This window comes from Callospermophilus lateralis, chromosome 2, assembly GCF_048772815.1.
Source record: "Callospermophilus lateralis isolate mCalLat2 chromosome 2, mCalLat2.hap1, whole genome shotgun sequence".
In the NCBI taxonomy this organism is placed as follows: domain Eukaryota; kingdom Metazoa; phylum Chordata; class Mammalia; order Rodentia; family Sciuridae; genus Callospermophilus; species Callospermophilus lateralis.
This window is the reverse complement of record NC_135306.1, coordinates 154868448-154938392: the sequence shown is the minus strand read 5'-3', so window position 1 is coordinate 154938392 and position 69945 is coordinate 154868448. Positions and strand designations below refer to the sequence as shown.

General features: G+C 42.7%; 4 protein-coding genes across 10 annotated transcripts; 1 reads left to right on the top strand and 3 right to left on the bottom strand.

Annotated features, from left to right (window-relative positions):
* Positions 1-5471: 5471 nt before the first annotated feature.
* Cckbr (cholecystokinin B receptor) lies at positions 5472-15459 on the bottom strand. 3 transcript variants are annotated; one of them, XM_076844145.1, is made up of 5 exons: positions 15309-15459; positions 7030-7281; positions 6635-6884; positions 6173-6345; positions 5472-6010 (listed from the first exon to the last, which is right to left on the bottom strand). In XM_076844145.1, exons 1-5 carry the CDS (start codon positions 15457-15459, stop codon positions 5472-5474), a joined length of 1365 nt encoding a protein of 454 aa, XP_076700260.1. The 3 variants fall into 3 exon arrangements, with proteins under 3 accessions (XP_076700260.1, XP_076700261.1, XP_076700262.1); XM_076844146.1 differs by having other exon boundaries at positions 6188-6345; XM_076844147.1 differs by lacking the exon at positions 7030-7281 and having other exon boundaries at positions 6188-6345.
* A 15144-nt stretch (positions 15460-30603) lies between these two features.
* Positions 30604-34476, bottom strand: Cnga4 (cyclic nucleotide gated channel subunit alpha 4). Its single transcript, XM_076844144.1, has 6 exons — positions 34415-34476; positions 34188-34289; positions 33885-33991; positions 32982-33627; positions 31914-32263; positions 30604-31064 (listed from the first exon to the last, which is right to left on the bottom strand). The coding sequence occupies exons 1-6, from the start codon at positions 34474-34476 to the stop codon at positions 30604-30606; spliced, it is 1728 nt and encodes a 575-aa protein (XP_076700259.1).
* Positions 34477-39022: 4546 nt separating this feature from the next.
* On the top strand, positions 39023-64374 carry Fhip1b (FHF complex subunit HOOK interacting protein 1B). Of its 5 annotated transcripts, none has more exons than XM_076846772.2 (13): positions 39023-39109; positions 41083-41180; positions 48523-48851; positions 48978-49616; positions 50006-50164; positions 50323-50409; positions 50625-50792; positions 56755-56834; positions 57030-57193; positions 57662-58453; positions 60815-60993; positions 61152-61314; positions 63861-64374. In XM_076846772.2, the coding sequence occupies exons 3-13, from the start codon at positions 48714-48716 to the stop codon at positions 64217-64219; spliced, it is 2928 nt and encodes a 975-aa protein (XP_076702887.1). In that variant the 5' UTR covers positions 39023-39109; positions 41083-41180; positions 48523-48713; the 3' UTR covers positions 64220-64374. The 5 variants fall into 5 exon arrangements, with proteins under 5 accessions (XP_076702887.1, XP_076702889.1, XP_076702885.1 ...); XM_076846774.1 differs by having other exon boundaries at positions 57030-57235; positions 57662-57859; XM_076846770.2 differs by having other exon boundaries at positions 57030-57235.
* Positions 64375-64700: 326 nt separating this feature from the next.
* C2H11orf42 (chromosome 2 C11orf42 homolog) lies at positions 64701-68743 on the bottom strand. The gene is made up of 3 exons (XM_076846775.1): positions 68672-68743; positions 65099-65893; positions 64701-64829 (listed from the first exon to the last, which is right to left on the bottom strand). Exons 1-3 carry the CDS (start codon positions 68741-68743, stop codon positions 64701-64703), a joined length of 996 nt encoding a protein of 331 aa, XP_076702890.1.
* Positions 68744-69945: the final 1202 nt, after the last annotated feature.

Genomic DNA, 69945 nt, shown 5'->3' with positions numbered 1-69945 from the left:
GATCTAAGCCTACAGAGCTATAGACTTAATATTTGATCTCTACTTTGAGCCCTGGGAATAGTTCTGAGTGATTTGAATTTCTCCCAAACACATTCTTCTTTATCCCTGAATGATGCCTCTGGGAAATCAGAGCCAGGATATGGAGTGGGAAGATCATGAGCTTTGGATTCAGGCAGACCTGGATTCAAATCCTGACTTGACTTTATAAAATTATCTTATAGCAGGCCCCAAACCTCATTTCAGACACAGGGTTCTGTCCCTTTCAGTTATTCATTACTGTTTATGATATCCAGCTTTCTATTTTTGTAATAAAATGCTTGAGATAATCAACTTATAAAGAGCACGTTTTATTTTTGGCTCATAGTTTTAAAGATTTCATGAATTTGTTGGCTTAGGATTTGTTCTGATTTCCTGAACAAGACTCCTAAAGTACCAAAGTAAAATCAAGAATTAATGAATGGGATGGATTCAAACCAAAAAACTTCTTCTCAGCAAAGGAATCAATCACTAATGTGAGGAGAAAGCCTGCAGAATGAGAAAAAGTCTTTACCACACACACTAGATAGAGGATTAATCTCCAGGATATATATAAGGAACTCAAAAAACTTAACACCAAAAACCAAACAAACAAACAAACAAACCACATAACCCAATCAATAAATTAGCTAAGGAACTGAACAGACACTTCACAGAAGAAGAAATACAACCGGTCAAAAAACATAAAGAAATGTCCATCATCTCTAGCAATTAGAGAAATGCAAATCAAAACTACACTAGGATTTCAGTTCACTGCAGTCAGAATGGCAATTATCCAGAACATAAGCAATAATAAGTGTTGGCAAGGATGTGAGGGAAAAGGTACACTCATACTTTGCTGGTGGAACTACAAATTGGTGCATCCACTATGGAAAGCAGTATTGAGATTCCTCAGAAAACTTGGTATGGAACCACCAGTTGACCTAGCTATCCCACCCCTTAGTTTATACCCAAAGGACTTAAAATCAGCATACTACAGTGATACAGACACATCGATATTTATAGCAGCTCAATTTACAATAGCTAAACAATGGAACCAACATAGATGCCCTTTAACAGATGAATGGATAAAGAAAATGTGTTACACATACACAATGGATGGAATATTACTCAGCCTTAAAGAAGAATTAAATTATGGCATTTGCAGGTAAATGGATAGAACTGGAGAATATTATGCTAATTGAAATAAGCCAATCCTCAAAAACCAAAAGCTGTTATTTGTGTACAATGAGTCGAAAAGCTTTATGCTGTCTTGCATAACTGATTAGAACTAATAAAAAGTAAACTAAAAAGAAAAAAAAAACCCAAAAGCTGAATGTTTTCTCTGATAAGCAGATGCTGATGCATAGTTGGTTGGGGGGATAGGGAAGAACGAAGGAACTTTGGTTTGTGTAGAGGGGAGTGAGGGGAGGGATGGGATTGTGGGGATGGGAAGGATGGTAGAATGAGACAGACATTATTACCCTGTATACATGTAGGATTACACTATTAGAGTGACTCTGCAACATATACAGCCAGAGGAATGAGAAGTTGTGCTCCATTTGTATACAATATGTCAAAATGCATTCTACTGTAAAATAAATAAATTGATTAATTAAAAAATTTTTCATGAATTTTAGAGTTTCATGATCAAATGACTCCATTGCTTTTGGCTTGTGGAAAGGCAGCACATCATGGTGAAGAGGTGTGGCATGGCATAGCTCCTCAGTTCATGATGATTGGGAAGTGAAAAGAGAGAAAAGCAGGGGCCAGTTATCCCAATGTCCCCTTCAATGACATGCCCTGAAGATCCACGGACCCAAAGTCCTCCTAATCCCCACCATTTACAGTTTCCACCTCCTCTTTGTTTCACTGAGCTGGGAACTTAAACTTCAACAAATGGGCCTTTTGGGGGAATTCAAGACTCAAGCTATAGTTCTAACTATTTGCTGAGGGCTTTATTTTTTTGTATTGTTTCTTCTGGGTCTTGAAGCAACTTCAAGTCAACTTTTCTTTTGCTATGTGCCTAGTGCAGTGATAAACACCTTGTGAACACTGTTAGAATTTTCAAAATGGCAGTGTGAAGTTAATGTCACTATTCCTATCTTATAGCTCCAATTAAAAGTCACTGAGATAACTAATGCGCTAATTCATACAACTTGTTTTTTAAAGAGAGAATGAGAGAGGGGGGAGAGAGAGAGAGAGAGAGAGAGAGAGAGAGAGAGAGAGAGAGAGAGAGAGAGAGAGAATTTTTAGTATTTTATTTTTTAGTTTTCGGCGGACACAACATCTTTGTCTGTATGTGGTGCTGAGGATCGAACCCGGGCCGCACGCATGCCAGGTGAGCGCGCTACCACTTGAGCCACATCCCCAGCCCTCATACAACTTTTAAAAGGTAGGTAGGGACTGGAATCTAGGTCTTCCAGGATTGAAAGAAAGCAACATAATATAATGGAAAAAGTTTTTAGATTCAGATACCCAAGCTCAGTTCTTGGCTCTATTCTGGCTACAGGACCTCATATAACTCCCTTAAGCCTTTTCAGCTTCACTTTTTTCACCTCTCAAAAGAGGAGTAACGTTCTGTAGGTGTGTTCTAAGAGTGAAATGAATCAGTGTCTATAAAGTGCCTGTCACATAGTACCATGGCATTAGATTTCACCACCTCCCCTCCATCACCTGGGTCAGTCATCTTCCACTCCCTTATCCTGTTTCCAGCCCAACAGGGGAAGTCAGAGACATGAATAACTACAATAGAAGAGGAAAAACAGCAAGTCTGTACAAACATATCTGCTTTTCTAGAGTGACTGGGCAGGAGTTCATGGGGACAGTGGTATGAAATCTAGACCTGATATACTTTCTCAGGCTTCAAGAAATGGAAAATCAGATGGGGGAGAAGCCCAAGATTCCACATTTGGTAACTGAACATGGCATGGAGCAGGCTGATGGAGATGTTATCCACAGACCAAAGGGCTGACTTTGTTAGACTATGCCTGTGTGCTGGGTTCTAGGCCAGGCCTGAACCACATTCCACCTTAAACAGGCTGGACCCAGCCCTTCCCCACACAGCTCCCACTGCCTCTGGTAGTCACCAAGTTAACAAAGTCCAGAGTAAGGGGCTAACATCAGGGTAGCTGTCAATATCCCTTTATAAGGAAGAGTCAGGTATGCTGGGGAAACTAGAGGCAAGCCTATTCCTGCTGCAGAGAAAAGTTGGCAAGAGAGACTACGGCTCAGTATCTCCCTTCAGCTCCTCAGACCAGCTGGGATTCTATTTTTAACCAGCACTGTCTTAGGTTGACAGCTTGCAACGCCTTCTCCCTCCCTTTTTCCCTTCCTCCTGCCTCTTGCAGCCCAGAACCCTGTGGAAGGATGGATGGGAGCAAACCCAGCCCCGGTAAACAGAAGACCCACTCTCCTTTTTCACTGTCCTTTCCATCCAGCTCCTCTCCGGAGTAGTTACTGGGTGGACTTGGGAGGTATATTGGCTACAAAGGTTTAGGTTTCAGGCTCCTCACTTACACAGGCCCCTTCCAAGGCCCTGGGCAGGGTCTTAGCAATTTGGTATCTGTTATTTTTCTTTTTCCTTTTTTTAAAAAAAAGAACCCAAATTGTGTATACTTTACCTCCTACAAAGCATGGATGTGTCCCTCATGGGTGTGGCTCTCTCCCCATCTCCAGCTCAGTGTGACTATCGTCATTGCTATCTTGTTCTAATTTATTGTCTTGAGCCGCTTTCTCTCCTCTAGGTCTGTTTCCTCTGTTTTAGTCAGGTTTTTTTTTTTTTTAAATTGCTATGATTAAAAGATATGACAAGAACAATGTATTGGAAGAAAAGTTTATTTTCAGCTTGTTGTCTCAGTCCACAGACGGATGACTCAACCGCTCTGGGACTGAGATGAGGCAGAATATCATGGCAGAAGAGCGTGGTGGAGGAAAGCAGCTCAGCACATGTCAACAAAGAAGCAGTGAAAGTGATCTCAGCACACCAGGGACAAAATATAAGTCCCAAAGGCACACTCCCTGTGACCTACCTCCTCCAGTCAGATTCTACCTTCCTATAGTTACCACCCAGTTAATCCATCAGTGGATTAATTCACTGATTAGGTTGCAACTCTCATAATCCAATCATTCACCTCTGAATGTTTTTGCATTGTCTCACACATGAGCTTTTAGGGGATACCACATATCCAAAACCACAACACCCTTTTACTACTGGAACTCCTCTCATAACACTATCCCTTGATTATCCAGGTATGTCCCTTGGTGAAGTCTTCTGTTCCTGTGTGTGTATAGAGGTGATGTCGCTAGTCTCAGCCTCTCTCTGGGGCTCCATCAGTTTTACAGTCAAACCAGAGTCTGGGTTCTCAGACTCCTATTCGGGTACAGTCCCTTCAGCCCCCAACCCAGCCAAGCCTCTGCCCTTAGGCCTCTTTGTTATAGCCAGTCAGGGTGCTTTCATTAGGTGGATTTTGGCCAGGCTCTGATGCTGGAGGATAGAAAATGTACCATAAAAGAAGGCCCTACTCTTAACTTCTATACACCTGTCATGGTCTGATCCCTGGTGTTTCAGACACTCCTTGAATATGCTGAGTCTTATTATGCAATGCTTCCTCTTTTATCTTTTCATCAGAATTTTAATAAGCATCCATGCTTATAGTACCTTAACAATGGAATCATGACACGTCATGGATATCCTGCCTCCTACATCTACTCCCAGCTACTGTGACACTCAAAGAGAGTAAACCCTGTCCCATCTAGCCTCAAATCAAGGACTTTTGGGCACGGGGGGGGGGGGTGCAAAGGATTGGGAAGCTATGGAAGGGATTTGACAGGGAGGACTTCACACAAAATCCCACACCTCCTCACCTGCCTCTGAAAAAGTCCAGAAGTCTAGGAGGAAGCCAAGTTTATTATTATTTTTTAAAAAGAAGTCTAGTGAAGGAGGAGAAGGCAGGTCCACAGTCCTTAACTGGAAAGAGATGAAGTAGTTTTCAGTGCTAAACAGCCTATTGATCAGGGAGATGTGAGAATAGGCCTGTTGGTATTTTCAGTGCTAGTTGAGGAAAGGTTTGTGCGGTCAAACTGGGGACAGCCTAGAACATACAGAGTCACTCCTATGCTAGGCTCCATAGCCCCTAAAGAATCAGCGCTGTTAATGTATGTGTGTGCAAAGGGCAGGTCAGATCTTGTCAAAGTTCCCACTGACTAGGGATATTTCCCTGCTAGGGATGCTGTCCATGGTCAGTGCCAGATCTCTGGGGACAGGCTCCATCTATAACAGAAGTATGCCTCATTTTCTGTTTAAGCTTGTTTCCTGCTTCCTTTACCTTTTCCTGTGTATAGGGGCTAGTCCATGCTGTTGGGTGTCAGTTTTGGTTTGTATTTATTGTGCATGTGGATGGGATCTTGTGTTAAGGGCTTGTTTGTTCTGCCTCAGCCCATACTACTGCCACCCCTCAGCCAGGCCCCAGGGTGCTGATGGTGGTGTAGCTCAGCCTGGACAGGGAAGCTATGGAAGGGGTAGGAGGGTCTTCATCTGGAAGAGGCTTGGGGCGAGCTCGAGGAGGCCTTGGGCAACAGCGGGCACATGTGTCCAAGCAGGCCTGGCGAAAGCGACGGTGCATGAAGCAGTAGACTAGGGGGTTGACACAGGCCGAAGCATAGCTTAGTAAGTGGATGAAAGAGATGGGGGCCCCGGAGAGTGCCCGGTGTGCACCCGGGCCATCAAAGGCACGCCATGTGTTGGCGCTGTACACTGGCAGCCAACACAGAAAAAAAAGCACAACGATCACCAGCAACATTCGCACCACGCGCTTCTTGGCCAGCAGCTTGGCCTGGGTGGGCCGGGGGCCAGGTCCTGACCCAGCAGTAGGCGCGGTCAGTGTGGTCAGCTCTAGGGCGGGACGGGAACGTGGAAGTTGCACGTAGCAGCCATCACTGTCCTCACCAGTCAAGCCAGGCTCATTTCGGCAACGCCCATTCTGGTGGACAGGACCTGGGCACAGAGGGTAAACTGTCAGAGTGTAAGGCAGAGTCATACTAACCTCCAACCCAATCCCCACTTGCCCAGGCCCTCCATTTAACCTGGCACTTTATAGCCCCACCTACTATAGGCTCCACCCTTTCCAAAGTCCGGCCCCTCTAGGATCTCGCTCACCAGGTCCAGCCCCACCGGGCAGCCCTCCTTGGCTTCGGACACGGTTTTGGCTCTCATTGTCACTGTCTCCATCAAAGCGAAGTCCTAAGTAAAGCTCGCGGGAGATAAGCCCATAGGCCACTGCCATAACCACACCTGGGACGAAGAACAAGAGCAGGAGCAGCAGCACCGACCTAGAAACAGAACACAGTCCAAATACATGGGTTTCTATCAGTTGTTATCACGGAAGAGCCACGGTTGGTTTCTCTAGGGCTGTGGCCAGGTAGCTGATGAAGGAGTAGGGTTTGGGGATGCTGCTGAGAAGGGCAAGATAACTGGGGAGGGGCCCAAAATTAGAATCCCAGGGTGGGTAGGTGCAGAATGGGAACTGGCACAATTCTTGAAGCAACTGGAGGACTGTTATGGAGAATGGTCATAAGCATCTGATGAAGGTATTCTATGAAAGCGTTTGGGCACCCTCACCAGGTCTGGCGCACCCGTGCACTGGGCCAGCGATGCACACACTGTAGCACGCGAGGTCCAACTGGCTGCACAGCCGTGTACACAGGGTAGGGTACCATGAGCAGGCCGGACAGCAGCCACGTGGCTAAGATCACACGAACTGCATGGGAGCGTGTTTGCCACACACGTGCCTGGAGTGGTCGGCAGATGGCGCTGTACCGCTCCAGGGCGATGGCCACAAGGCTTAGCGTGGACACACTCACAGACACTCCTAAACAAGGGAAAAAGAAGGAATGGCCTCGGAAATTTGCACCACACACTCACCAGTGTTATTTCCTCACCCTCTCCCCCAATTAGAGAAGACCCCTACCTTTGTCAAGGAGAGGATCAAGGGTTAGGGTAGTTGTCTCACTCACCCATGAGGTATGAAACCGCCTTGCAGATGACTGTGCCAAAAATGAATGTGCCCATAAGATTGGGCAGGAGTGTGAAGGGCATGCAAGCTACAGCTAGCAGGAGGTCGCTGACTGCTAGTGAGAGCAAGAAGGCATTGGTGACAGTTCTCAGGCGGCGGCTCAATCCCAGGACCACAATGATGAGCACATTTCCTCCAACACTCATCAGAAAGATCACTGCATAAAGGGTGACTCTAATGGCCAGCTCCAGTTCTGGGCAGAAAAGGGAGAGATAGCATCAGGGGTTCTGGCTCCACTCAGCTAGAGCCCCCAACCCAACTTATCCCCAACCTCACCACCCAGCCAGATCCCTACATCCCAAGAACATGCTCTCCCCACCTCCTTAGTAAGAGGTGAACTTAAATCCTTTACCTTTCTAACCCCTTAAGGCTTAGTTAAGTTGGCCTAACTCTACTCTTCCTTAAGAGAGTCTGTATCTTCTCAAGGGTTGTTTCCAAATGCTTCCCTTCTTTTGCAGGCAAACTTCTTGAAAGGATTTTATTGTGTCTTCCCAGTCACCCAATCCATTGCTATACAAGGCTCTGTCCCCCATCACTTCTTCTCAAGATCTCTAATATTTTAACTACCAAATCTAAAGGTCCCTTCTTAATCTATACTATTTGACCTATCTGTATTATTTGACATTGTTGACCACCCATTATCTTTTGAGCCAGATCAGATCAAGTCCTTATTCTCTAAAACAAACAGCCCTTCCAAAAGAAAAGATCCTTCACTACTCTGTACTGTCTGCCACCCTTTAGCATGTCATCAGGATGCTCCAAACTGAACCTCCCACTTCCCACCTCCTCCTTACACTGTACCCACTGAAGCTAAACTGGATGACTCCGTTTCTTGAATGCATCTTATGCACTCGTGACTCCTTCCCTGCTCAAGTTGGCTTCTCAGTCTTTCACCAACCCCCTACTGCTACCCCTATCACAAACTTATTTTCTGTATCTGGTTAGTGCCTACTCACTCCATGTCAAGTCTCAGATTGACTGCCACTTCCTCTATAAGGCCCTTCTGGACAGGTACTAATCTCCCCTTCTTCTGACCCAGGCATGCTCTTTATGCATCTATTGGAGCCCTTTCTACTTTCTGCCTTATATTTCAGTCATCTCCATACATTCATTCTCACTCAATAAGCATTAGAGGATTTCCTTTGTGCCAGGTACTGGGGACAAAGGGAAGAATATGGCAAACTCCCTGCCCTCTGAAAGTTCATAGTGGAGACAGAAACTCAAATACTTAAACAAATAATTATTGCCATGTAGTATGATGAAAAGTGAGGCTGAAGGACGAACAAAGTGCTATGGGAGCTCACAGGAGAGATCCCTCACATTGCTGGGTGACTCAGAGGAGACAGGAGAATGGCACTATGCATTTGTGTCATTGCCTTTTGGGAGGTGGATCAATCTTTGGATCTCCATATCACAGCCATGCAGCCCTACACAAAACTGAATTTGAACTGGAGTAGATAGAATCACCTATCCCTATGGCCTCAGCAGGAGGGAGACTGGAGCTTGAAGGGAGAGATGTCAGGGGACAGACCTTCCCAGCTACAGAGGGGGTTGCCCTCTCTTCTCCAGCCACATACATTGGTTGTCTAAATATCATCAACCAATTCAGAAGTTGTTATAGGCATCATGTAAGTGTTATTTTTTAAGAAATCTCCAAACTGAACTCAGCAGTCACATTACTTGCTCAAGACCTAAAATGCTTGTCTTCCTCTGGCTCCTTCACTGCTCTGTCATTCATAATACTGCCTCCTTCTTCTCCCAAATATCAATTCAAATGCTTCTTTCTCCCTTTCTCTATATTCTATCATGACATTTCTTACTCTATTACTATATTTACTTTTCTGTCTTCCTCACTTGACCATGAACTTCTTGAGGGCAGGGACAATGTTCATCTCTTTTTCTAGGATATTGCTTGCAGTCAGCAAAATGCTTGGCATGTAGAAGGCAGTCAATACGTGCTTGTTAATGAACCTGTCTCTCAGGACAAAAAAGCACCTGTCTTCCTCCTCTTTATCCATCCTTCACTTCTATTAGGTGCTCCAGTATGCCCTCCCTTCTCTACTTTTGTCATGAAGACACATGATAGAGGGTGTTTGCGGTCAATGACAGGCTGTGATTTTGGATGCATTACTTTTCCTCTAAGGAAGGATTATGGAAAAATTGTGTGTGTGTGTGTGTGTGTGTGTGTGTGTACATGCATGCTTATATAGGAGGAAACAATGAACCGTTGGAAAGGGGATTTTGTCAAAGAAGTTCTTGGACCCAGAAAACATAAAAGAGCTAGTGGTCTCTCTTGTACTCTCTGTGTCTCTTCCAAGTCCACTGACTCTCCATCTCCACCCTGCCTACCTCCTTAATCTGTCTAGTATCACCTCTTCACATCCTCCTCTAGATCTCTCTTCAACTAATTCAACTAATTCTTGATGCAATTATTACATCTCAAGTTGGTAGAGCACTCTGAAATGTGAAAGGCATATTTCTCATTCTTTAATCCAGCTGATGTGCCCCATGTCTATGTCCTTGATCTTGGCTAATTATAGTAGACCAGAAAGCTTCACCTTATGAACCTAATCTGTCTGAGGATTCCTGAAAGCTAGAAGCCAAAGTCCCAGTAAAAATGGCCAGAAATTGTACAACACTTTGCTATTTTACTGGGCATTTCTAGCTGTTATTTATTCCAAGCCATTGCTGTATTTCTAGATCTTTGCTGTTGAACAGTTAGTGGACATGAAAAATTCTAATTAAAAGTAATTTTAGAGACAGGGTTTGGAAAGTGAGGGATGACTAGGTGAAACACAAGAGATTTTGTAGGCAGTGAAAGTATTCTGTATGATATTATAACAGTAGATATGCATCATTATACATTTCTTAAAACACATAGAACTGTATAACACACAAATGAAGTCTAATTGAAATACAGTGCTTAGTTATATGTATCAGTATTGGCTGATCAATTGTGATGAATGTGCCACTCTAATGTAAAATGTTAATAATATAAACTCGATGACTGTTGTATGTGGGAGTAGCAGGAAGAGTATATAGGAAGTTTCTATTTTCTGCTCAATTTTTCTGTGAACCCCAAACTAAAAATAGTCTATTAATTTTAAGAGTCATACACAAAACAAAAAATTAAGGTGTGTGTGTGTGTGTGTGCGCGCGCGTGTGCGCGTGCGCGCACGTCATAGTAGATGAATGGCCACAGTGAACCCAGACCTAACTTGGGGTGAAAGGAAGGGTGGTAGCAGCTCCTGGGGAACAGATATGAATGCCTTCATAGTTTATCCTTAGGCATAAGCTTCTTGGTAATGAGAGGAAAGTAGAAACCAGACCAGTGCACTCAGAAGACTGGGGCAGTTCAGTTCTTCTGAGGTCTGGAAGATTTGCATTTGTTCTGTCCAGACGTTGGCAGAGAAGTCTGAGCACAAAATTCCAGACAATGTAACATAAAATAAAAACCAGGATTTTCTAAGAAAGTACTCCACAGAACACTGAAGCTACTGATGCCTCTATCCTGGAAGGACTGGTCATCCATGCACATGGACATCAATGTAATATCAGTGTCTCTGTGGTAAGCATGAAAAGCATCTGAATGATGATGGATATTAGTTGGGTTAATGGGAGACATCTAAGTGTCAGTGGATACGAACCATGGAGCAGAATATACTTGCAAAGATATGTAGTTAATAGAGTAAGCACTGAGTAAGACTTTAGTCTTTGAGATAACATGTGGGAGGGTGAAAGTAACCTTATTTCCCTGGGTGATATTTGAGGAAAGGTAACATTTGCATATCTGTAAGGCAATATCATATTGAGCATGGGTTAATTTAAATTCAGGGAATAACTAATTAAGTGTTGTGATATTTGAACAAACAAGGGTAATAACCAAGTCTCTGTAAACAACATTGTATTTTGTAGATAACACCTTCAAGAAGCATAGGTTACATTCATAGATAAGTATGTTAATGGAGGAATAGCCAAATGATGATGATGAGAGATTAAAAAGTAATATCCAAACATGTGGGACATGTTAACATGTTAACATGAGAAATTAAACTCAATTAAATATTTGTGTGTGTGTGTGTGTGTGTGTGTGTGTGAGAGAGAGAGAGAGAGAGAGAGAGAGATACTGTGGAAAGGTCCTAGATCTTGCATATGCTAAGCAAGCTCTACCGCCGAGTTACATACCAAACCTCTTTTTAAAATTGTATTTTGAGACAGGGTCCCCTAAGTTGTCCAAACTGAGGACTTAGTCTCCTGACTTGCTGGAATTACAGGCAAGTTCCACAATGCCCAGCTATTAATCCTATTTGAGTGAAATTATTGAGCTCATGAGTAAATACAGGTAATATTTAGTTTATTTTTCTGATAATATCTGAGCATATAAGAGTAATAACTGTAACTTTATGGGTAATATCTGAAGAAGGGTTACTTAAACAAGCATGGGCAATATGTAATTGTGTGTGGATAATAATAAAATGAAAGTGAGTAGAGTTTGGTGGATGGGTAACATCTAAGTGACTGTGGGAAATAGTGAATGTGGGTAACATCCGTCTGTGGGTAGCACCTGATTGGACATAAGTGATACTCAAGTCTGCAGGTTTATATAAGAATAAAGTGGGTGCCAGGCATGGTTGTGCATCTCTATAATCCCAGTGGCTCAGGAGGCTGAAGCAGGAGGATCACAAGTTCAAATCCAGCCTCAGCAACTCAGTTAGTGAGGCCATGGGCAACTTAGGGAGACCATGTCTCTAAATAAAACATGAAAAAGGGCCAGAGATGTGACTCAGTGGTTAAGCGCCCTGAGTTCAATCCCTGATACCAAAAAAAAAAAAAAAAAAAAAAAAAAAAAAAGAAAGAAAGAAAAAACAAGAACAAAATTTGCAAATTTCTATTGGTAACATAGGATTGAGTCTGGATAACATCTGAATCTGTATGGGTAATGTCTGAATGAGTCTATGTGTGTAATATCTGACTACCTGGGTAACATTCCAATGTGTGTGAGAACAATATCTGTTTAAGTGAGGTCTATTGATTGCCTCTGTGCTCTGAATCACTTTATATCTTGATTTTTCAGGGATCCTTGCTCTATAGACTATCTTCTTTCTTATCAGAACCTTTAATCTTCTTTCTTGGCCCTCTTCCATCAAAAAATCTTAAATATCCTATAAGTGGAATACACCTGTAGTCCTAGCAATGTGAGAGGCTAATTAGGTGGGCAGATCATTTGAGACCAGCCTAGGCAACATAGAAAAATCCTGCCTCAAATATAAATTGTTTTAAATGCCCTTATTTCTACCACTACTAATACTACTACTATACATACACACAGGCATATACCAAAACAAACCAACCAACCAACAAATAATTCTTCCTTAACCCAGGAAGTACTACCTATTATTTCTCTTTCTCCAGCTCCCGTGAAGTTCTTGGAAGTTTTTGTCAAATACCGTTGTTCATTTTTCCCAACCCCTTTCCCACTGGCCCAATCTTAATGTAGTCAGACCTTAATACCTATAAATCTTCCTAAGGATTTCTTGTTACTGAATCCAAAGGATGCTCTTCTGTTTTGTTCTCCTCTGACTTTTATTAGCTGCACTGGGCCTCACTTATCACACCCTGCTTAAAACTGTCTCTTTTTTTGCTTGCTTTCTAGAAGGACATAGCTCCTCTCTCTGACAGTTCTGTCTGAATCTCCTTCATGGACTTTCATTTTTCTGACATTTATTTATTTATTACTAAGGATTGAACCCAGGGGTGCCTGACTACTGAGCTATATCTCCAGCCCATTTTTACTTTGAGGCAGGGTTTTGCTAGTTGCTGGGGTTGGCTTCAAACACATCATCCTCCTGCTTCAGCCTCCTGAGTAGCTGGGATTATAGGATTATACTTGTGCAAGACCAGTCCAGCTGTCTGGCTTTAAAATATCGATCTTCTGCTGGTAAGTTCCAGAGCCCTGGATTCAACAGTTGATTTGGTAACCCCACTTGGATGTACCACCAGCATTTCAACTTAGTGGGTTTCCAAAAAATGAGTTTATAATTACCTATTCCAAACCTGCTCCTTTGATATATATCTTTCTCATTACATAGTACCAACATTGACTCAACAATCCAAGCCAGAAAACTGGATGTCATCCCTTGACTCCTTCTACCTTCTCCACTTCTACTCAGTTGATTCCATTCCAGAAGGAGGTCTCAAATCCATCTACTACTCTCTATGCCCACCGTCAAGACCTCAGTCTAATCTAGCATCATCTTTCACACAGACATGTGTAACATAATATCTTTCGAGAGTATTCCTTTGCATTTTATCTCATCCTCCAGTCCATTCTTTACACTACGCAACTAATCCTGGCACTACTGATGAATCTTTAAGTAGCTCCCAATGTCCTCAGGATAAATATCCGCACTTTTTAGCCAGGCCCCTAAGGCTGTCTGTAATTTCTCTAGGCTGGTCCCCAGCCTGAGTGTTTATTATTTATCTTTAATGATACATGATCCAGCCACTCAGAAACTATATGACATTGAACAGAAGTACCACGGTTTTAAACTTTGGGCTTTTTACACATCCTACCCCGCTACTTGAGATGCTTTTTGCATCTTCTGCCTCTTAGCTGGATTGCTCTCATCTTTTTCATTTTCATTTTTACATAGCACCTCCTCAGGAAGCCAACTTCAATCCCATGGTTAGGCTAGGCCAGAGTGGCTCCTCCTGTGTGTCCCCATTGTATTTCTTGTCTCTTCCACTTGGGGTTGCCATTCTCTATTTACTTATCTCTCTTCACCACAAAATTCTGAGCTCCATGAAGTAGGAATTATGCCAGTTTTGTTCAACTCATATCCCTGCTGCCTAGCACAATCTCTGGTTCAATAAATATTTGCTGAATGAAAGAATCTAAGTGACAGTGTGTAACCAGTGGGAAAAAAAGGCATGAATTATTTTGTGTGATAAATAATACTTGGGTTACAATTTGTTTCCCTTCTTGATTTTAGAAAAACTTTATTCTGCTTTATCATTGCTCCCTTTTTAAAAGAATCCCATTCATTTTCTTTTTACTGAACTCTAATTTCAAGACCCTAGCTCCCAGGAATCATTCTCTGTGAAGTTCTCAAACCTGTCTCCTTTGGGTCCCCCAGTCCAGCCCTTTTGTTCCTTACTGACTGTGATTTTTCCATTGGTCTTTCTCTGCACTTGACTATGGACTGACGAATATGTACACTGGGTCTAGTTCATCCCTGTGTCCACAGCACCTAACCTAGGGACTAGGATAGAAGGTGTTCAGAGAACAGTCAGGACAGGAAGGGTTCAGAAAGGGAAGAAAATGTATTTTAAGATGTTCATCAAGACAATGAGATGCTAGCAGACAGGAGGAGTAACAGTCACTCTGAGGACTGGGTGTTTGGAAGCAGTTTAAAGATGGGTGGATGGGAAGAGGTGATAGTAACACAAAGGGAGGGGGTGATGAAAGGGGCAGCCTGTCTAGCAGGGTGAGACTTAAAGAAGGGCAGAGTGGAGAGAGGATTTGGAAGTGGCTGGGAGACATTATGAGAGGAGGGAGGAAGGGAGAGGGCAAGGGCAAGCAAGCACAGAGCTGGGAAACACAGAGCCTTGAGAACTCCAACTTGGGAGGCAGAGGGGTTTGAGGATGAGCAAAATAATGCAGTCAGGCAGCTCTAAGGAGCATCCCCCAGTGTCCAGTCTAATTCAGATTTGAAAATCTTATTTGGGAAGGCTGGTGTTGGGGTGGGATACACAGCAGATTACAACTAACTTCCCATTCAGACCTCCCACCGTGCTTCCTCCCTCAACCAGCTCCTTCTTTTTGCCTTCCTTTCTTCCTTCCCTTTCCTATTGTGGTTCTGTGAGCTGGATGTAAAAGGGGGACAGAAAAAGATCTAGAAGGGCTGGCAAGGGGAGGTTCTTGTCCCTTAACTATGTGTGCTGTGTGGTGCTGTTGTTTGGGGGTTACCAAGAGCTCTGGTGTGATCAGGGGCCGGAATGTGAAGGGTTCTGACCAGGTGATGTGAAGCTGTGATGTGGTTTTAAGAGCTGTAGGGACCAAATGTGTGAGGGGGAGCTCTTTGGGGGCTGAGCAAGTTCTATGAGGGGGCCGCTGCGGGGGGGTTGTCGCTGCAGTGTAGAAGTCGCGGGGGAGGCTCTATTAGTATTACGGGGTGCAGTGAAAAGGAGCATGTGGTGGGGGCTTAGGGGGGCACCCACCTCTTGTCCCGGCTCCGCGGATGCGAGGGGGCTCGCAGCTGAGGTTGCCCGCACTGCTGCTGTTGAGGAGGGGGCCACCTGGGCGGCACAGTGAAGCCCCCGGCCCGGGTCCGGGTCCCTGCACGCTCCGGTTTAGCTTAAGCAGCTCCATGGCCCCAGCTGAGCCCGCTACCTCACTCTGCTCCGCCAGGCGGGTTCCCGCCAAGGCTCCACCTGCTCATGCCGAGATTCTGGTTCAGACTCCCGCCTACCCCACCCCCTGCCCCGCCTGGTCTCCGCCCTCAGCCCTGGCCCCTGGCCCTCAGTTCCTGGGCTCGCCCCGCCTAGGCTCCGGTGCCTCCCGGGCTCCGGTCTGCCTCTCCCACCAGGTGACTCTCCGCCTTCCTCCCTCGCTCGCTCGGGAGTTACGCGTCCTCCAGCGTGACTGTCCTCCAGGCTCGCCCCCTCCCTAGATCTCTGGTCTTCTCTGAAGAGATGTCTTTCCAGCCCACCTCCCTTTACCAACGCCCCCATGAATTCTGGGGAATTCGTGTGTGATGCGTGTGTGTGTGTGTGTGTGTGTGTGTGTGTGTACGCTGGCGCGCGCTAGTGTTGGCGGGGCGGAGGGAGATTGTGGGAGAGGGAGGGCGAGAGGAGTGGGGGCAGTGTGCAGCTTTTGCCGGGCCAGCATCTTTCTCTGCTGGGTCAGGGGACATGGAGGTGGCGATGGCAAGGTGGGTTTGCATTCAGGGGTCACCCGCTGCGGCGCAGGTGCCTTAGCTTGCTTGGCACGGCGGTTGTGGTACTGTGCCGCAGTGGCTGCAGTGACCGTCACACTACACTAAGGTTGTTTTTCAGTTCCTTGCAGCTCCCAACTGTGAGTTGGGGCTGGGGTAGCTTCTGCAAGTGCTTTATGGAACCACCCCATCTCTATCTGATATCCAACACCAGGCTTTTTCACTCAAGGGTTCCAAGGAACCCTCAGAAACTGGGAGGGATGGGGGAGGGCGTTTTTTCTCCACCGGGAAGTCCTAGCAGGGGAAAGGGCTGCCCAAAGAAAGAGTCTTACTAGGGTGCGGAGGGCGGCGGTAGATGGAGGTGAAAAAATGCCTAGGATATATAGGATTGGGTAGTGTTTTAACCACCCACCCTGGACCCAGGCAAAAGAGAGGAGGCCTGGCTGTCTCTTTGGTCTCCAGGCAGCGTCCACCCCCAACCGACACGCTGACGCTCCCTGTTTGCTCTCAGTGCAGGTGGAGCCGCCTGTTTAGAGTGTCAGGTTCCCACGAGCGGGGGCCAAAGGTGGCCGGGCCACTGGATGTAGAGCAGGAAGCTGAAGGGTGCCCCTGCAAGACTGAAGTGGGTTCAGCTTCTTTGGGCAGGATTTGCCTCCTCTACTGTGTGAGCCCCGTTCCCTATCCATTGTTTTTCATTCCAAAAAATTCCGGTATGACTGGAAATTCTATTTTCTGGCCCCCAGAATTGGTTGCAAGAGATGGGGGCTTCATTAGACGAGCAGGTTAGAGTGGGGATGGGGTCTGGGTTTATGGGGAATTTACAGTATTTATTTAATTAATCTTTTGGAGAGGACCTAGTCCTGTCCGTGTTTATAGTGGCTGAGGAATTGGAGGAGGGCTTAAATCTGGGGTGTGTGGGGGGGTCATCACCTACCCCCCACTTCCTTTTCTCCTGGCACTGCCTGCCTTGCTCTTCTGAGAGCTCTGGACCAGAAGAGCTTGATTTGCTATTTGTTTAACTCCAGCACAGGTGGAGCCACAGATAACCTGCTGAACTTTTCCCACATTGGATGTGGACAAAGGAAATGTAGGGAGAGAGGAATGGAAACAGAATTAGATTGCATTCACTTATTCAACAAACCATGTGCCAGATATAGGACCACTGTGCATTGTCTTGCATATATTCTGTCTCTGAGTAGCTCCAGCTCTAATGGAGATTTTTCCAAGTAAACCAGTGATTGCAATACATGTCATAAATGCATCCATCAAGACACATGAATCAGAAATTTAGGAATTATTCTAAATGCCTTCCTCCTTTATGCTCCTTCACCCCTATAATGAAGGCTGTGATTCAAAACCTAGACTCCTCTCCAAAAATGATGGATTTATTCTCCAGCTGCTGAGAGTGCTTCTGGAAGATGGCCTCAACTGTCAACCTCCTATCAGGAGTTGTCTGAACAGAAGAAAGCCAGCTCATCCAAGGTCATGTACCCTTTCTGAGGCTTCCTGTTTCCATTGACTGCTCAGTGCAGGGATTGAAGGGTTCAGTCCTCCTACTCCAATAAAGGACAACTCTGAAATGTGTTCACAGCCCCAGAGCTCCTCATGGGGTTGACTGAGGCCTCTGTTGGGACTGAATTATTGCTCAGCTTCTCCCTTCGCCCAATCCTATTTTAATTCTCTCTCTTGCACTCCAAGAGCACTCCTTAGTAAACATCCTTTACAGGAATCTCTGTTTTAGAGTTTGCTTCCTGGGGAACATAACTACATCACTCCTGTATTAAATCAATCATGAAGTGCTGCTGATTTTAGCTACTGAGTGTTCTTTGATTCTGCCTGCTTATGCATCCATAGACATTACCTTGCATCACTCTCCTAGTTTCCTAAGTGGGCCACTGCATTTTTCTGGTGCCTCCTTGTATCCACCTTCTACCTTATAGCTATAGTGCTGTGTTCAGAATGCCAATTAATTATGCCGCTCTCTGACCTTTCCTTTTGGGATAGATAAAACCCTTTAACAGGATCTGTGAAACCCTCATGGCCTGACTCCTGCTTACTTCTCTATCTTACTTCTTTCAAGGCACTGTATTTTTTTTTCTTTCCTCTGTAGACACACTGGTGTTCATTTAGTCCCCCCCCCAACTTTTATTGTTATCCATCCCCCAGTTATATGCCTTTTGCAATGCTCTCTGGAAGCTTCTTTCTTCCTTCTTTCCTCATCCATGGGATCTCAGTTTTCAAGCAGCAATTCCTTAGGAAAATGTTATCCATGGCTTCCTCTCCCGGGACAAATAGAATCACGGGATGACCTGCAAAATGATTACCCTTGTAGAATCTTCTCTTGAACGTGTGTGGACCTTTGAATATAATGAGGTACTACTTCCATGATTATGCTATGTGCCAAAGGGATTTTTCAGATGTAATTCAGTTTACTAATCAGTTGACCTCAAGTTAGGAAAATTGTCCAACTAGTCCTAACCACATCACACTAAGTCCTCTTGAAGGACTTTCTCTCTGGCTGCTCACAGCAGCAAAAATCAGAGAGATTTGTAGAACAAGGATTCATCACACTATCAATGGCTTGAAGATAGAAGAGCTCACTTGGAGGAATGCAGGAGGAAGTTGCTAACTGGAGGATGGGAAGGATGTGGGGTAAGTGCCTGAGAGTGGCTTCTCATTGACAGTAGCCCCAAGCCGACAGCCAACAAAGGAACAGACACTTCAGTCCTCCTCCAAATCTCTAGAAGAAAATTTAGTCTAGAAAATTTAGTCTAGATAATACCTTGTGCTGAACAGAGAACCCAGCTACACTGTAGACTTCTGGCCAACAAGTATGTGAACTAATGAGTAGGTATTGTTTAAGCCATGAAATTCATGGTAACTTGCTACAGCAGCAATAGAAAAAGGATATACCTTCCATCTCAGGAAGCAGCAAGTGCAGACCCTTATAAACCAAGCAAGAAAGAAATGAAACATTGGGAATTTGTTGAGATTTAGAAAGAAAGATTTGGAAAGATTGCAGTGGTAGTTAGTGTGGAAGGCAACCTAATGAGTGAGACTAATAGGATTCTATGATAGTAATTCTGGTGAGAAATGTTGGTGGCTCGAACTAAAGTCATTGAGGCTATACAGAAATCTGAAGATGACTTTTTAAATTTATTTTTGGTACTGGGGATTACTGAATCCAGGGGCGCTTTGCCACTTTCCCCAGTCCATTTTGAGACAGGGTCTCAGTACATTGCTGAGGCTGGCCTCATACTTGTAATCCTCCTGCTTCAGTCTCCCAAGTAGCTGGGATTGCAGGCATGTGCTACTACATTCAGCCTTGAAGAAGACCATTTAACAAAGCTTGGATAAAGACCAGCCTGCTGGATAGGGAAAGACTATCCAGACCAGGCTGGGGAGAGAGAGACCATGACAGAGAAGGTAGGAAGAAAACAAAAGAATGAAGCATCATAAAGCTAAAGAAGAAGTGATCTAAGGAGAAAGTGCTGATCTTGTTCAAATGCTTCTCCTGGATTAAAAACAAATAAGGATTGAGAAGTGTACTATGAATTTAGTGACTTGGAGATCCTTGGCAACCTTGAAAAGAGCCATTTTGGTGAGGTCATTGAGGCAGAAGATAGGAGGGTATACTAAAAACTGAATGAAAGGAGGAGGTGGGATGAGTAACATTAGGCAAGTATGATTTTTTTTTAAATTTTTTAAAATTGTAGATGAACACACAGTATCTTTATTTATTTTTATGTGGTGCTGAGGATCAAACCCAGTGCCTCACACATGTGAGGCAAGTACTTTACCATTGAGCTACAGCTCCAGCCCCGCAAGTATGATTATTAAGAAATTGAAAGGGGGCAGAACTAGAGATGGATGTGAAAGGAAAGATTTTTAAGGTGAGAGAACTATAACTTGTTCTCAGATGGAATTACTCCAGTATATATATAAGAGTCTGAAGATTGATAGATATGTAGAGAATGGCAACACAGAGAATGGCTAATTTTTAAAAATATTTAATTGATTTTATTTTTAAATACATGGCAGCAGAATGCATTACAATTCTTATTATACATATACAGCACAATTTTTCATATCTCTGATTGTATATAAAGTATGTTCACATCAATTCAGGTCTTTATACATGTACTTAGGATAATGATGTCTATCACTTCTACCATCATTGCTAACCCCGCTCCCTCCCTTCCCCTCCCACCCCTCTTCCCTACCTAGAGTTTGTCTATTCCTCCCATGCTCCCTCTCCTTACCCTATTATGGCTCAGTCACCTTATATCAGAGAAAATATTCGGCATTTGTTTTTTTTGGGATTGGCTAACCTCACTTAGCATTATTTTCTCCAACTCCAACCATTTACCTGCAAATGCCATGATTTTATTCTCCTTTATTGCTGAAATATTCCATTGTGTATATATGCCACATTTTTTAAATCCATTCATCTACCGAGGGTCATCTAGGTTGGTTCCACAGTTTAGCTATTGTGAATTGTGCTTCTATAAACATTGATGTGGCTGTGTCCCTGTAGTATGCTGTTTTTAAGTCCTTTGGGTATACACTGAGGAGAGGGATAGCTGGGTCAAATGGTGGTTCCATTCCCAGTTTTCCAAGGAATCTTCCAAATAATGGCTAATTAATAATGCCAGGATGCTGAGAGGGAAAGGATGTATAGAATCCAGAGTAGAAGTGGAGATGATGGGAGAATCAATCTCAATTGTAAGAGGAAATTAGTAGAAGAGGATAGTTATAGATGAAACTAAGTCACAGCCAACCACATAACTACTCTATTTCCGTTTTTGTTTTTGCAGCTTTATGACTAGGACAGTGGTTGTAGGTGGAAGTGAAAAATGAAACATCCAGGTCAGGGTCTTAAAGGAGAGCCACAGACCCTCTTTTCCTTACTGCTCTTGTTTGCAGGCTGATTGGGGATATGAAGGAAGCCATCTTTGATTAGGCAGGAAGGGTAACTCACTAGGGATGGCAGAATGACAGGAAGGAAGGACCCTGGGTCTTTTTTATTCTCAAATCATTTTATCATTCTTGGTTTTTATGCATGAAAAAGAAAAAAATCCCTACAATCTTACGTCTCTGTAATTTTTTTTCTCTATTGTCATAGCAACCTAACCAGCATTTTAACTAACACAGTAGATTTATAAATTTGGTAGGGAGCTGCTGTCTTATAGTTCTGTTATCTCTTTGAAGTTGAAGATTAGGCTATCCATGACTGATGTGTGTTTAAAATTTTAGGACCAAGAAGACCATATAATGGGAGAAGGAAAATGGAGACAAGAGGAAAGTAGTAATACAATAGGAAAATATTGGGGTGCACTGGAGGATTGATGACCATAAATTTCCAGTGTATCAATTTCTCTAGCAGAGATCAGCTAGTTGGATGCAAACATAAAGAATACTGATGGTTTGCTTTATTCAAAATTGGGATTTTTAAATATCTTTAAAAATTTTTTAGTTATATATGGACCAAATATCTTTATTTTATTTACTTATTTTTTATGTGGTGTTGAGGATTGAACCCAGTGCCTCACATGTGCGAGGCAAGTGCTCTGCCACTGAGCCACAACCCTAGCACTCACAATTGGAATTTTAACACAGTTGTAGGATGGAAAAATAAAGGGACAAGAATGAAGTAATGGGCCATGAAATCTCTGCTGGACATGGAGAAGAGAGAGACTATGCGGGAGGTGACAATGCTTAAAGTGAGAAATAGGTGAGTTCCAGAAGATTGGCAGTTGTCAGCAATGAGGAAGAAAAGTTATGAGTTTCAAGGTCTATTGAGAATGAGGAAGCAACACGGTTCATGTGGGACCCCAAATCTGATAGATGATGTTGAGAGATGAGAAGTCATCCCTTTCTGCAGGGGATGGTATATCCCCTAGATATACCATTCTTAGGGGACTGTTCGTTTTAGTACAGGTATTGGGAATGCTCAAAGAAGTTGAGAATGTAAGAGTTTTAGGCTTTTGGAAAAGAAGTTATAGGGAACAAAATTTATCTGACAAGCTTTTCTTAGTCCCACAAGTCTGGATTAGGTGCCTTCTCTGTGTGCATATGTAACACCCTGTATCTTTTAATATGGTAATTCCTACAATAACATGTCTTGTAATTGTTTTTTTGCTTGTTATTTCAGGGCTCTGTTTCCTGCCTTTGTGACTGTATTTGGAGATAGAGCCTTGAATGAGGTAATCAAGATTAAATGAGGTCATAAGAGTGGGTTCCTAATCCAATAGAACTGGTGTCCTTATAAAAAGAAGAGGAGACCAGAGATCAATCTCTCTCCCTCTTTGTCTCCCTCTCCACTATACTCAGAGGAAAGATCACGTGAGGACACAGTGAGAAGGCAACTGTCTGCAAAACAGGAAGAAAGCTCTTATCAGAAACTGAATCTTTAAGTACCTTGACCTAGGACTTCTAGCTCTGAAATTGTGAGAAAATGTATTTCTGGTGTATAAGCTACCCAGCTTGTGGTATTTTGTTATGGCAGCCTGGGCAGACTAATACGTGCCCCTCTCTTCAATAGTTTATCAAAAGTATTCCCCACACCTCTCATTACTTGTTTTCTGTCTTTTTTATCTCACACTCAGATTCTAGCTCCAGCTGAATGTTCATGCTTGACTTCAGGAAACTTGAACTTCAGTTTTCTTGTTTGTTCAATATTATTCATCATCTTTGGACCTTGCTCATATTCTATAAATGCTAGTGGGTAGTGGGATGTGAGAGTCAGGAGATGGTGAGTTAGATTGATTTCATGAAGATGGTTTACAAGGATGGCAAAAAAAAAAAAAAAGAAAAAAAGAAGAAAAAGAAGAAATAGCTATAGTGGAGAAGGGGGAAATACCATGAGCAGAAGAGGGAAGAGAGGGGATAAAAATGTAGTGTTAAGAGGGTAGACACTCATATCTCAAAATCAGGAAATTTCATCTATGCCAAGAGTAATCCAGCATATGGAGAGAATGAGATTGCTCAACTCCAGGAAACAGAGAGGGTTTAGATCTGAGCAAGGAGGGAAATGCAAAGTCAATATGGATAGTCACAGGAAACAATTGCAAGACGTTCTGAAGTAGGCTCAGGGTCAGTCCTGAGTGAAGCTGTCTTTAACTCAAGCCTTGACCTGCCTAGGTTATCTGCTATTTTTTGTTTTCTTTTGTTTTGCTTTGCTCTTTGGAGGGGGATTTTGGACCACCTATCTTCAATTTTATATCTAGAACAATTTCTCTTTCCTTTGGGGAAATTTCAGCCATCTGTGCTCCAATATGGGCACATGATCTTTCTTCCAGTATTCTGTAGTACAACTAAGATAAGAGGGGAACACTTAATGCTTCAGTAAGTGTTCAGAAGAAACAGCCAAAGAAAGGAGAATATAGTTCCTAACACACAGAGAGATAACTTGCTTTATTAGGTACTGCTATTTCTAACTAGCTTGTAGGTCCAGGAAACCCAGTGTTCATGACCCAGAGTCATGTAATGTGCTCTTCCTCCAGCACCCTGATTCTAATACCCAGGAAGCTTGGATCCAGTGCTAGGAGTCATAGTTTAGTCCTTGGGGTGCCTGCTTGCTCCTTCCCCCTTTGCTTAGCTCCTCTCTCTGTGTCTGATTAGGTTGCCTCTTCCACACCTTTCAAGGCCTTCTCTTCACTGCATTTCTATGATGTGCAGACGTGCTTCTGTGCTGACTCTCTGCCTACGCAACCCCTGCCCACACAGGAGGCTCTTCTCTTGGAATAAACAAGGAGGAAGCAGGCTGAGAAAGCAGGTGGCTGGAACCAGAGCAGGAAGGGATGTTGGGTAAAAGAAAGAAACCAGGGGCAGGACTGGACTTCTACATTCCCGGGGCTTGTGCTGGGAGAGAGCAGAGGCACATCCCCAGAGGCTGACTCTAGCTAGATGGTTATACTTTGCTTTCCACACAGGCCTTCATAGGTAGGCTAAGAGAGGTCTGGATCTGCCAAATCAGGGCTTCACTTGAGGGATAGAAGAGCCAAAGGAAGGTCATTCAGAAAGGGTTTCCATAAATGCCCCCGAGTTATTAATCTCCAGGGCTCTATAGGACCTGTTGATGAAGGGAAAGACTGAGGTCAGCAGGCTAAGGTACTGAAAATGGAAAAGCAATGACAGGAAAGGATCTGTGTAATTTAGGGGTGAAAAGTACAGGGAATTTTCATTCATTTCAGTCCTGAATGTTCCCAGCCATTAGTGGTACTACCTTCAACAGAGCTGCTTTAGACTCTGATTTGGGCACAATCTCCTCAGTAATGTCTCTTATCATCACCACTGATATACTTTAGTCCTTGTGTAAAATATAGGAAGAAGGGTTTTCACAGACCAATTGAGATTACAATTTCCTAACATCATTCTTTGTCCCAAAGATTTCATTTCTCCCTGGGTAATTCTCAGCTTTTCAAAAGCAATGCAATCCTGAGGCCTGGGAGGGAGTTGTAAGGAGGGATGGGAAGGAGTTCCTTGCTCCCTCTGCTGGCCAGACATGGCATTGTCAGCACAGCCCAGAAGCCAGTGGAGGGTTAGCCCAAGCACAGCTGGACAACCATGCCCCAGAACCCTCAAAGTAAAACCACTACCAGAGGGTCACAAATAACATCATAGTTGCTATTCATCATTAAGAAGCTATTGCTATTCATTCCAGAAACTGGCAGGCAGTTTACATTCATTATCTCATTTACACTTTAATTCTATAGCATTTCCTACTAATGATCCTGATAGGTTTTATAGAAGAGACTGAGAGTTCCTCAGATAGTGATGTTTCAGAACTAAAACCTAACTCTGCAAATACATGCTCTTTCTTATATTTTGTACTTTAAGGCCAGCTTAACACTTGTCCTGTCTTGGGCCATGACTTTGTTCCCAGCTCTAATCCAACTTGAACATCCATCTCTGATTCTAGTCTCAAGCTAGAATCCACCCACCTTGCCTCCAGCTCCTGGCTCCTAGTGCTTGCTCTAGATCTTTCTCCAGTTGAATGGCCTCTGTCCCTATGAATCTGATTTCCTCCCAAGGTTGATACTTTTATTTCCATCTGTCTTCTGGGGTTAGCAGCCAAACACTAAAAAAGAAAAAGGTGGGGTGGGTTGGGCTGAAGAAGCTTTTGTGGGGGAGAAGCTAACTGGGAAAACTGAAGAGGGGTGTACCTCCAAAATCTTAGCCCTGCTGAGGTATCCCACAGTAATGACTTAAGGAGAGAAGTGGGTGAGTCCTGAGGTCCTGTGGGAGGCAGAAGAACTAAAAAAAAAACAACAAAAAAACACAACAGTTTGTTCTCAGCAGGAGGGCCCTTGAGCAGTCTTGACAGCCCTTTAGAAATTTAGCAGTGACTCCCAAACTCCTTTCTCACAGCTGCATGTGTGCAGGCCTGGCTATTGGCATCCCTTCCCCAGAGCAGCAGGTGGTCCCTTGTTTTTGGCTGTGGTCCTGATATCACACTTCAGCACATTGGGCAGACTTGCTAGGGATTCACAAGCTTTCCTTTTCACAACTGGATCCTTCTCCCCCATTACCACAGTTATGGCCTATAACCTTCTTCCCCAGGAAGCAAGGAGCTTGCCTAGTTCAGGAAGTCCCTTTCTTATCTCCCCATGAGAAAAAGTATGACAAACCTGGATTTCATTCCATGTGACTTAGGAGCCCTGTGAGAGTAGGAAAGCTAGTTCCAGAGCTTCAAAATGAGATCATAGTGGCCTCTTTCTCATATCGTTGTAAGGATTAATTGAAACAATTAATTGGCCTAGGACCTAGCATAAGTAACTCCTCAACAAATCAAATCTAATATTTTTAGTTGCTTTGTGGGCTTCAGTTGCCTGATCAGGAAAAATGAACATAATAATAACTTAAATTTCCTAATATTATTATAATGACAAAATGAAATAATGTGTGTACAGCAATTTAGAATGTTTCAACGACAGTTATAAAAATATACGTTTCCTTGATTCTCTAAATCAGGCAATTTGCATTTAAGCTTTTAACCACCTACCTTATGGGGGATTTGATCTCAGATGTGTTTTGTGGTATTCTTTCTGTTCTCTCTTTCCCTAGTTAGGGGCTTGTAAACATCTCTGGGTGTTTTATGTTAGACAGGATATTTGGAACAGGCCTTTGGTCTTCAGGCCATGCTGATTATGCTGGTATGGGTCTTGTTCAAGCCTGCGCACCCTTAGGGCACATGCTCTGAGATTCCAGTGTCTACTCAGCCATAGTGACCATTCTCCAATTTCCAAAGTCTTAACTCTGAGTGTTCCCTATTCTGGTTCCTCTGTGGAAGTGGATTCCAGGTTGCTTTCCTCCCCAGAGACTCTGTGATACACACTTTTGGCTCTATTACCTTTGCCTTCTGGTGTTATTCTTGTGAATATGGCAAAAGGGAATTTGCAGATGTAATTGAGGTTAATAATCAGCTGGCCTTAAAATGGGGAGATTATCTTGGCTTGTTCAGATAGACCTAAACTAATCAGATGAACCCTAAAGATCTTTCTCTTGTACTAAAAGGAGAAGTGAAAAAAATGAGAAAGATTTAATATGCCTTTGTTGTCTTGAAGATGAAGGAGACTTGTATCAAGGACACAATCAAAAGGTTCTGAATTCTGCCAACAGTCTGAATGAGCTTAAAGCAGATTGTTCCCCAGAGCCTCCAGTTAAGGGCTCAACTCAGCTGACACATTGATTTCGGTCTTGGGAGGCTCTTAGCAAAGCCTGATTTTTCTGACTCAGAATAGCAAGATAATAAATGGGTGGTGTTAAATTTGTGTAATATGTTACAACAGAAAAAAAGCCTAATATTATCTTTAAGAATCCCATTTCTTTTCTCCTCTTCTCCATCTTTTCCTTCTTCTTCTTTAGAAGTATTGGAAAATGAATGTAGGAGTTCTCTACCATTGAGCTATATCACTAGTTGTTTAAATTTTTATTTTGAGACAGGGTCCCAAATTTGGGAGGCTGGACTCAAACTTGGATCTTTCTGCCTCAGTCTTCAGAATAGTGGGATTACAGGTATGTACCACCATGCCTGACCCCTATTTCTTTTCTTAGTCTTGGCAAATCTTCCCTATTTAGGCCCAGAAGCTTCCATTTCTTCAACTCTAACCCCTTTCAGACTGTCAACAATTTACCCCTAAGTGAATTGTTTGTCAAAACCTAGGATCCCTAGTCATAAAACAGTCTAAGACAGAGTTTCTGACAATTTCTGTCTTGGACCTTCCCATACAAAAAAAAAAAAAAAACTTTTAAGTTTAGGGATATAAAGATTTAGGTAATTTCTTTGATAGGTGGAGGTATAAAATATTCAAAGCCCAAAATGACTATTTCAATAAAAATTTCTTGCTTCATATATAATTACTTAGCTTAGTGCATGATACACATTAATATTCTTTAGACCAGAAAATATTTATTATTTTGTTATTTCAGGAACATAAGATTTTGTTCACTTCGGCCCACCCTGAACTTACTTTATCCAGCTTGATTCCCAAAATATTGTCTTTAACAAGGTGATGGAAACTATTCCTTAACTGGATGACCCTAGTATGGAATTGCTGACATTTAAGATGTCTTAGGCATAGTGATTCCACTATGGAGAATCTGATCTTGACAGATGTGGTAGTGCATATCTGTAATCCCAGCAACTTGGGAGGCTGAGGGAGGAGGATCACTAGTTGAGTTTCAGCAACTTGGTGAGACTCTGTCTCAAAATAAAAAATCAAAAAGACTGGGGATGTGGCTCAGTGGTTAAGCACCCTGGGTTCAATCTTGGGCACCAAAAAAGGAAAAGAAAAAGAATAATAAAAAAAGAGGGCTGGGGTTTTGGCTCAGTGGCAAAGCACTTGCCTTGTACATGTGAGGCACTGGGTCTGATACTCAGCATCACATGAAAAATGAATAAATCAAATAAAGATATTGTGTCCATCTACAACTAAAAAAATTATTTTTTTAAAAAAAAAATAATAATAATAATAAAGAAACAAGAAACTGATCCCCTCATCTGGAATAGCAGAGGCAGAGAAAAATACATATCTGACTCTGGAAGAATTTTGCTTCTGCATCCAAATTATGCCAGGCAGTCAGTTATCACCCCTACTCTACTACAGACCAGGATTCTATAGGGTGGGAGTGATCACTTGTTCTAATAGAGCCTGCACATTGTATTGTGTCGACAAAAAGCTTACTCTGAGTTCCCTAATCCATCTAGCACCACCAATATGGTCTTTACTGCATACCCACCCATTCCACTTCGACATGATTTGAGGACAGAGATGGTAGAAAACCCTCTTGAAAGAAGGTAAAAGGTTATGTTTTCTCTCATATATGGAAACTAGAGAAGAAAAAAAGCAAAGACAGATGCGGGCCAGGTGAGGGTTATGGTTTAGACAAAAGCTCACTTGTGAAATGATACAAGAAAGTTTAGAGGAAAAATGATTTGGGTTACAAGAATCTTAATGTAATCAGTGCATTCATCCCCTGATAGGGATTAACTAGGTAGAAACAATAGGTAGGTAGGGTGTGGTTGGAGGAGATGTTGCTGGGGGCGTGCCTTTGGGATATATATTTTGTCCTTGTTGAGTAGAGCCCTCTCTCTCTGCTTCTTGATGGTCATGTCCTAACCTGATTTCCTCCACTACACTCTTCTGCCATGATGTTCTACTTCATCTCAGGCCTATAGCAATGGAGCCAGCCATCTATGGACTGAGACCTCGGAAACCCTGAGCCCCCACATAAACTTTTCCTCCTTAAAATTGTTCTTGGAAGGTTTTTTTGTCATAGCAGTGAAAAAGCTGACTAAAACAGGGTCAAGGATCTCAAGAAAATCAAAAGGAGATCAGTAGAGGAAAGGGACCAGGGGTAGAAGAAAGGGGAGGAGGGGAAGTGCTGGAGAGTGATATTGGCCAAATCATATTATTATATTTTGTGCATGTACAAATATGTAACAAAAATCCCATCAACATGTTCAACTATAATGTACCAATAAAAATATGGAAAAACATTAAAACCTCCTAAGAAACTGACACACACCTTCTTCTAATTTTGGACTCTATGTGCTTCAATTCTCTTCACTTTGACTAGCAAATATTTGTGTACTTATATGCCAGGCATGGTTTGGGCCTTGGGAATACAGAGATAAACAAGGCAGACCTAGTGCCCGACTTATGAATTTTATTATTTTGTGAAGAAAATCACAAAATACCTGCATATTTTTAAATGATTTGAAGTACAATGACCCTAATAATCTCTCATGATAGTAGAAATTTACTACTCAGTTATACCTATAAGTCAAGTCCCAGATTCATTTTAATATATCTCCTGGCATAGCTCAGACCTGAAGACTGGCCTATCCTGGAGGAGCTGAAGTGGTGAGCCAGGGTGAATGTGATTCAGAGCTGATATCAGACTTCTCTGTAGACTCAATGCCTTTCCAGCCCCAAACCAGCAGCCCTTCTTCCAAGCACACCAAGTTACTCCAAAACTCCCAACACACTCATCTCTAATTTTCCCAATGATGTTCCACTCCACCTAGTCTCTACTCTCTATCCTATATTTGTGAATACCATGCAATGTAGGAGGGTTGGATTTCTGCCGGCACCAAGGCCAGCTCCAACAACTGGTTGGATAGGGAACAGCCAGGGACAGGTACTGGGAACTATTTCTCCCTTGGAAACAGTCCTGAACACAGGGAAGACCTGGCTCCAGATTCTAGGATTGGTCCAGAAGAAGGAAAAAACAGAGTTATATGGTCTGGTTCACTAAACTAGATCAAACCCCTTAGAGCTCAGAGTTGAGGACATACACTATGGTGTGGAATGCAATACCAGCATATGATATGAATATATCTATGAAAGCATGTGCACACTTGTTAGCAATGTCATGTATAAGATGACTTTTCTTTACCTCAGTACTCTCTATTCTTTTAGTGCTCCAACTTTTTTGAACACACCTGTGCTCCTCACCCCTGTGACTCAGAATTCAGACAGAATTCATCCTGGCCCACCACTGGCTTTGCCTTTTACTTTTAGTCCCATAAATGCTAATGAGGAGGCAAATACTTTATTGAAGTGCAATTTGCAGGGTACATTTGCTAACCACCCACATGGGGAGCATTCTAAGGACATCTTGGAACACCAAGGCTCTGAGTGCACTTTTATGTTTTCACAAGCAATGTACACATCTGTATGCGGTATCTCTGTGTCTGTTGGTGTATGACTGTCAGCATATGTTCAGGGGGTAAATGACTGAATGTGCTTATGTGATGTGATATAACTTATATCTGTGCTTATGAAAAAGCATTGTGTGCTCTGAGAATGGGAACTCTAGAGCACATTCTATGGAATATATAATGTTGGGCCAGTGCGCACGTGTGTGCGCGCGTGTGTGCGTGTGCGCGCATATGCTGCTGAGTTGGGGGATGAATGTGTGTTATACCCCTACATCTCTAGCTGGGCATCTACAAATCAATTCACTCCCGTCTCTGTGAACTAGCAAATAAGATGGCTGTTTTTGCAGGCAGGCTTTCCTACAATTCTGAATTCACTTGGAAGGTGGGTATCCAGGGGACAGAGATGGAATCATTCTGGTCCTGAGGGTCTCTCCTGGCTGCCCCTTCCCCCTCTGTCCTTGGAAGTTCCTTCCCCAGGCTCGCCTTCATCATCAGCCTCAGTCAAGTCCTCAGGCATTGGCCACTCTCTGGTCTGCCACTCCAGCCGTTCAATACGGTAAGCAATCTTGAGTGCACTGGATTCCAGCTCAGCCAGTAGGCGAGCAAACTTGGTCTGTAGATCATCAAGCTGTTGATCAAGGTTTCTCAGCCGGGACTCTGTGGCTTCCTGTAGGGCAATCTCAGCTGCCTCAGCATTTACATCCAACTTATTCAGTTTCAGCAGGATCTCACGGCCCTTCTCCTCCATGACAGCCTGGGCTTGTGGATACTCACTCAACACCTCTCGCAAGTCCTCCTTGCTGAGACAGAATAGGTCTGAATAACCGAGGCTCTTAATGTTGGCTGTGCGACGGTTTCCAGACATGTTCCCTGTGGCCCGTGGGTGGACAGAAGGGAGGATAGTTAGCAAGGATGAGGGAAGGTAACATTTCACTCCTGAACTAGGATTCCTCCCTCCAATTCTGCCTAATTCTTTCATTCAATAACGTACTGGGGACCAGACTCTGTGCTGGTTGGGTATCAGTGACATGCCTCAAAAATTCATGATCTAGAGGAGAAAGACATTTAATGGAATAGTTATATAACAGTATGGTTGGTGCAGTGTAGACATATGCACTAGGTACTATGGGAAGACAGGCAAAGAGCCTTTGTCAAGCTGTAAGGCAGAGAATTTAAGGAAGCCTGGAGGAAGAAATGCCTGAACTGTAGGAGGTAATTAGGGGAAATAGGAAATTGAGTGGGAGGAGAGCAATCTAACCAGAAGGAGGAGCAAGAATAGAGAGATGGGCAAATTACCAAACTTCTCTAAGCTTCAATTTCCTTATCTTCAAAATGAGAGAAGATCAGTTCCTACCTTATACAGATGTGTGAGAATTTGAATTGATGCATGATAAACACTTAGAGCAGGGGATGTAGTAAGTATGAGATAAACATCATTATTATTATTACCTCCATCATTTTCCAATGGTCTGTTGGTGCCTCAGTCAGTACCCATAAAGTAGGCTTACTCTCCCTTCTAAGGACCCACCCTGCCAATTGACCTAGGCTCAGTTTCTTCTCAGTGCCCAGCTTCTCTTCTGAGCCCTGTAGTGACTCAGGAAGGGGTGAAGTTTCCTTCATCTAAATGTGCCCTGAAGTACCATCTTGCTCCAGCACAGAGTTCTGCTATCCCATTCTTTTTCCCAACTCTGTTCCTGGAAAAAATGCTGGGGTACCCACCTTTGATGTTGATGATACTGATCTCCCCAAAGTAGAGCCCTGCACCAAGCACAGCATACTGTGTGACACCATCATCTGCCACGACAGCCAGTTGACCCTCGCGGATGATGTACATCTCTCTGCCAATGTCCCCCTTGCGGCAAACATATTCGCCTGGTGAGTAGGTCTGCGGTTGCAGCTTTAGCACAAGTTCCTCCAGCAAGCTGGCCTCACAGTTCTGGAAGATCTGTACCCGGCTCAGAGTAGACAGGTGTACGGACACAGCCACTTCTGCTCGCAGCCTCTCAGGCAAATGCTGTAAGATGGCTACCTCATTGGTCATTTTCTTGTTGATCTGCAGGTGCTGGTACCTGGGAGAAAGGATAGTGCCATTTCCTCACCAGCCTGTCTCTTCCCCTTCCATTAGGGCTTAGATCAGCCAAGATCTCAACCACACTCAGGTCTTGAAGAGGTCATGGAAGAACCTGATAGTTGGCTAATATCCTTTCTTGGTTATAGATGTGTTTTGGTCTCTTTGACCTCACCCAAGGTACAGATGCCTCCACCACTTGACAATGAGTACCATACTGTTCACTTTCTGTCAGATTCCATCCCACCCATGATCAATGTTTAGTATCTCCTCCACTGATAGCTACTTCAGTCACCAAGCTCCCATCTTCTCCAAGAGCCTTCTCTCTGACTCACCAATTTTGTGGCACTTATATTTGTTTAGAACACAGTATGACTTACCATGATACAGTCAATCATCTTGTTGATCTTCTGCTGGTGAGGGTGGTGTTGCCCTTCTCCACTCACTCTTTCTAGAGCCCTCTGAGCCCTACCAGACAGTGGGCAGCTCCCATTCCCTGGTTACCATGTTGTCCTTCTTTTTGCATGAGTTCCTCTTCCTATCAGTCTCTTACCCACCCTCTCCCCAGGTTAGATTCCCTCTGTGGAGAACACTCCTTTCCAAGCCCTCCAGCAGACCTACCAATGAATGACGAATTTAGACCCTCTCAGCCCCCACCCCCAACCCTGTTCTGCCAGCACACTCCTCCCTCTACTGGTGTGGAACCCAGGCATTCTCACCAATCTATAACTCGCCGCTCCAGCCGCCGGTTGACATGGTGCAGCTTCATGTACTTCTTCACCAGGGCGTGATCTGGGTAGAAAGCCGCATCTGCGGTGTTCATGTTGTAGATAACAGAGCTCATGCTACCCATGATGGTGGCGAAACCCATGACGGCCAGCAGGAAATCGCCCACCATGAAGAGGTACTCCTCCTCCCGGGCTGGCAGTGGAGTATCGCCCACGGTTGTCAGGATCAGTGTGGAGAAGTAAAAGCTGTAAAGATACTGGCGCCGCAGACGTTCAAAACCAGGCCGCGCTGGGTCTGGGTACACCCATGCGTCACGCCCGAAGCCCAGGTACCGGGATAGTGCAAAGTATAAACAGCTGTTCCAATGGATGACGACAAAAATGTAAAGCATCAACTTGGCGATGCGAAAGGCGTTTGGGTAAGCTGTGCGGGTCTCTGTGCGGTCGAAGGCCTCGAAAAGGCGAGGCACACGAAGAAAGCGGTTGAGCCTCAGCGTGGGTATGTGTGGGCCCAGCTGCACGTAGACAGCATCAGTGGGGATGAGTGAAGCCAGGTCCAACAGGAAGCTCCAGGTGCGGACATAGCGACTCGCGATTCTACCCTTGTCAACCACCAGGATACCCTGTTCTAAGAATCCTAGGGGAGGGAAGAGAGGGATGCACTGAGATCAACCGCAGGTGAGGGTGGGCAGCCCAGGGTCACAAACACAGGGACATGGTGGAGGTGAGCATCACCCTCTTCAGGTTTTCTGGAGTGAGCAAGGAGATATTGTCAAGCACAGAGAGACACATGTGAAAGTGCTACCACCGAGGGGACCTTGTTCTTTCTGCTCTGAGGGGCTTTCTTTGGGAAGGGAATGTGAAACCAAGGGTCAGTTCTAGGGGCTCACTGACCCGTGTGGAAGCGCACTATGATGTCTAGAAGGTAGAGCAGGTCACTTGTGTAGTCCAGCACGAACCAGGCCAGTAGATAACCATGTTGCAAGTCAGGAAAGCAGGCTCTGAGAGGTGGTGCAAAGGGAGGACAGAGGATTGGTTTAAAGGCCAAGCTGAGTAAGGCGGTTCAAGCCGGGCCTCTAAATACTATTCTGCCTTGGGCCCTACAATGGGTGCTGCCCCTCCTTTAGGCCCCGCCCAAATGCCCGCCGCTCTTCTTCATCCCTACTTAAGGCCTCTGTTTTAGCGCCCCTGCCAAACCTGCACACGATGATGATGAGGTTATACATTACTGGGAAGACCATTGTGTTCAACCACCAGTAGTAGTAATCCCCAGATGGATCCAAGACAGGCAGCTTCTTCCTGTGGGCAAAAAGAGAGATCCTGCCTCATGTGTTCAGCAGACATTTGATAGTTGCTACTAAGAGGAATGAGGTTCCTTTGGAGTGAGGTGGACAGATCTGACACAAAGGACCAGAACTCCTCACCTGGTTTTGGATGGGGCAGGTGGGCTGGATTCTGTAGTCTTCACTTTGCTGTCTTGGCTCATGGTTCTGTAGCCTGGTGCTGGCTTGTGCAATATCCAGGGCCTCTCCGCCTGTAGGTGGCTTGTGGAGGAGGGGGCTATTGCCTGACTGTGTGGAAGAGGCTGTCCTTGAGCTCTAGCTGTGACTTCTGCTCTTAGCAACACAATCAGGGCTAACAGTTACTGAAGGGTGGAGGCAGTATAGCTCCAGCTACCCGCCCTGTCTCCCAGGGCTTAGGCTTACACCTTCCCAGCTAAACACCTTTAATGAGGTCCCTGGAGAAAATGGGAGTGTGTGCCTCAGAAAGAATCCTATACCTTATTTCTTTCTCCTTTGTCTTAACCCCAGGTTGAGCTACATAGGGACTCTCTAGATCAGGAGACCTGGGTTTTTTATTGTAGGTTCATACACTATTTTACCTTGTTAAAATTCTCTGTTTGGGTCTCATTATTTACTTATTTAACAACTATTTGCTGAGTGACTCCTCTGTGTCAGGTGCTATACTAATCTCCAGAGACAAAGAGGTGCCTCTCACATCAGTTGTGAGCTCTGCTTTTCTTATCTGTACCCTTTCTTACTGCCACATCTACTTAAGCTCCTTCCTGCTGGATGATGTGATGGGGGCCATCTTATGGGACTCTTTCCCCTGTTCCTTTCCTGTTATCTCCAGTGCCTAATGCCACTAGCTTCCAACATTTCTCTTTCTGTGAACATGCTTAAATTTCTCCCATACCAAAATAACAACCCTATTAATTCTCCCTGAACCGGATGTCCCTTTCAGTACTATCATCTTTCTCAGTCAACAAGTCATGATCAGAACTCCTGTTATGTGTCAGGCCAATATTGTGTTAAGTATTGGGGATAAAAAAATGAATGGGACATACTCTCTGTCCTCTAGAAAGTTAAGTGGCTACACAGAAAGCTGTTATTGTACATAAGAAAGATCCTAATTGAGTTGGGTTCTGTAGGATGAATAGGAGTTAGATATAGAGCTGGGAGGGTGAAGAGCACCAAAGCAGAGTACATAAAGTATGCAAAGACATAGAAACATCAAAATCATTGTGACTAGGAGAATACCAATCTAGTGTTTTCATTTTTTATTTTTTTAAAGAGGACCTGTGGGGCTAATGGTGAGAGAAGAGACCGAGTGAAGAGGCAGCTCAGGGAGTTTTATCAGACATGTTACAAAGCTTGAATTTTACCCAAAGGCAATGGGTGACCAGGGTCAGATTTGTGTTTTTTTCCTTCATTTATATTTTGAAATATAGCTTCTGTAATAGAATAATTTCTTGGTTTTCTGTTTACTTCTCCTTAGTCTGTTTCACAAGCTTCTCTGCCCATTTCTTCTAAATTGGTGTTTTTTTTAGGACACTGTTCTAGGCCTTCTTCTCTTTCTACTTGCTTTACCATTTCAGGTGGATCTTAGAATTTCCCACAGAATTTCCTTTGACATCTAATGACTCTCAAGAATTTTCCCTGTGCCAGGCATGGTGGCCCATGCCTATAATCCAGCAACTTGGGAGGCTGAGGCAGGAGGGTTGCAAGTTTGAAGCCATCCTTAGCAACTTGGCAAGACCCAATTTTATCTTATAATAATACTAATAATACTATTATTAGTATTGTTATTTTGTACCAGGGATTGAAGAAAGGGGCGCTTAAAAATTGAGCCACATCTGTAGCCTTTTTTTTTTTGTATTTTATTTAGAGACAGGGTCTCACTGAATTGCTTAGGACCTTGCTAAATTGTTGAGGCTGGCTTTGAACTTGAGATCCTTCTGCCTCAGCCTCCCGAACTGCTGGGATTACTGGTGTGCGACACCATAACTGATGGCAAGACCCTATCTTAAAAAAAAAGAAAAACAAAAGATGTAACTCAATGATAAAGCACCCTTGGGTTAAAGCATCCCAGTGCAACAAAACAAAACAAAACAAAAAATAAACAAAAATTCTTCCTAAGCTTCAGTTATTTATATAATTAACTACTTACTGAATGTCCTCACTTGGATATATCACAGTCACTTTCAAACTACTGGATCTGTAACTGTGTTCATTATCTTTACCCATTTACTCTTTTCCCTATAATCCCTATCTCTTTGTCCTTTAAGCCAAAGACCTAGAACAATTATTTATTATTCTTATTGTAATACATTGTACAAGGGAAGTTGAAAAATGGCCACAAATTCTTTCACAATGCTCTCTGGAGATTATTTCAACTGAGGGAGTATAGCAAGAGTATGGGGTGTGACTTCTGAGGTTAGATAATAAAAAGTCACGTGGCTGCTTTCTGGATCTTTTGAAATACTTGTTGTTTGGTAGCTTCCTCTCAGAAATCTCTCTCTTGGAACCCAATTATCACATTGTAAGAAGCTGTGCTTGATAGTGCCAGTTGAGTTCAGCCTTTGAATTGTCCCAGCCCAGGCATTACACATGTGACTGATAAAAACTCTAGATAATTCCAGCCACCAGCCTCAAGTCAGCTTCAGGCATTTGGACTTCTAGATGAGGCTACAGACAGCATGGAGCAGATACAAGCCATTCCTGCCATGTTTTATTAGAATTCTCAGTTTCTGTAAGCATAATAAAATGGCTACTGTTTTATGACACTAAGTTTTGGGTGGTTCATTGCCCAGCATCATAGCCACAACAAATAAACATATAGAAAAGTGCACATTTCCTAAGGATATCGCTTGATAAGTTTTCACAATGTGAACACAACCACGCAATTAGCACTTAGATCAAGAAACAGAACATCACTAATCTCAGGAGTCATAGTTTGTCCACTTCTAGTTAATACTTTTCCAAGGCTATTTATTACCCTGACTTTTTATACCTTAGCTAAGTTTTACCTAGTTTTGAATTTATATAACCTATCAGTATTTAATACTTCTTCTTTCCTTTCAGATAAACCTAATCATCAACTTGTCTTTTTAAAAAATCTTTTTAGTTGTAGATGGAACCCAATACTTTAATTTAATTTAATTTAATTTTTTTTATGTGGTGCTGAGGACCAGAACCAATGCCTCACATGTGGGAGCAAGCACTCTACCACTGACCCACAACCCCAGCCCTCTCATAAAGCTTTTCTAATGTCCACATATCCACTACTCTGCATTCTTATCACACTACTTTGGGCCTTATTAGCTCTTGACTGACCTTTTACAAAGATTCCCTTACTATCAATCTGACCATATATAAAACTGTGTCTATTGTCCCAAGGATAAAAATCAAAATTTCCACAGGGCCTGTAAAACTCTCTTGTACCTCACATTTATTCCTGTTTTTAACCTCATTTAACCTTTCCTCTGCATGTTGCCTAGGCTTTGGACACACTGTACTGATTGTTCAGAACACCTTCCACTTCTCTATTCTGCCTTGCCTGGGTATATGCTGGTCCTTTTGGCTGAAACTTCCATTTCTTCTTCTTTTTTTTTTTCCTTTGAAAGACCTTTAATTTTGAACTAATTTCAGAGTTTTAGAAAAGATGCAAAAATAATACAGAACGTTGTAAACTCCTTATCCACATTCCCCTAATGTCATTATCTTACAGAAATCTAGAAAAATGATCAAAATCAGATAATTAACATTGGCACAATGTTTTAAACTACAGACCTGATTTGAAACTTCAGCTTCTCTAAGTTTTTCTTGTTTCCCAAGACTCAGCTCATGTTATCTCCTACTGGAAGTCTTCTCTAAGCCCTTTCACCCTTCCTTCCGCCCATCCTCTGCATACCCAAATCATCATGATAAGTGCTGTCCCAGATGTTTCTTTGAATATAGCACTTTTCGCACTACTTTGCGATAGTTTGTGTCTAGTTAAGGGTCTGAGGTCCTGGAGGGCAGAGATCTGTTCTAATGGATCTGGAATCCAGCTTGACATGTAGGCACTTATTTCATGTTCCTTGGCTGACTGAAACAGCACCCAAAGGGTCACCGAGCAACACAATGCATAGGTGATGTGGGTGACTGGTAGAGGTGGTAAAATGATCTAGTTCCTTTGCAGTCAGCATTCTCCAGGGGTCCGCTTTTCATAGGTCCCGCCCACCTACTGACTCCTCCCCCAGACCGAACCTTTAGGACTAGTCACGCCCTTCCACGCCCACTTGTTCACTCTAAGCACCTCCCAGTATCCGTGGTTACGATCCTTGGCCCTAGTCTTTTCCAGCCCATCCCACTCCTAAATCCCGCCTTGCTGGTCTTTTCCCTGCCTCTAAAAGTCCTGCCACTCCTTAGGTCCTGCCTTCTGCCCTCTGGTTCGACCTTTCCTTCCCAGGCTCCGCCCCCGTCCTGCACCTATCCAGAGGTCTGCCCCTATGATATGCTGGAGTCCTTCTGAGGGGCGGGGTTTACAGTGCCAAGGGGCGGGACCTAGAAGAGAAGCGGCACTCCTTCCTCGGAACGTCGTCTGCCTCCCCGCCCCTGCGTTCGGCCGTTGCCAGGAAACAAGAGTCAACGCTCTGTTTTTGGCCGGGCCCAGCCAATGAGCTGGCACGCCATTGCCCAGTTGTGCGTCGCTGGGCGGTTACGTGTGGTGCGCGGGGGCGCGGGATGCGTGTGGCGCGGGGCGGGGCGCGGCTAGTGCGCCTGAGGAACGATGGCGGCGGCCTGAACTCACCTAGTGCCGCCGCGACGACAGGGCCTGGCCGGAGTCGGCGTTGTGTGAGTGAAGAGTATACGCAGACCGGAGGGCCCAGGGAGTCGCATGAGGGAATGAGGGACTGGGGAATGATGGCACCGAATTTGGTGACTATTGGTTGTGAGGGGACAGGGCGAGGGGTTGGCAGGTGGTGAGGGGCTAATGAGTGGGAAGGCAGGGTAGCCGGGTGAAGAAACTAGGGATCAATGGACGAGTAAGAGGCTGGTTATGTGAGAGGAGGGGAAGTTTTATGAAGGGACAAGTTGAAGGAACTCATGAAAACGATTTGCTAAGAGGCTGTGTCTCCTGAGGGCAAGGGGGAGGGACAGTCCTGGGACCAGAGTGAGTGGCTGAGGCCTTTGCAAGGAGTGGGAGAGTAAAGGACGAAGGCGGGACCCTTGGGGATGGCGGTGAATTGACGAGGGAGCTGAAGGCAGGGCAAGGGAGGAGGGAATGAAGGTGATGAGACGTAGATATGGGTGTGAGGTGGTTGGTTCTGTGGCCTCCTTGGATGGACCGTCCTGTCCAGTGAAAACAGGAGTTTGGGATTGGGTAGGACAGCTTGGGTGGAAGTGTTGTGCAATTGTGTCCCATGCTCCCATGGGTTTGGAGGGGGAAAAAAGGCGTCATGGGCAACAGTAACTATGATAATGAAAGTGATTTTTGAAGTTCTGTCACCAACAGCGTAATCATTGGAGCCCCATTTCCCTCAAGTTCTTCATTTGGACTGCAGACAAGGTGGACTCTTAGGAAGTTTTTTTCCCCCCTCTCTGCCTGCTTCTAAGCAACCTTACTCCGCTGTTACTCTTTACATATGGTTGTCATCTATATTGGAATGACCACCTTCAGTTGCTAATTCTAATTTCATGGAAGTCACATATCACATATGACTATATTTAGATTCCCAAATAGGATGGTCTTTCTCTCCTTTTCTTGGAATTAAATTAAAAATTACTTCATTGAGGTAAATTTATGTACAACAACTCATATTTAAAAGATATATGTGATTAGTTTTGACAAACATACATTTTTACAAAACCATCATTTTGAAGATACTAAATATTTTTACCATCCCCAGAAGCTTTCTTATTCCTTTACAATTAATTCCTCCTGCCACATTCTTTAATTGACATCACTTTATTAGTATTTTGCAAGTTCCCTTCTTTTCACGAACACAGACACATGAAAATTTTAGAAAGTTTGTTTGTCCTTCAGTGATAATCGACACTTTCAGAATACTGAAATTTCCTCTCTGCTAATGATCTGCCATGAGCTGAAGATGTCTTGATGTCTCTCTAGTCTAAAACAAAATTGTCCTATCTAGATCATTCCCTGAGAATTAGGAGCAGCATCAGTCCCCATTCTGTTCCAGAGTCTTGGCTTTAGAACCAGCTCTTCTAACTATAGTATATTTTCATTACTTTTCTCTGGAGGCCAAATAGGACTTCATACTAGTGGAACCCTTGGCAGCCTGCCCAGACAGCCAGAACCCTATAGGATCTGCATGGGTAATACAGGGTTTAGAGTAGTGTTCCTAAACCCTGGGCCAAGGGCTCAGTCCATGATAGTTTTTAGCTGTATGAGATGAAAGGAGAGAAAGAGAGCATAGTGAGTTTTTCATTAAGATAAATTTATTCTGACATTATAATTTTTCTTCCTTTGGTGTTAAAGTGCTTTTTCACCCATGAAATAATGGTGACAGTAGAATGGTGAGTTTTTTTAAAAAAGATCCTATTTTCCAAAATAAAAAGTAACAACTGTATTTTTAAAAAATTTGTTTCTACTGGTTAACAAAATTCTGAAATTTACAGTGTGATGGTGGCTACTGTTAACGTTGAGGATGCATATAACATATTAAACAGTGATTCTGTTTAGCTTCTGTCATCTGAAGAGCATTCATACTTTCATAGTAATCATTTGCTATGAAGTAAAAATGTCATGCTTTACATAGAAATTTCAAATTTTACTAGATTTACATTGATACCTTGTGTTGTAGGCAAAGGAAATAATTCTTATAAATGAAGAATCACATTCAGAAGCTAGAAGTCACATATGGATAAAGTGGCAAAACTGGACTCAGAACTTGGTTTCAAAGTGAGTGTGACTTGGGGAAAGATTTGTAAATAGAATAAAAGTGATTTGGGACAGAGAATCTAAGACTGAAAAAGTTTTTTTTTTTTTTTTTTTTTAAAGATTCGTAATTGTTCTGTTTCCAAAAGAGAGATTAAAGGGGCTTTGAGGGCACAGAGTTGAGGGTTTTGTTTAATACTTTGTCAATGACATGGTAATAGGTATGCATAGCACTTGGATAACATCAAGATAATGATAGGATAAGCAAAGTTGCATATTAGAGGATTCTTAGGAACTGTCCAGATTCTTAGTTGCACTTGATGGTAAGCTTATTGTATGCTATATTGAACTCTTCATTTAAATAGTAGTTTGTTACATACAAAAGATTTATGTTCGAGAAGATGAAACAGATGAGGATGATGATGTAGACACAGGAACATGTTTGGGGGTGTTGTATGTAGCTGTTTATTTCATATCTGCTATGTGCCAGGCACTCTGCTAAGTGCTGGAACAAAAAACTCATTCCTTTACATATTCATTCATTTATGCACTCAGCAAATACTTCTTGAGCATATTGACTGTTCTCCTGTTGCTTCCATTTTATGGGATAACAAAATAAGTAATGGTCCTATGAAATCTCATGGAGTTTGCAGGCACATGAAAAAATAGTTTCAGTTTAGAGAATGTGAAATATGAAAATATATCATAATGAGGTGATTACTTCTCTGTCTAGTCTGTCTCTCACTGTGTTCCAAACATACATATCCAGTGATCTATTTATCTCTACAGGTATCTCAAAATTAACATGTCTAAAACAGAACTTATATTTATATCCTGAAAATGTGCTTTTGTAACCTATCTCACTTTAGACAAGGACTTCATCATTATCCTTCATTCTTTCTGCTCCTTTATCCCCTGAATTCAGTCACTAAAATCTTAATACGTTTTCTTCTCTGTTATCTTTTTTCTATTTATTTCCATTACCATGACTTCATTATTAAAGCCTTGGTTTAGGTCCTATTCATCTCTCTTATGATTTTTTTTTGGGGTGGTGTATTGCCTTAAAACTTGCTCTTTTCTAGTTCATCCCTAGAATGGTCTTTCTAAAAATGCAAATCTGATCACATAACTCATTGGCTGTGTCCTTTAGGACAACATCCAAATTTTTTAACATGGCTTTATTTGGCCTTATTTTACCTCTTCAGCCTCATCTTCTGCCATTCCCTACTTTGTATTCTAGCTTGAATAGAATTGTTCATAGTTCTCTAATGAACACATTACTGTTTTGAGCCTTGAAATCTTTGCAGTAGCTGCTGCTTCTACTCGGAATGCCTTTTCTTTTCTATCCAGTGAACTTTTCTTATTCTTTTAGTTTTGGTTTCACCTCCTCTTTGACATCTTTGTCAATGTCAGTTAACAGAAGTAGAGATAACCATGTGTGAGGTGAGGATTTGGTGTTGTAATGGGAATCTCTATGTGACAGAGGTGCGCTTCCTGATTATAAGGCTCTGCTGAAGTCCTATGAAAAGATCCTTGTAAGAAGTAGAGATGGTATTGGGGAGAGGGGAGGTGTGAGTTTGGACCATATCCTGACACTCTGTCTGAGGGATGGAAAAGCTGGGAGGAATGTATGAGCTGAGCTCTAGAGGTAGGCTCCTACTGGGTGGTTCCCCCCACCCCTTGCCCTTTTTATTCTTTTGAGGTTTAATCTGGTCTTTCTACTTTCAGTATTTAGGATAAAAGCCCATTCATGCTTCTTACATTGGTAATCAGTTTTCTTGTCTGTGAAGAACCATTGTAGGGAGGGGTAAACCTTAAGACTTTACTGATATGTTCTTGGAAGGTCTTTTTGGTTTCTTCCTGCCTGATGTAGATACTGCAGGTGTATCCCTGCCCCCAGCTCTCTTCTGTTTGCCTCTCCCAGGGCAAAGGTTCTTAGGTAAAGCGGAGCCACTTCCTCCCCTGGGTCTGCTGTTCTGAGACTGATTGACACTCTTGCTGTATGTACCTGTAAAGTTATATTTTGGACCCAAGGTGAGGGCCTCACCATGGCCGTTTGGAAGTCTTGAGAGATCAGCATCTTCTTCCCCTTTTTACTGTGTGAGTGAGCCTGAAGGTAAATCTGGAAAGAGGGGAGTCTACCCTTATTTTGGACTTTGCTACGGGAGGAAAAGAATGATAAGAGGGTGGTAATTCTGCCACTTTGTCTTGTTCTAAACTGTTCTGAGAATATCAACCTATGGCCTTTTACATTTTTTCAATATATGAACAGGACCTAGATTAAATATTGGATTTTGGATTCTGAGATGCTGATTCCAGTGTGGTTCTTCTCTTTGCAGTCTCTAGACAGGGGTGGGGGAGGCTGTAAAGAAAGGTCTTGGAGACCAGTCTTCCTTAGGTTTGTGAGCAGTATTCTTTCATGGCTAAGAAATGGAGCAGTAATGGACATCCCAAGTATGTATGTTAAAGTTAGGAGCATTTTGTTAATCTTTGGAATTGAGTTTCAGAACTGCTGAAGGCAGTTTTTTAGATTTGGACACATAAAAATCTTATTTTGCTGAGATTGGATAGTTGGCTCTTCTTCAACTTACTGGAGTATGAGTGGGAGGTGGTGAGTATGGACACATAAGAGCAGATTAGATCTCTCCTCTCAGAGTTGTGGGCTCCTTGGTTAAACAAGATCAGAAGAGGAGGAGGAAGTAAACATGTAATTTACAGAGTACTTGCATTATGTCTGAAGTGCTACATAAGTTATTTAATTCTTAAAGCTAGTAATACTTATTTCAGGAATTTATTGATGAGGAAACTGAGTCTCAGATGTGGGAAATGATTTATTTAAGGAAACTGGAAAATGATTGACTGAGGTTCATAACTTTGTTTGAGGGACTGCAGAGCTCAAGCTTTACCTATTACTTTGTGTTATTTTTTCCCATATTTTTATTGGTGAATTATAATTATACATGATGGTGGGATTCGTTGTTACATATCTGTAGATATACATGATATATCAATATAATATGGCCAATATCAATCCCCAATATTTCCTCTCTTCCTTCCCCCTGGTCCTTTACTATACTGATTTCTCTTCAATTTTCATGTACCACCATTCTTTTCTTTTTTTCTTCTCTAAAGCTTCCACATATGAAAGAGATCATATAACCCTTGACTTTCTGAGTTTACTTTTTGTTATTCTTGTGTGATGATAGGGTTTCTATTTGTTTTCAGTCTCAAATGAAATGTAATGAAGAAAGTATTCTGTAAACAGTGATATTCTTACATCAGTCAGGCTCCTCTTGTAGGTGACAGATGGCCCAAGCTAGTTTTGAGAAGAGGTTAATAAAGGGTCTATATTTACAAAGGTATGGGCAAGGTTTAAAGAGACCAACAAGGGATGATACAGTATCCTGGGGCTGAAAACAATCAAAAGGGCTGGTAATAGGGGGCAAGTTACCATTTATTTAACTGTTGAAATTCTCTTCCTTAGTTCATGCCTCCTTGCAAAGTAGGTACTTTGGAATATATGTAAGTACTGTTTTCAATGAATCCTTGCTACTCTTAGCTACTAGTCTGTGTGATGACTATGTTCTATGGATTATAGGAAACCATATATGAAAGACTGAGCCTTCATTCTCTGGCTCTTCCATCTCCTCACTCCTCTTTTACTTTCACTTTCCTGGACAAAAGAGAAAAGGAGGGTAGGTTGGAGAAATGGAGGTGGTAAATGTAAACTTCCATCTTTGTTTTCATATTTACTTGAAGGCACCCATCTTTTATTACTATTTTATTTCTCAGAAAGAGTATTATACCTCTTTCTCATGCTAATCCTATGCTTTATTTGTTCATTATCTGTATCTTATTTATCTGTAACCTCCCACTTTTTTCAGACTTCTCTTTTGTGTTTTTGTAGTACTGGGAATCAAACCCAGTATGCATGCTAGGCAATTTCTATACCACAGAGCTACATTCCTAGCCCCAGGCTTCTTTTTTCTTTTAGGAACACCTTGGAAGCTCCCTATCCAAAATTAAAACATGAAAACTCTCTTGACTTCCGTTTCCACCCCAGTTTCTTTAAGCTTTGCCCTGTTTTCCTCCTTCCCCATATCACTAAATTTCCTGAAAGCGCACCTTAATACTTTTTTGACTCCTATTCATCCTTTAAACACTTGTTTTCCTAAGTTTATTAAAAAAATTGACTAATAAAACTATTGACCCATTTTCAAATTTCATTCTACTTATTTTTTTTCTATGAAATTATACAGTATGGACAATTTCCAGTTCTTGAAATATTCTTTCCTTGATTTCTAGATAATTATTTCTTGAATTTCTCCATTTCTGATAGCCTCCACAGTGTTTTTCTTCAAAGGCTCCTCTTAGCTTTCCTATATTCTAGTTTTCCTGATTTCACCCTTAGCTCCTGATGATCTCCTTGGATAACTCAATCTGCTTTCATAGCTTCATCTATTACCTATATGCTGGTAACTCTTGAATTGTATTTCTAGTTTTAATTTCACTCTTGAGCTCAAGTATGATTTTTCTACTTGCTTCTGGTTATCATTAACATTCTGGCAAGTGTCTTAAAACTTACCACGTTCAAAAACTGTACTCATCCTCTTTTCTAAAACACAAATCCCCTTGATATATTTCTTAGTCTATTAATGACATCATCATCATCATCTTTATTATTATTATTTTTACTGATAATCCCTTATTCTCCATTCATTTGTTAGGTTTTGTTGCTTTTACTTTGTGATTAATTTTAATCAAGAGGGAAATTACCTGAATTTTCATCCAAATCCTGCCACTTACTAACTGGCTAACTTTGAGCAATTTGTTTAACCTTTCTGGGCTTTAATTCCTTATATACAACATGGGTATAGTAGTACATAGAGAGTTTTTATTAGGTTTAAATGAGCTACTTCATGTAGTACTTAGAATGGAATCTGGCATGTAGTAAGTATTCAATATTTTTAGCTATTATAATTATAATGAAGTTACCTTCAGTTCCACAAGCATTTTCTAATGCCAGCACTATTTGGCAGGGATTACAGAGGAGGTTTAATGATAAGACTCCTTGTTGGAAGAATAGATACATTATAGTATAAATAATTCATTTGTAGACACATTATAGGTTTGAATAATCTCAGTATTTCATAGGAACATGATAAGATAGAGGTGACCTCAGATTTAGCTTTTTCTTTATTACTTTTACCACCTTAGTTTTTGACTTTTGTTTTTTTTTCCTGTACTGGGGATTGAATTTAGGGCAGGGCCTTGAGTATGCTAGGCAAGTACTTTGCCACTGAGTTACACCTCCAGCCCTTTTTTAAAAAAGAAACTATTACAGCTTCTAATAAATTGCCTTTTGCTATCTGTCTTTTTATCTTATACTGCTATCTCATTATTTTTTTTATAATTTTATTTCATATTTTTTAGTATTGAGGATTGAACCAGGGCCATTCCACCACTGAGCTACATACCTAGACCTTTTTATTTTGAGACAGGGTCTTACTGAGTTGCTGAGACTGGCCTCAAACTTGGAATCTTTCTGGCTCAGCTTCCATATGTTAGGATGATAGGCGTGTGCCAGGCTATCTCACATATTTTTAAAAGGGCCAATCTGATCTTGTCATTTTTCTTGTTTAAAAATCTCCTTTATTTCCAGGGTGTCAATAGATAAAGCCCAAATTCCTTAGAATGATGTTCAGTGATGTTTATACCTTTACCCATATTTACCCTTCAACTCAATATTGTGCCTCTCTGCTCTGAATAGTTTGTGATTAAGACACAGTGAACTTGCAGCTGTTCTTCTAATCTGTCACGCTCTTTCACAGTGCTGTATTTTTGTTTATACTATTTTGAATATGAAGAAAACTTTTCCCTTTGTTCTTTATGTAACCAGTATTCATTATTAAGGACTAAGTCATGCTTTGCCTCTTACAGCACTCAAGGTAGAATTAATTGCTTTCCTTCATGCCCCTGTCACTTATAAGTATTTCTATTTATAATTTTGTTGTAGTTTATGTTTATGCCCCACAGCTGTTCTTATCCATATGTATTTCCAGTGCTTACTTAGCACAGTGCCTAGTAATATATCAGTGTGGATGTATATTGAATTAATTAATGAGTAATTCCTGTCTGCTGGCCCTTGCCTTTATGATACTGTCACCTGTCTTACAGAAAGTTTCGTTCAGTATAGTTGCTGCCTTCCTTAGTTGAGATCTGGTAATTGTGAGAGAGTATCTATATGAAAGAGGTGTTGGTTAATATAACTGTAGGGAAAAATGGGGAGCTAGTTTCTATTTTTCTAGATTCTTTCAGAGCCCTTTTTGAGTATAAAGAGGAAAATAACTGAACCACACTTTCTACAAAGTTTTTATGCTTACCAACTGACAAGAGAATGGTGGAAGTGATCACTGGACCATGACTCGGGCCATTAGGCAGTTTGGTATTTCTTATTCATTCATTCATTCATTCACTTAAGCATTCATACATTGAACAAAAATACTTGATACTGCGCTAGGCACTGGGGAAAAGACAATAATCATAAAAAAAGGCAGATAAGCCCTACCTTCAAAGAGTTTTTTTTTTAAGTGGGGAAGATAGACAAGCATATAAATAATTTTAGATATGGAAAATGAGAAGAGGGAATAGGATTAGGAAGCTATAAAGTGAAGGTGGGAAGATAAGCCATGTGGATAGAATTGTTAAGCAAGGCCTCTGAGATGATGTTTAAAAAAGAATTGAGTAATAAAAGTAATATGAAGAGCAGGAGAACATTCTAGGCAGGGAACAGAAAGTACTCAAGAAGGCCTGTGTAACTAAAGTATGAGACAGGAAGAGAATGATAGGAGGTTGTGCAGTTTAGATTATACAGGCTCCTATAGACCAAGGTGTAAGGAATTTGCATTTTTACCAGTGTGATAGAAAATCATTGAAGGGTATTCATCAGAGGAGAGATGTATGTAATTTAGGTTTTAAAAATATTACTCTGGTTGCTATGTGGAGAATGAATTTAGGATGGCAAGAATGGAAGCATGGAGACCAGATTGGAAGCTGTGAGTCCTTTTACTAATGAATTGGTCTTGGAAGGAAGAGAAACTAGGATGTGGCCAGGCTTTTGGCCTAATCATATGGGTGAATGTTGGTATCATATATAGAGATGAAAAAGGCTTGGGAAATAACAAATTTGATAGTAAAAATCACAAGTTCTGATTAAGTTTTAGGTGCTGGCTGTGTGTATGCATGTGTGTATATATATGTATGTATGTGGAGTTTTCAGTGAAGTGGTGATTCTGAGTGCTTCTGCCTGGGGAGTAGAGAGAGATAAGCTTCTGTTTATACTTTTCATTCTCTCTCTTTGAATTAGATTTGTTACTCTGGACTGGGCAGTGACCTCTGAGCTTACTACTTCAATCTGGTGTAATCTCTGGCTCCATGGCCAGCTACTGGCTCATACAGACCGGATGAAGCACACTGGAGACAGAAGTGGAGAAAGCCTCCAGCTGGCAAATCCTTGGAGTGTAGTCCTCTGGCTGCTGGCCCTGTCCAGCCTTCCTCATGGAGAGGATGAACTGGCTGAGCAGACTGGCCTCCAGGGGTCCTGGGCACCGAGTACCTCAAGGGGCCAGTCTTCAGACTCCAGTCATGGCTGACCCTGAGACTTGCCTCATGGTCTTCAAGAATCACTGGTCCCAGGTAAGAAACTATATGCCAAAGTATCTAGTGGCCTCCTGAGTTGTCCTAATTTTGTGTTCACTGTTTTCAACCATTCCATTTAGTTACTTTAGCATCTTCGATGCCTTCTGTCTTCTTTTTCCCCAGGTGGTGCGAATCCTGGAGCGGCAAGGCCCTCGGGCAGCTGCTGGAGGTGCAGATGATCTCAGTGCTGTGCGCAACCATACTTACCAAATGTTAACACTTTTGGCAGAGGATCGTGCAGTCCCTTCAGCCCCCACCTGCCCTGGGCCCCTTCTTGAGTTTGCTCTACATGAGGATCTGCTGACCCGTGTGTTGACATGGCAGCTGCAGTGGGATGAGCTTGGGGATGGGGTTGAGGAACGGCGGGCTGAGCAATTGAAACTATTTGAGATGTTGGTGAGCGAAGCTCGTCAGCCCCTATTGCGGCATGGTCCAGTTCGTGAGGCTCTGCTCACCCTACTGGATGCCTGTGGCCGCCCTGTGCCTAGTAGCCCAGCACTGGATGAAGGCTTGGTGCTACTTCTCAGCCAGCTATGTGTGTGTGTAGCCCGGGAGCCTACATTGCTTGAATTCTTCCTGCAGCCACCTCCTGAGCCAGGAGCTGCCCCACGTCTTCTACTCTTTTCTCGCCTTGTCCCTTTCGTCCATCGAGAGGGCACTCTGGGGCAGCAGGCCCGTGATGCCCTACTTCTGCTCATGGCTTTGTCAGCTGGGAGCCCTACTGTGGGGCGCTACATCGCGGATCACTCTTACTTCTGCCCGGTTAGCACTCCCTAGGATGGGGTGGGTGGGGGTACTGCATATGGACATTGTATAGACTGCCTAGGATAGGGGATTTGGTATGACATGTGATCATTGGACAGTACCTTCCTACCAGGAAGTGTGGAAAGGCCTTTTCCTCCAGGAAGGTCCTCAGATTTGAAAGCACATCTGCCCCCCGCCCCCCACTAGAGTTGGAATGGTGATGAAGCATGGACCTAGGTGGTTAGGGCAAATACTAAGGTTCCTTATGAACCAGTGTTCCAGGTGAGGTCCTGGCACATTGGGTGGCTAAATAATGTGCTTTGGTAATAGTTCTTACCTCTATTCCTAGGAAAATTTTGGACTAAATCCCAATCTATATTGCCTGAGCCTTTGGTAACCTACCCTAGGTGCTGGCCACAGGGCTAAGTGCCCTGTACTCCTCACTGCCCCGAAAGATTGAGGTTCCAGGGGATGATTGGCACTGCTTGCGACGGGAAGACTGGTTAGGAGTGCCAGCCCTTGCACTATTCATGAGTTCCCTAGAGTTCTGCAATGCAGTCATTCAGGTAGGACTGGGGTTTCCTAGGAGGTGTGGCCCATGGTCATCCTGGGAAGATAGGGTGGGAAGGGTACATTCCCTGGAGTTCTGCTATTCTGTATTATACCATCCTACTCCCTTCCAGTGATGTCATAATACCCTTTCTTTTCTCTTACAACACTATAGGTGGCTCACCCTCTGGTACAGAAGCAGCTGGTTGATTATATCCATAATGGGTTCCTGGTGCCTGTCATGGGCCCTGCCCTGCACAAGGTAAGAGTCATTGGTGGCAAGAAATATTAGGGTCTAAACTACAGGGTGGTAACCTCAATGTGGGAGGCAGTGGGCAGGGTATTCCTCCTTTTTTTCCCCTCTCTGCTTCTGGTTCTTTCTTAGAACCAGAAGTAACTGAGTTCTAAATATATCAATGAGTTAATATATGTGCAGGGAAGCCCTGAGTTTCCAAATTTTCCATTCCCTTTGTCCAGACCTCTGTGGAGGAGATGATCGCCAGTACCGCCTATCTGGAACTTTTCCTCCGGAGTATCTCAGAACCTGCCTTGCTCCGTACCTTCTTGCGATTCCTGTTGTTACACCGGCATGACACCCACACCATCCTTGACACCCTCGTTGCCCGTATTGGCAGCAACTCCCGGGTATGGCCTTTACCACTGTTCTTGGCTTAACCTGGGTGAGCCATCTCTCTCTGACCTTTGTTCTCAGAGGGTGTTCTTACTTTGGATTTTGTGTCGAGCAGTCATTTCAAAATTAGGGATTAAACTTTTAATCATTTCGGGTACAAAATTTAATCTTATTTCCTTGTTTTTATTATACATGAATCTAGAACAGTTACCTTTTCTGGATGACTTTGGCTGCTCATCATGGCTATAGGTTTTGCCATTCTTCAGTGTTTATAACATTGCTCTAAGGTTCTGTTAAGGTATTTATAGCTTTGTAGTCTGTTGTGGGTAACTTGAGATCACTTTGGGTTTGTGTCTACATTGATAGATAATCCAGCTGTTACAGTAACCTTACCTTCTCTTCCCTTTAGATTTACTTCATTGGAATGTTACTTGGGACGTGCATTTGTTCATATACCTGCATTCTTTCCATCTACATTTTTTTTTTTTTTTTTGTGGAGAGTGGTACCAGGGATTAAACTCAGGGGCACTCTGCCACTGAGCCACATCCCCAGCCCTGTTTTGTATTTGATTTAGAGACAGGGTCTCACTGGGTTGCTTAGTACCTTGCTTTTGCTGAGTCTGGTTTTGAACTCTCAATCCTCCTGCTTTAGCCTCCCAAGCTGCTGGAATTACAGGCATGCACCACCGCACCCGGCCCTCCTACATATTTTTATTGAATGTTCATTGTGTGCTATACCATTTGCTGTGCTATAATAATAGACATTGATGACTTCCTGTAGATTATTTTATGGGAAATATAGAGAAGAAAACATAATAATAAAATAATTCAAAAGTGTGGTAAATGTTATGAAAAAAAACCAAACAGGTTACTTAGAAAATAATAGGGTGGCCAAGAAGACTGCTCTGAGGAGGTGACATTGAACTGAAACATAAAGTTGTGAGGAGTTAGCCTGTTAAATATCAATGAAGAAAGAGTCTAGGCAAGGGATCAGCATGCAAAGGATATCAGATAGGGTAAGAGCATATCATACTTTAGGAAATGAAAGACCAGCATGACCGGAGGAGTATGAGATGGGAATGAGATGAAAGTTTAGAGTTAGGTAAAATTCAGATCATGCAAGGCCTTTAGATCCAGGTAAGGAGGATTTTAATAAGTAGAAATGTACATGAAATGAGAGTAAATAGTTTCCAAGTAATAATGACTTAATGTCTTTCTAGGGGAATAAAGTATTAGTTTAGCCATAATTAGTCCATATTAAAGGACTTTGTGACCTCTATTTTGGTTCTGGGACCATCTTTGCTTCCTTTTTTCATTAAAAATAGTTAAAGTTTCCTGAATGCTTGTGCTTAAAATAGAATTTTTTTCAAGCATTAAGACTTCTAGAAAACTGTTCTTAAATTAAGGTACTGGTAATATGGTTTCAGATCACTGAGATTCCTGGATAGCTATGTTTTATACATGTGTAGTTTTTAAATAGGTAAGTTAGTGTATGTAAGAAATATTACATACTGGCTCTGATTAGAACAGTTTTTCTGAACCAGATATACAATTCAGGATCATCTGGGGAGCTTTGAGGATGACAACAGTAATCACAGATTCTAATCTCTATCTCAGAACTCTTGCATTGTATAGTCTTATAGTGTGTATGTTTGTATGTATATGTATGTGTATTTTTTCCTCCAAATATTTTTTATTGTTGTGTTATAGTTGTACAGAATGGTAGAATTTGTTGTTACATATTTGTATATGCACAGAATATAATAATATAACGTGGCCGGTATCATTCTCCATTCCCTTTCTGTCCCCTCCTCCTTCTTCTAGTCCTTTACCTTTCTCTACTCTTTTGGTTTCCCTTTGATTTTTATGAGATCCCTCTCCTTTCTTTTCCTTTTTCTCTCTAGCTTCCACATATGATAGAAAATAGATAACCCTTGCCTTTCTCAGTTTGGCTTATTTTGCTTAACATAATGTTCTCAAGTTCCTTCCATTTTCCTTCAAATGACATAATTTCATGGTTTATAGATAAGTAATACTCCATTCTTTATCCATTAGTGATCATCTAGGCTTTTTTCATAATTTGACTTTTTGTGTGAATTGTGCTGTTATAAATATGGGTATGCATGTGTCACTATTGTATGTTGACTTTAATTCTTCAGGATAAATACTGAGGAGTGGTATAACTGTATAATATGTGGTTCATTCCTTGTCTATTGAGGAACCTTCATATTGATTTTCGTAGTGGTTGTACTAATTTATAATCCCACCAGCAGTTTGACTGTGTTCCTTTTTCTCCACATTTTTCTCCAGCATTTTTTAGAAGACTCAAAAAACTCCACAGAAGACCTCTAGAACTCATAAATGAATTCAGCAAAGTAGCAGGATATTATTGTTTATAATCTCTTTTTTTTGTTGTTGTTGTTTTTTGTTACTGGGGATTGAACCTAGGGGTGCTCAACTACTGAGCCACATCCCCAGCCCTTTTTATATGTTATTTAGAGACAGGCTCTCACTGAGTTGCTTAGGGTCTTGCTAAATTTCTGAGGCTGGCTTTGAACTTTAGATCTTCCTGCCTCAGCCTCTGAAGCTGCTATGATTATAGGTGTGTGCCACCACGCATATCTTTATTGTTTATATTCTTGATGACTGCCATTCTGCCTGGAATGAAATGAAATCTCAGTTTAGTTTTGATTTTCATTTCTCTAACAGTGTTAAACATTTTTTCATATGTCTGTTGGATGTTTGTATTTCTTCTTTTGAGAAGTTTGGTTTATTTGCCCATTTAGTATTTGTCCAATTTATTAATTGGCTTATTTAGGCTTGTTTTGGTGTTAAGTTTTTTGAGTTCTTTATATATTCTAAATTTTAATTTTCTGTTGGAAGAGCAGCTAGCAAAAATTTTCTAAATTTTCTAAACATTCAAAAAAATGTTTTGTTTGCTATGCAGCAACTTTTTTTTCTGTTTTTTTTTTTTTGAACCAGGGATTGAACTAAGAGGCACCCAACCACTGAACCACATCCTCAGCCCTATTTTGTATTTTATTTAGAGACAGGGTCTCACTGAGTTGCTTAGTGCCTTACTGTTGTTGAGGCTAGCTGATCTTCCTGTCTCAGCCTCCTGAGCTACTGGGATTATAGGCTTGGTGCAGAAGCTTTTTAATTTGATGCCATCCCATTTATTAACTCTTGACATTAACTTCCTGAGCTTTTGGGGTCCTAGTGAGAAAATTATTGCTTTGCTTGTATGTTGGAGAGTTGATCCTATGTTTTCTTCTAGGTTTTGCCTAGTTTCTGGTCTAATTCTGAAGTCTTTGATACATTTTGTGTTGACTTTTATGCAGGGCGAGAGATAAGAATCTAGTCTCATTCATTTACATATAGATGACCAGTTTCCCCAGTATCATTGTATATAAAGGCTACCTTTTCTTCAGTTTACGTTTTTGGCACCTTCGTCAATGGTCAGATAACAATATCTGTATGGATTTATCTCTCTTTTTTTTTTTCCAATTCTGTACCATTGGTCTATGTGTCTTTTTTTATGCCAGTACCATGCAGTTTTTGTTACTGAGGCTCTCTAGTGTAATTTGAAGTCAGGTATTGTGATGCCGCTAACATTGCGTTTTTGGCTTAGAATTGCTTTGAGAATTGATTTTTGGACTGTTTTTTCTAGTTCTGCTAAGAATGTCATTGATATTTTGATGAGGGTTGCATAGAATCTGTATATTGCTTTTGGTAATGCGGCCGATTTAACAATATTAATTCTGTAGGGCATGTACATTTTAAAAATGCTCCAAAAAGTAATTATAATATGTGCTTTGGTTTAACATTTATTGATGGAAAGCAATAGGGAATAGATGTCAAAAGTTCACTTTTACAAAGATAACAAAGAGGTTTATTTCTCATTATGCCATAGTTAAGCCATGGTCATATTCTATTTGGCCTCATGTAATGCCCTGTTTATGTTTAGAGACAGTTGATTTTCTTCTTCAGGTTCTTTTTCTCTCCCTGTGTTGGGATCTGTCCATTTTCTTTTTGTGATAGCTTATCCTAACTTCTTCAATTATTTGTTATTGTCTTTAGTCCATGGTAGTTATTTCTGTTAGTCTCCCATTTGATCTTTGATCTTAAGCCTTTTGTGTTCTTAGGGTATTTCTTCTTTGTGTTCCTTGTTCTTGAGATCTAAACTCTTGTGTGATTACAAGATGCCCATGTTAAAAATATAGGTGCTCTCCTTTTCACTATCTTGTTCTTTCAAGCTTGATGTTGTTGAACTGACTTTGTAACTTATATAGCGCCTGTCTTTTGTGCCTTAAAGTCAGTCAGTGTGCCTAATTATCTGAGTTAGTTTCCTATTGCTGTTGTAAAAAACTACCACAAACTCAGTGGCTTAAAACAAATAAAAATTATTTATTTGGATTGTTGGCAGAATTAATTACCTTGTTTTGAGACAGATCTATGTTTTCCTGCTGACTGTCCACTGAAGACCATTCACAGCTTGCAAAGCCTACCAGTGTTTCAGCTCTTGATCTCCTTCTTCCATCTTCAGACCAAGCAGTGCTGTTTCACTTTTCTTTTTGACCCAGCTGGAAGATTCCCTGCTTTTTTTCTCCCCTGTGGTTTGATCGGACACACCCACATTATGTGGGGTAATCTCCCCATCTCAAATTTCATAATTTTAATCACATCTACAAATTTCCTTCTGCTGTGTAAGCTAAAAATATAGGTTCAGAATATTTACAGGTTCAGATGTGGACACTTTTGAGGAACTGCTTTCCAGTGAGTCTTAATTTTTTATTGCTTGTCAAATTAGTCATTTAGGATAAGCCTCCTGATTATCCACGCTGTCCAAAATGTAAACTGCTATCTCATCTTTTTCCTATTATGTGGTTGGCTTTTTTTTTTTTTTTTTTTTTTTTTTTTTGGTACCTGGGATTGAACTCAGGGACACTCGACCACTGAGCCACATCCCCAGTCCTATTTTATACTTTTTTATTTAGAGACAGAGTCTCACTGTGTTGCTTAGGGTGCCTCATCATTGCTGAAGCTGGCTTTGAACTTGGAATCCTCCTGTCTCAGCATCCCAAGCCTCTGGGATTACTGGCATGCGCCACTTTACCGGCTTGTGGCTTTTGGTTGGCTTTTAATTCCCCCAGTCACTTAGCAAACAATTAGCACCTAATCTATACAGATAGTGCTCTAGACAAAGAAGGTTCATTTAGTTGTCTTGAGAGAGCTCAAAGTATCTGACATACTTGCCTTGGGAAGTATAGAGTACTATGGGGATTCAGGGAAGTGAGGGAGAGCTTACATAGATTTGGTCTTTTTGCCTAGCCAGAGATGAACAATCCTTCCTTTTCTAAAACAAAAAGTTTCCCTGCTCTGGACCCACCAACTTTTCCTTTTCCTGTCAGCTGTCCTTGAGCTTTTCTTTATCCTGTCTTCTGAGAGGCACTGAAGTTGGAGAGTGACTCAAGACTCCTTGTTCACAGCTCCACCCACTTCCCAGTTGGGATTTTTCCAGGTTCCCTCTGGTTTCTTATGGGAAGGCTTTTTGCTGTAGTCTCAGCTGACAGTCATTCACTTGGTTATTGTATTGCTTTCTTTCCTTTTAGTCACTCATTCATTCTGTCACAGTATTTCTTAGTGTTTCTTTTTTGGGGCTTTCATTCAAACATTGCTGGAGTTTCAGCTCACAGGTATACCTAGCCAGAGAATCTGCTGATATTTGTGTGGCCTATAGAAATTCATTGTGTCTGACACATGGTTAATTTTTATATGTGAACACTGAAGTCTTGCCAGAGATCTTGTGAACATCTAATTAATACTTGAATAACTATTATATTCCAGGCCTTGTGCACATTTGTTGCTCTAGAAGTGGTTGGTTTGGCCTGGTGCTGGGGGAAGGCTGTTCTCATTTAGTGAATAATTTGGAGAGTAGAGAGCTCTTATGTTGAGTCCCCCTTTTCTTCCTCCCAGCTCTGCATGGTCTCTCTGAGTCTCTTCAGGACCCTTTTGAACCTCAGCTGTGAGGATGTCCTGTTGCAGTTGGTTCTCAGGTACCTCTGGGGGCAGCGAGGAGGGATGGTTGACCCTTAGGGCCTTGCACATTGCTTGGGTGATGGGCTGTATTGGGGTAGCTCATGAGTATCCTTTCGGAGCCTTGCTTAGCCATTTAGTTCCATTGTCCTATTTTTCCAGGCACTCTCTTTCCTTTCTTATCTACCATGTTCCCTTTCTGCTTTCTTTTCCAGGTATCTTGTCCCGTGTAACCACGTGATGCTGAGCCAGAAGCCAGCTGTGCGTGATGTGGATCTTTATGGACGAGCAGCTGACAAGTTTCTCTCCCTAATCCCACGCTGCTGTCGACACCATGCCTCCAGCCCACCTCGTCCAGAGCATGCCTCGTGGGCACGAGGTGGGCCTACCAGAGAGGCAGGGAGAAGGGAGGACATCACGGGTATGGCCTGGATTCTGGGGGAGCCTAGCAAGAATGTGGGGCTAGGGTGAGGGGAGGGAGGTGAACATGAGTGGCATTCCTTTTTTGGGGAGATCCTGGGATTTGTTATTAGTATATGTTGAGTTGTCTTGCAGGGAGAGGATTCGTGAACTCACCAAAGAAATTTAGAGTGGATTCTTAGGCTAAGCTATTTCTTTCCTTCACTTCAGTCCTTTACTTTTCCTGTTTTCATTCTTTGGTGGTGGTGGTGGTGAAAAGGGGTGGCAGATAAGGGAAAGGTTTATCTAGAGGTTGGAGAGTCAGCTATATAAATGGGTTCCATGCTTCCGCGTCTTCATTGCTTTCTTTATTAGTCTCCCTCGGTATCTTATATCTTGTATGTCTGTCTCCTTGATTACTCTTATGTTTTCTTTTTCCCCTCTGAAGGCCCTGGAAGCCCAAGTGTTGATTCCTCTTCTGTGGTGACAGTGCCTCGGCCCTCTACACCATCTCGTCTGGCTCTCTTCCTTCGGCAGCAGAGTCTGGGTGGCTCTGAGTCGCCAGGCCCAGCACCTCACTCACCAGGTCTTGCTAAATCCCCAACCTCCAGCCCTGGCCGACGTCCCAGCCCTGCAGAGGAGCCTGGTGAGCTGGAAGACAATTACCTGGAGTATCTGCGTGAGGCGCGCCGTGGTGTGGACCGCTGTGTCCGAGCCTGCCGTACCTGGTCTGCCCCTTATGATGGCGAGCGGCCCCCTCCTGAGCCCAATCCTCTTGGCTCCCGGACTAAGAAACGCAGCCTACTACCTGAGGAGGACAGGGACAATGGAGGGGAAGGGGAGGAGGAGGAACTAGGGAGTAGGGGGCTGCCTGGGGGCATAGGGGAGGGCCCTGGTCACCTGCCCCCTCCCCAACTCAATGGGGTGCCAGGACCATGGCCTGAGGGGGCTAAGAAGGTTCGTCTGGTGCCACGTCTGGTGCCACAGGAGGGAGCTGGGGAACTGTTAGAGGGCACCTCTGAGGGCATAGCAGGACTAGAGAGTTTTGGGCAAGAGCTCCGGGAGCTGGAGGTGGCATTGAGCAATGGTGGAGCTGGCTCAGAATCCCCCCTAGAGCCTTCACTACCTCTTGAGGAGGAGGAGGCCTACGAGAGCTTCACCAGTCCCCCTGAACCCCCTGGCCCCTTCCTCAGCAGCCCTTTGCGGACTCTCAACCAGCTGCCGAGCCAGCCCTTCACTGGTAAGCTACTTAGCTTAGGCCTTCCCTTTTGTGTACTTTTTGCATGTTCTCAACATGTTTGTGCTGATTTCTGAGACTTCTTGGCTATGTCATTTCTGTATACTTGCCTATCCCTCATCCATTTTGCTTAGGTCCTTTCCAGATACATATCATGTCATAATTGTGTTTTTGTATATGTCTATGTCTTCCATGCTTGTGCTGGTTTGAGTATTGACTTATGTTTGAGCCTTGTATGTCTGTCCTTTGTGCATGTTCCTTCTCTTCCCCTAGTCTGGCTGTTTCCTGGGATTTGTTATTAGTATATTTTATGTTTGGTGTTTTCTGGTGAATCATAACAATATGTGAACATATGTGTTGTCCTTTTTGAGAGGCACCTAAAAAACTGTTCTGTGTCATTCCCACCTGTAATCTGTCTGGGTGTTGAGTCTTCTGTCAGTTCTACTGTGGCCCAAGGTTAGTTCTTCTGTTTTTTCCTATCCTATTCAGCTCCTTCCTTCCTGTCTCTTCAAATAAGGGATCAAGTTCTTCTGTCCACTGCCCTTGGACCTTCTTGGTTGCCTTGACTGTCCAATAAGACTGTTTTAGGGATTTATGATTAGTAGTAAGGACAGAATCAGAAATGGTAAAATACCTCATTGAGGGCAAATGACAAAGCATGGCCCTGAACTCCCAATGAACCCTTCTGGGTTTTCTGGAATGTTCCTGGAGCTAGTCTTGACCTGAGTGGTTGAGCTGACTCCCCTTTGTTTCTGTTAAAGCACGTGTAGCCCTCATCTGTCTCTAATCCTTACTCCATACCCGACTCTAAGAAAAACAAAATCTCTGAAGCTTTGTGATCATTAAAATTTAGACCACAGACTTTGGTGAGGCATACATTAACATCTCATATTTGCCATTGGTGTGTGTAAATCACTTATTGTAATAATGGCACATTGTGAGAACTCAACAAGTGGTAGCTACTCACTAGAATTATCAACTCTGGGTGCATGACTGATGTAAATTGGGCAGCCACTCATCTTACAGTTGTTTGTAGTCAAGTTGTTATGCCTTGGTTAATTATTGTCATACTGGGCCTGAAATATGCTTCTGTCCTGCCCATGGGACTTCTGCTCTGGAGTCAACTTTCTTGTTTTAGAGACTATAGAAAATATAGTTTTCCATTTATTTAAGCTATGCTTTTCTTCTTGGCTCAGTACCAATAGGAGGTAGTGTGCAGATTTTACCATAGTCTTGAAATATTAATTGAAGCTTCTTTTTTCTTTTTTGTAAACTCATCTGAGCTTTTTGGATCATCTCTTATAAGAAACTCCCAGGAAATGAGAAGAACAGAAAAACAAAGTGATGAGTTACCTTAGGACCCTGTTAAGCTAGTTAGTTGTCTTTGAGCCAAGGCTAGTTGTGGGAACCTAGATCTTTTTCAGTATTCACCATCTCATGCCCTTAATTGTAATTTTGGCTCAATTCACAGTACAGTTCTTAGATATACTCTCTTTTCTCCAAAACCCATGATCAGAAAGACTAATGGATCTAGATCTAGTGCTAGTGATGTGTTTTAGTTGAGACTGTCTCTCTTACAAATAAAACTGATCCCCTTTTGTTATCTCCTTTTCCTCCAAAGAGTTTGTTTACTATATCATCGAACTAAACTCTCCTTTTACTGCAGATTTCTATTCTGCCTCCTTGGTTCCTGGCTCCTGAAAGACAGAGCTCATGTTTTTTCTGATTCCCCCAAAGATTTCTCCTCTAAATATAATCTGTTTGTCTTGGCTGTACATTTTTCTTGCTTCCTTTCTTACCAGGTTTAATGTTCTTCTGTCTTGTGTGGGACCTGATTCTGAATTTTGGTCCTAATTACTGTCTTTACCTAGTCATTCTTCATCCTCTTGGGTGAAGCTTTTCAAAAACTAAGATTTTTTTGTGGCTTATGGTTATAATCAAACACATAAAATTTGTCAGATCTTAGACTTAATACTTTACGCTGATATCTCTTTGATCCTCTTAATCACCTTATGAGGTAGGTATATTTTCTTATTTTACCAAGTAGGAAACTAAAGTTTGGAGAGTTCTTATAACTAGTAAAGGGTAAAACTAAAATCTGAAATGATATTTCTGTGACTTCAGAGCCTAAGATCTGACTCTTGAGAGCTCAGATGTATATAAAGCTGGCATCTGGACTCTTGCGGTCCATGTTGTGTCTGCCACCTTATTTCCTCCAGAATAGGTGGTCATAGGATATCAAACATACCCAGAAATTGACATACAAATAATTTTCATCCTGTGGGGATCTCTTGTTTTGGGGAGGAATGCGTGCATTATGCATTGTGTTCAGGCCTTGTGTCCTTGTGCCCACCCCTCCCCCAGGCCCCTTCATGGCTGTGCTCTTTGCCAAACTCGAGAACATGCTGCAGAACTCCGTCTATGTCAACTTCCTGCTGACGGGGCTGGTGGCCCAGCTGGCCTGTCACCCCCAGCCCCTGCTCCGCTCTTTCCTGCTCAACACCAACATGGTCTTCCAGCCCAGTGTCAAGTCCCTGCTGCAGGTGTGCGATGCATGCATGCATGGGTGCGTCCAGGCTCCATGGTGGGCCAGGCCCGCAGCTGGAGTGACCCCGGGTGGGCTGGGAATAGGCTCAGTGGGACTAGAAAGGACTGTCAGTCTAGAGCCACCAGAAGTGTCATAAAAAGTTGTACTTTATAGGTGCTGGGCTCTGTGAAGAATAAGATTGAGAGCTTTGCGGCCTCCCAGGAGGACTTCCCAACACTACTGTCCAAAGCCAAGAAGTACCTCATTGCCCGTGGCAAGTTGGACTGGGCTGAGGGTCCTATAGCAGGACCTGCCCCCCGCCGCTCCGATCCCCTAGGTGAGGCCTGTCCCACCACCCCTCTCCCTACCCTTCCTAGATAACCCCTTAGCCCAGGTTAGCTGAGCTCTTATTCAAGGTGAAACCTTGTGCCAGGAACTAGAGAACTGTAGAAAATAGAGCCTTGATGTTTGTCCTCAGGCATTGATTCCGAGGCTACAACATTGGTCTATCAATTAAGAGCCCAATCAGCAGTATTAGCAAAACCAGCTTTTAAATGGACAGGAAATTTTAAATGGACAGGAAAGCGGACATAGTAGTCCATAGCTTGAGATATTTTGAGAACCTTACAAAGGATGTGACATTTAACATAGTCCTTAAGAGACAGTTGGTGGATTTAGGTAGGTAAAGGGGGAGAGTGTCTTTATTGTTTTGTTCAGGAGATATCCTGGACTGTGTATGTGTAGTTGGAGCAGGGGATTTAGAAGGTGATGGAACAGTTGGTGGTAAGGCAGGAAATATTTGGCCAGAGCAGAAAGTTCTCCAAGCCGAAGTTGGGCTGGTTAGAAGTTGAGAAATGTATTTAAGAAATTGGAGGTTCTTAAATCGGAAGTGGAGAAATGGGTTAAGTTAGCAGAGGTGAATTGGAACTAGGAGAAGGAAGTTAGCAAGAAGAGTCAGGAGGCTCTGTCATAATGCAAAAGTGGTCAGCAAGGCTTGAATTAAAATAGTGGAAAAGAAAAGAAATATTTGATAAGGTAGAAATGGAATAGATATATTGGCAGAATTTGATGAGTGGTTGTAGGGATAAGAAAGGAAGAATTAAATGAGAAAATGGAATTTTAAATAGAGATATTTAATTTAACAAGTATCTGAACACTTGACATATTGCTGATCTTTGTTTTTGGAACAGGGAATTCAGGGCAGTATAAGATATGATCTCTGCCTTCAGAGAGCATACACTATAGACAGTGATTAGAGGAATATAGTAATGGAGCAAGGTTCCAAAGGTGGTAGAAATAATGAAATTGAGCACTCGGAAAAAAAATTAACTTTGGACTTGAAAAGGTTGGTCCCCCACCTTTTTGGGCAAACATGAAGAGAAAAATGTGGAAATGACATGTACCAATGGAGTTGTGAAGTGTGGAGGAAGATGTTAGGGATTTCATGTCATTCTTTTCTAGTGAAATTGGAGGCAAAAATGACATGCTGAGAGCAGAGATGAAATGCAGGCTTAAGGAGAAGCATGTATGAGTTGGGAAGAGACTATCACAAGGGTTATTGCTCAGCTGTGAAGACCCTGTTGAAATTACTTAGCATAATTTCCTAATGGTCTATTATACTGTGACTATTTCTTACTTTTACGGTTTTAGTACTGGGGTTCCTGGAAGAACCAGGAATATAAAGGTAGATAAGACAGTCTAAGTTCATAAGCTCAGATTTGTGCATGAGGTAGAAGACATTGAAATAAATTATTAAAGTATGTTCAGATAAGGGCAGTAAAATGGGAAGTCAGTGGAGAGCAAGTCAGAGGAGGTTTCCCAAAGAAGTGGAGAGAGTAAAAGTCAGAAAGGATGAAAACAAAATGAAACATAAGAGATAATAAAATGTAAGGAGACAGAGCTATAAATGCATGTAATGTATCTGTTGGGTTCCAAGTAGGTAGGTGCAGATGCAAAGGTAAGGTGGGGTATGGAGAGTTTTGTGAATAAACTATAGGAGGCGAGCTTAGTTGTGAGTGCTTCTGAATGCCAAATTTTATAGTGTCTCTGTAGATGATATTAGAGATTGGAAATGGAAACTGCTATCATAATCTAGAGGCTAGAGTCCCAAGCTAGATAATGATCATGGGTCCAGACCTAGGAATCCTCTAGAAAATTAGAGAGAAGACAGTGTTTTGAAGGTTTGTTTGAGTCTAAACCAACATAAAGTTGTCTGACCACAACCAGTGAGAGGAAGGTTTTTGTGGGTATAGGACAGGGACTGGTGAATGTTGAAATGGTCATACCAGAAAATAGATCTTAGAGGGAGAGTGGTGTATGACAGAAATGAAATAGTCCCTGAACTATGATGGCACATATAAGCCCTGTGAGTATTGATGGAGCAGAGGATGTGTGTCAGGTGTTATAGCTCTGCATAGGAAGGGGAAGTAGTTGACTCTAGTTTTGGAGGGTGATAGAAAGCATGAAGTAAGAGCATATTATAGACTGAAAATAAATAGTAATTAGAAAGAAGGGGAATCCTTCCTGGTGAAGTGGCATGGGGAAGGAGGAAATCACAGCTGGATATGAAGTGGCTCAGGTGTTGACTAGTTAAGTCTGAGGATAATGGTTGACTGGATGTAGAGAATTAAAGGCTTGACAGGTAGACTTTTGGTGCTAGAATGAGAAAGAATGCCTTCCCTCTCAAGTCCTGGGTCATCTTCAAGGATGGAACAGGAAATGGAATTTGAGGTTCACTTCTGCTCCATCTTGTCCTTCCATTTTCTTAGAACCCTAGTGGAGAAGTCCAGGAACCTGGGGGTTGGGGGCGGGGGAATCTACTCTTTCAGACTAAGATAGGTTCCCTGATACTAGCACCTTCTTGATAACCCTGTTTATTCTCAGTGAAGAGCCGGAGGCCATCCTTGGGGGAGTTACTCCTGCGGCACGCACACAGTCCAACCAGGGTCCGGCAGGCGACACAGGTCCTTCAGCCTGGGAGAGACGGAGCAGGACTTGGCCTAGGTGGGGGCTCCCCTGGGGCTTCAACTCCAATTCTACTCCCCCGGGGCGGGGCCCCTGAGCGCCAAGGTGAGGCTCTTCGTGTCAAGAATGCTGTCTACTGTGCAGTCATTTTCCCTGAGTTTCTCAAGGAGTTGGCTGCCATCTCCCAGGCCCATGCTGTAACTTCGCCTTTCTTGTTGGATACTTCAGAGGAGGGATCTGGTCCTCCCATCTCAGGCTTTGGACCCCTCAATCCTTAATTTTCTTCCATGGACAATCAGGGCCATAGGTGGCCTAGGCTGAGGCCAAGGCACAGGCTCCTTTTTATGTTTGGAGGCAGTGGCAAAAGAACTTTTTAATTTATTTCAGATAAATGTTTTATGGAGAACTTGTTGCAATATGTATAAAAGGGAAATCTCTATTCTGTGCTCATTCTTCTTTCCCACCCTTTATCTACGGGGCTAGGACCCCAAAAAGGTTGTACATAGATGGGGAGGTGAGCAGGGGTATTTTTCTCTGGTGATGACATCGATGCCAGGGTTTCAAGGTATCTCTTATGCCCTTAACTGGTGAGAGGACTTGAAGCCTAGGGAAAAAGTGGGAAAACTCTGTTCTTTGGACCCTGGAATGAAGAAGCAGCATAAGTCCAGGTTCTGGGGAGCAGCAGCTGATGTTTATTGGGAACCAGTATCCCTATGCCAGATCTTGGGGGCCTTGCCCCCTGCATCTCTCGCCTCAGCTTCAGTCGTCGCTGTCGAACTCCGAGGACAGACCCTGCAGCAGGGGCAGGGACATGGAGTGCCGATCGGGATCCCCGGGGCCCCCACCCTGGGCTCCTGGTGGGGGGCTGCGGGGGCTGAAGAGCCAGTTCTCTGCCAGGGTTGGGGATAGTAACAGCTTGACTCATGCCCTGGTCTTTTTGCCTCCCTAGTCCCACCCTCTGGTCCCCCATGCTATCACCACCCCCTCACCAGGGCCATGCTTTCATCTCACCCACCCCTGGCTCCTTCACTCCATTCCCCGCACCAGGGACCTGTGCATATTCTTGGGTTACCCACATATTCCTGGGCTATACTCCTCAGGTCCCATCCTTCTCCCATCTTGTCCCTCCCACCCATTTCATCTTCACTTCCTTTAGCAGTACCTGACAGCATCTGGGGCCCTCTCCGGAAGGGGTTTCGGCCCTTGTAGGAGAATCTGGTGGGTCTGCCCTCTGGCCCTTCCTGGGGTGGAGGTGTAGCTGGGGCTGGGACAGGTGGGGGCATATCAGCAGCTTCTGGGGGATCAGCAGGTGCTGATGTGGGGGCCATGAGACTGAGGTTGGGTCTGACCCAGTTGGCCCCATGGGGCAGTGGGTCTTTGATTAGAGGCTTCTGTGGTCCCAGTACACCCTTGGGCTGCAATGAAAACTTGAGGCAGGAGAAGGCAACAGGCAATGACCGCTGTAACCGGAGCAGCTGGGGCTCACGGGCTGTAGGTAACAGCCCTAGCTGCAGCCAGGAGCAGGAGAAGACCTGGTAGATGACATAGATGCTGTGGGTGCTTCGGAGCCAGGGAAGAGTCTGCTGTAGGCTCACCTGTCCTGGTGGCAGCAACAGGAAGGCAACCTTCTTACGCAGGCCACCCATATGTAGGCGGATTCGGCAGGGCTGCCCATCCAACAGTCGCATCTCTTCATAGGCTATCTCTGCTCGTCCATTTGGTGAGTATTCCCGAGTGCAGTGGGAAAAGACACCCTCAGACCCTGCCTGTTCTAGGAGGTTTGGTAGTGGTCCCACTGGCTTTAGTGCCCTCCGGCCCTGCCGACCTGGCAAAGCCAGGCGGGAGTGGGCTGAGCGGGACTGTTTCACTAGCACACCCAGTAGGTCATAGCAGGCTGCATCCGACAGGAAAGGTACTGCCACTACATTGGACCCAAAGCGCTCCTCGATGACCTGTAGGTGGCCAGTTTATAAGTGAGTTACTGAGTTAGGGTCAGGAGTTAACTGATAGCATACTCCAGATTGACCTTCCCACTGTTTCCTGTTCAGTTACATCTCTAGATGCCCAGACTTATACCTACTGCTTATCCACCAGTTCTCTCTTGCAGCATGTCTACTATGTGTTAGGTACTAGGATACAGGTAAGAGTGAGACACTGTTCTTGTCCAGTATAGCTCAGTCTAATGAAGGAGACAAGTGTAAGTAGTCAGCTAAGTGAAGTAATAACAAGATATGAAGAAGAGAAGAAGCGACCTAACAATCTTTGTCTTTGCTAAAAAGAGGATCAAAGAAGGTTTCTAGGTGATAATACTTGAATTTTGAAAGAATTAACCAGATAGGAAAATAGTCATTCCAGTAAGCAGGGACAGCCAATGAGAAAAACTCTGAACTTTTAAACCACGAGGAACATGTTTAAGAACACATAATTTCATGATACTTGCATGTAAAGTATGAGGAGGGATGGGCACACAGAAACTAGATTATGAAAGGCCTTGTGTGCATGCATTTCATAAGTGATTGGAATTTTATACTGAGGGTAATGGAGAGCCACTTGAAGGACTCTGGGTAAGAGGGACAGGGCCAGATAGGTGTTTTAGAAAGCTGATTGTTATAGGAAGGCATAAAATAAGAGATGTCATATAAGCGTATTGAAATACTCTAGGCAAAACATGATGAATCCCTTAACTAAAATAATGTGGAGAAAATATTACTATATTTAGGTCATAGGACTAGTAGAATTTGGTCTCAAGTGGTGTGGGAAAAGAAATTTCAAGGATCATTCCTAGGTGATTGGTTACATTAGCCAAGAATGCATGTGCAGAAATAGATTCATAATATCCATTTTCTGTCTATAAAGTATGTCAAGTACCTCTTAGTAATATACTTTTCACCCTAGTTGTAGAGGATAGTTGTTTTAGGAAGTTTAATCCTCATCTTTATAATTTTAGTTCCAGCATGCACTTAAGTTCCCTGTTTATTTCCTTTTTGTCTGGGTTTTCTTTTGGGCTTGGTAACCGAGCTATTAGAAAGTATGGCAGACTTCATGACCTATAGGATCCTCTTTAGTAATTGTACTTAGTTGTTGTTATCTTAATCCATTCCAAGTTTTCACTGACTAAGACTTCTGGCTCTCTATTCAGCTAGAGAGTAAGGGTAGATGAAAATTCCTCTTTTGAGTCTCCTTCATATTTGAGCCCAATGCTTAAAGTGCTATACTTTATTCCCTATTCCCAGCCCCCAAATCTAACATATCTGTAGAGTCACCATTTGAGACTATTTTTTTTCTGCTACTACTGAACTAAGGTAAAGTACAGACCTTAAAGGGTATAAATTTAGGTTTCCCAGGGCCATCCCAGGAAAGTGATGGTAGAAAATTATCTTCTTAGATATATTTTGTTTGGACTGCTGAATGGGGAGGAGTTCTTGAGGCACATTCTGTTTAGCCACATATTTTACAAGGTACCCAGTAAATTGTCATCATTTCTGCAGACAAGAAACAAGGTGACTCAAAGGTACCCTACCCTGTTCCTTAAATTTGCCACGTATCACTGGTGACTTAACCTGCACATCTCTACTCTGATCTTCCATTTAAATAGTATAGTGAGGTTTTATTTTATTTTTTTTCTTTTCCTACTCAGAGATGGTATAGCATTCTAATAGTGGAATTACCCACTTTTCTTTTACTCTAATTCTGATTAGACTGTCCAGATTCAGCCTTCTGCCTGGCTGAAATGAGTTACTTTCAAAACTTGGGAAGACCTTGGCACTTTCATTTCCACTTCACTGATCTTTGTGGTGAGCAGCTTCCCAGGAAATGGTAGTTACCTGCCATAAAGGCTGTTTTGAGTCTGGTAGACATTGCTTTAAGATGGCTTAAAGCTTTGCAGACTAGCTTCTATTGAGTGCTTTAAATACATTTCCCATCAAATCACATAGCCATAACCTGATTCTCTAAACTGAGAAAACTGCAACTATCTATCCTTTAGCTGACAAGTAATCTGGTGGGACTTATTGGACACCTGCATCCCAGACACAGTTATGATCTCTTTTGCTCCTTAAAATTTACACATTTGGCTCAAACCCAAATTTCTCACTTTGTTGGAATTAAGGTGGAGAGAATATTTGTTATGGGGTTTAAGGTAAAGTTCTAGATTACATAGGAAGTTTAAAGGACTTTCATGATCAGCCCCTATATCTCTTTGCCTTCCTTTTCACAACTACTACTTTGTTGTAGAAGACTGCAGATTGCAAATGAGCATTTGACTTCTTTGTGAGGTTGAATAGGGATCCATATACTTTACCTTTAATTAGTATACTATTTACTCCCCATCCACCTGCACATTAACTCATTCATAATATGTACCTTTTATGTGCCAGCTATTTCTCTTTCTTTTTGTGTAAATAATTCTTTCTTCTCTAGCCAGAATGTCACTCTCCAGGACACCTTCCTGACCTTCCAAGTCCTATCTTTGACTTCCTGCTTCTCTTCTCTGCTCTCATAGCTCCCTATACATTGCTTTTTGAGGAACTTTTCTTAATAATTTTGCAGTTAGGATTATATGAAATGATTTGTGCAAAACACTTTACCCCAGAGCCTGACACATAAGCAAGCACTGAGAAAATGTTATTTTACTGTTGTCTTAAGACTTATTACCCTTTCCTACTTACAAGCTGCTCAGACCCATCTGGGTCATACTTTGACTTCCTCTTTAGCCTCCTTACTTTACCCACCTTATCCTTGATGAGGGTCCAGGTAGCGTCAGCTTCATCCAGTGTTAGCAGGTGGGGGTTACTAACCAACATGGTGGGGTGTGGGAAGGATTGGGTAGGGCAGTGGCTGCTGCGAAAACCCCAAGCTGCCCCGCAAGGTGAGGACCCAGGCCTTGGGCTCTGACCTATTATTCGTGAGGTCATAGAGGTCCTGCTAGGTGATGGAGTCTTGGATAGGAGAGGACAGTAACTCTCTTAGCTTCACTACAGCCTGTGGTTCATATTCCTGAGTGGCCTATTCATCCTCCTGCTTTAAGGGAGGAAAATGTAGGTATCTTTTAGGATATGTTTATGTGTGTAGTTCTTGGTCTTCTAAGGAGACAAGATCAGGGCTTTCCTCCTTTTAGTAGCCTTCCTGAAGCAATTTACTGTCTATTTAGCTGCATAAGACTTCTTTGTGAGGTTGAATAGGGATCCTGAAGGACATGAAAATATAGCTTTGACTTAGATCCAAGCAATGGTTCTCAACTTTGGTTACACATTGGAATTATCTAGGAATGTTAAAAATTATTGATGTTTGCCTATCTCCCAATTCCAAAGATTCTGATTTAATTGATCTGGGTGTATCTGGGCATGGTTTCTAAAAGCTTCTTTAACCATTTTAGTATGCAGCCTAGATTGAAACCCATTATTAATGGGTGAGTTATAAGTACAGTGAAAAGCAGGCATGTGTGTAGGTGGGTGGCATGCTGAGCATTGACAATGTGGAGGATAAGACTCTAATTGGGATAATGTTGCCTTAGTAACTGGAGAGAATTTTCAGGAAATCAGAAATGCCCAAGTAAATTTGAGGGAAATTCTTTATGTTCTTCACTCTGTCTTAGGCTGATTTGTGTCTAGTTGCTTCTCTCCCACTCCAACTCTTACCTGTTATCTTTCCTTATGTCTTTGTCCAGAGGTCTCAACCTTGTATCTTACTGGAGAAGATGGAGCCTGGTAACTATTCTCCCACTCCATACCTTAACTGTCCAAAGAGTTCTCTCAGTCTCTGTGGCAAGTGTCCTTTGTGCACATGAAGACCTCTTGCGTATAGAGAGTGTCCTTCCCTAACTTGACCCAGAGTATAGAGCTATCCCATAAAGTTAGCTGTCTAATGAGCTGGTGGAGGTGATATGAAGGTAGGGCCCAGAGAAGGGTTCTACTGTGGTAGGAATGAGTGTTGTCAAGAAAAATTTCCCAAAGAAGATGTAACTGGCCTCAGAGGAAAGTATTGCTAAATATGTGGGTATTAGATC

Coding starts and splice junctions, on each gene's coding strand:
- Cnga4 (XM_076844144.1), bottom strand. CDS start 34,476: ATGAGCCAAGACAGCAAAGTGAAGACTACAGAATCCAGCCCACCTGCC. Junction 33,628..33,884: donor CATAGTGCGCTTCCACACGG/GTCAGTGAGCCC, acceptor TCCCTCCCCTAG/GATTCTTAGAACAGGGTATC. Junction 31,065..31,913: donor CAGTATCATCAACATCAAAG/GTGGGTACCCCA, acceptor CACGGGCCACAG/GGAACATGTCTGGAAACCGT.
- Fhip1b (XM_076846771.2), top strand. CDS start 48,714: ATGGAGAGGATGAACTGGCTGAGCAGACTGGCCTCCAGGGGTCCTGGG. Junction 50,165..50,322: donor TCTGCAATGCAGTCATTCAG/GTAGGACTGGGG, acceptor ACAACACTATAG/GTGGCTCACCCTCTGGTACA. Junction 58,454..60,814: donor GCCGAGCCAGCCCTTCACTG/GTAAGCTACTTA, acceptor CCCCTCCCCCAG/GCCCCTTCATGGCTGTGCTC.
- C2H11orf42 (XM_076846775.1), bottom strand. CDS start 68,743: ATGTTGGTTAGTAACCCCCACCTGCTAACACTGGATGAAGCTGACGCT. Junction 65,894..68,671: donor GGACCCTCATCAAGGATAAG/GTGGGTAAAGTA, acceptor GGCCACCTACAG/GTCATCGAGGAGCGCTTTGG. Junction 64,830..65,098: donor CCCAGATGCTGTCAGGTACT/GCTAAAGGAAGT, acceptor ACCCTGGCAGAG/AACTGGCTCTTCAGCCCCCG.
- Cckbr (XM_076844145.1), bottom strand. CDS start 15,459: ATGGAGCTGCTTAAGCTAAACCGGAGCGTGCAGGGACCCGGACCCGGG. Junction 7,282..15,308: donor CCGCGGAGCCGGGACAAGAG/GTGGGTGCCCCC, acceptor TTTTCTGCCCAG/AACTGGAGCTGGCCATTAGA. Junction 6,011..6,172: donor GCCCGGTGGGGCTGGACCTG/GTGAGCGAGATC, acceptor CTCTGTGCCCAG/GTCCTGTCCACCAGAATGGG.